Source organism: Triticum aestivum, chromosome 1A, assembly GCF_018294505.1.
Source record: "Triticum aestivum cultivar Chinese Spring chromosome 1A, IWGSC CS RefSeq v2.1, whole genome shotgun sequence".
In the NCBI taxonomy this organism is placed as follows: Eukaryota; Viridiplantae; Streptophyta; class Magnoliopsida; order Poales; family Poaceae; genus Triticum; species Triticum aestivum.
Window position 1 is genome coordinate 495,055,875 of NC_057794.1, and position 72,089 is coordinate 495,127,963.

The window sequence follows — 72,089 nt, forward strand, 5'->3', positions numbered from 1 at the left end:
GCCCAAACGTCTGGGCTGACCGGCAACCCCATATCTATCCCATATGTAGGGTAGATATGGGGACGCCCGAACGCGCGCCACGTCGACGCCGACCCACTCTGGCCCACCTTGACTTCACATATATTCATCCCTATCTGCACCTCCAATCAAACCCTAGCCACTCCACTTCACCCCCTCCATTTTCAAGCTCCTGTCCAGTGAACTTCAACCTTCTTCTGCATGGCGGGAAGTGAATCCGACTCCGAGGTAGCACCTGTTGGCCAAGCATGACTTGACATCTCCACCGAAGCTCCGTGCAAGACGAAGCCGCTCCTCCTACCTCTGTCTTCCAGCGCTGCTCCACAAACGATGCTTTCAAGAGAGAAACGGCCCCGTAGTACCGTCATTGTCCGATCTGGAAGACTAGACCCTAGGGTTTCCCCCGAAGTAGCACGAGTGGGTCGACAACAGTTACACGACGATGCCTTCATCAAGATAACGACGCAAAACGCTGCCATCACCCGCCAACGGCTCGGTTTTCACCAGCAACTGTCTCCCCGACTCGTAGCCGGTACTAGATGATGAATCTCGAGATCCACAACCCAGCCGCAGGCCGGCCACCTCTGATGGAAGAGATGACCACCACCGCCGGATGCATCGGTCGGAACAGATCTAAGCGGAGGTGCCACCAACGCGACCACCAGTTCCTCCATGTCGCCGCCAATCCAAAGGCAGATGGCGCGCCGCCGCCGCCCGAACAGGGCAGGCCGCCGCGCCCGCAACCTGCGCTGCCTTCGACTCCGCCGCGCCACAGCCATCGTCGTCGCCAACACTGCCACCACAGCCGCCATTAGAACGTCGGCCGGCCGCCACGCCTCCATAGTCCAGATCTGGGCCGTCAGGAACCAGATCCGCGCCGCCGCAGTCTAGATCGGGGTCACACCCTTGAGCCATGGGGCCCCGCATCACCCTATGACCTGTGAGAGGAGGAGTGCCTCCGCCGCCGCAGTCGCACACATAGGCTATGTCCGGCGCCGACCACGCCGGCGACGGGGGGGAGGAAGAGGAAGGAGCTGTGAATCGGCGGCTAGTGTTGGAGCCCCTCGGTCGCCCGCGGGGGGGGGGGGGGGGGACGAAGGGGAACTATCACATTATCAAAAAACGGGGGGGGGGGGGGGGGGGGGGGGACAAGGCTAAGCTCTCCTCATATAACATGGGAACAAAAGGGATAATGCTAGTGTCCACTATATTCATCTCTTCCCCTGTCTGGTCTTTGGAGCATGTCCACTAAATTACCACTTTCCTGATGTTTAGTTTACACAGTTCAGTAACTTTAGTTGTAAGCTCTATATAATCCTTATTTATTTATAAAACCAATCAATTTTGGCCTGCTTTCTGCCAATCTACTTGTGTTGTTTTAAGTTGTATATCTAGGGTAATTCTGTAGATCTGACCATAAACCAATCAATTGGCCTGCCTTCTGCTAATCTTATCATGTTGTTTATTTTTACTCAAAAGGTAAATAAATGACGCACCACATTAGACAGCACAAAGGCAGATCTGAGCATGAGAAAGAGAAGGAAATCATGAATTTAATCAAACCCACCTCAGCCATGAGATGGTAAGCTTCATAGCAGCTACCAGCCGGAGTACTGCTCCTTGACTTGTGCTACCTCCCACCTCGGTGCAGCTTCATGCAACACACAGCAATCTTCATCACGTGATATCTTATTAAATTTCTGTTCTACTACAGAAACTTAGAATGGAGGTAATCTGAAATAAAACACTAAATAACTATGTCACCTTAGTATCTACAGAGGAGCAAGAAATTTGCATATTAATTAACATAGGATGGTCTAACTCAGTCAAATCTGAAGTTCTTTGTCATTCAAAAATTTACTGCAACAAATTTAGATTTAGCAATTAAAATTAGATTAAAAACTGGAAGGATATGTGGAGTACAGACAGCAATTGTACGTCAAATTATTTCACTAAGTCACACCCTAATAGGCATTTCAAAGCATTGGATGATGACTTTCCTCATAGGAGATATATAATTTACAAAATTTCGAGGTGACATGGATATTTGTCATACGGCACAATTGCAGTCATCGTAACTAACTTGACAACTAAGAGCAAACAGATTGAGGTGTTGAATTTTTGACACGTCTTACATAAAGATAATGTGTGTGTGTGTGTGTGTTGTGCAGGGTCCGGAGAAGGGTCCGACCACTTTGAGTCTATATTACGCAGCCTTTCCCTACATTTCTGTTTCGGTAGGAGGCTGTTTCCAGGACTTGAACCCGTGACCTCATGGTCACAAGGCAGCAGCTTTACCACTGCGCCAAGGCTCCCCTGCTCTTCACTTCTAACTTAACCGCGAGAAATCTGTCAGAGTTTGTGCAGTTAGTTCTACATTCAACAATTGCTGCCCATTGTTTTGTTAAGCAATGCAATGGTTACTGAACACAAAATAGCAGATCGGATAAACAGAAAATATAACAAAAATTTGTGAAAAAATACACCTAATGTAAGGATAATTGTGATCGTTATCTCTTACTCCCTCTGTAAAGAAATATAAGAGCGTTTAGAACACACCTATTTTGCAGATATAAATAAGCACTAAACTACAAGGAACACCAGATACATGGTTCATACTATCACATTATTATTTTTTCAAAATGGTGTATGATCACATTATCAAAAAACGGGTTTCAGTTCACCAACACGGAAGCAAGCTTTTATCAGCACACATTTATGAAGAGAAGAACGTGCCTTGAGAATGCATCACCAATTCACCACAAGAATTTTACTTTGTTCACACGGGGGTAAAAGGCTAAGCTCTCCTCATATAACATGGGAACGAAAGGGATAATACTAGTGTCCGCTGTATCCATCTCTTCCCCTGTCTGCTCTTTGGAGCATATCAAACTATTCTCTGATGAAGTTGAAAGCATACCGGGTCTATTGCTGACAACCGGTACCTGGTCAAGAGAATGCAAAGTTTCAATTGTTTGCTCCACTGGATCATATAGACCGATTTTCCTCCCGGTGTTGAGCATGATCCTCCCATCATCGGGGTCAATAGCCAATGGCACCACAACATTTGTCTCCAGGGAGTAGCCAGGACATGCTTTCAAGTGAATTATGCATGCTCTGCTCCATTGGCCATGCTCTAGCTTCCACACATCTAGAGTGTCTGCTGCCGGGTCTGCTAGAACAGCACACAACACTCCGGCGAGCTCAACCAAAAACGCACGGCAATGGTTTCTGCTATGCCATCTCGCAAACCATGAAGGGCAAGGGACGACCTGAAACATTTTTGTAGTGATGTCGAAAGAGACAACGGCCCATTCCCAGCTCTGTCCCAACCTTGGTTCACTCATCCAGTACAGAGTAAATTGCAAAAAACCACCACAATTGCGGACCCTAATTCACAAAACCACCACCATTCGATTTTTTTTCAAAAAACCATCAATATTATGCTGACAGTTTTCAAAAAACGTTGATAGCTCGATTACGAAAGTTTAAGTGGAAACCTGACACCTGGGGCCTGCTGTCAGGTGCCACGTGTCCCTGGGCGAGACGACGCTACTGGTCAACCACGTCTCCCCTGACCTTTCTCCACCTGCAGTCGTCAGGAGAGGTGGAGCGCCTCACACCTCCGTTACACGCACGATCCGCGCTGGCTCCGTCCAGCCGGACCCCTAGCGCATGAGCCTCACAGCGCCGCCGCCTCCGGCCCTCCCTTCTCTTCCTGCGACGCTGCTCCCTCGTGCTCGTGGCGCAACGGAGCAGCATCTAGCCGGCCGCGAGTCAGCTCCTGCACGGGCTCCTGGCGCAGCTGACCAGAAGCGCGGCTGGTCACGGAGGTCGCCCGAGTCGTCGTCGCCATCCTCCTTGATCTCAGCTCATATGGTCGACGTCGCCATGTCAGAGATGTGGAGGTGCATCTCGTTGGAGTTAGAGGAGACGAGGAGGCGCGGTGAAGCGCTCTGGACGAGGCGGCGGAGCGTTCTCAAGCCGCCGCCACCTGCTACTCCATCCAGCCGCCACCCGCTGCTCCCTCCGGCCGTCGCCACCGGCTGCTCCGCTGCCGCAGCAGAGAGCGGAGAAAGAACGACAGGGCGCCGGCGGCTTGCCTCGCCTCGCCGGAGCCGGTCGGAGGTTCGGCGCGGGATCCTTACGGATCGGGACGGCGGCGGCTGTTGAGTGGATCGGGGCGGCGGCGGCGGCTGTGCAGATGGGGACTGCGAGGGCTGTCGTGTGGACGGTACGGGGGAGTAGGACGGCTATGACTGTATTTTTTTAGAGGAGAAAAAGATGACACCGACATGTGGGCCCATATCTATTTTAAGGTCAACTAATCTCTAGTCAAACGCCGTCAGTTTTGGTTGCCACATCATTGCTTACAGTGGGGCCGATATCTCAGTTTTAGAGTCAGCAAGTGTTTATCTAAGCGATCATCGTTTTTTGAAAACTATCAGCACAATGTTGGTGGTTTTTTGAAAAAAAATTGAATGATGGTGCTTTTGTGAATTAGGGTCCTGAATTGTGGTGGTTTTTTGTAATTTACTCTCCAGTACAGCACCCCATCAAGATAGGCAGGCGGCATATCACTCACGGGTAGAGGTGGTACCCAGTTCTGACGGGCAGGATCCCGGGAGCCGCACCACCGTAGCGCGCATGTCAAGTGATACTGACGAGATTTGAAGTCCTTTTGGTGATAGAAGATTTCCACAATAACATGTTCACGAATCAAGGGATCAAAAGTCAAGCCGACATTCTTGTCGCCGACGGTAAAAGCATGCTCTTCTGCTTGAAGCATCCTCCAGTGTAGGCCCAAAGTTGGCCCCAAGTTAGAGTAGCACCAGAAAAAACCTGTACATGGGTTGCAGATATATTCCTTTGTCTCGGTGCTCACCAGGTTCAGCCCATGGCAAGGCTTGGAGCAAACCACCTTCGTATCAAGCAATCGACTGTGACTAGGAGTTCCTGGGAGACATCCATTCAAAGGAGCAAAACTGAAGCCCAATTGTCCAGTGCCCTTGCCCACAAGCATGACCTTGGGCCTTCTGTCGATGTTCTTATGCTTAAAGTACGACTCGATAAAATTTTCATTCTCAATCAATCTGAGCCACTGCTTGCAGACCAATTTAGAGTGTATTGCTGATTTAGCTGGGAGGCGGAGTAGGATCTCTCTAAGGGGAGTGCTTCGGTACAACAACCCCCCCCCCCTCCCTAAAACGTATAGTGGGTAGTATGGTAATTTCACATTAGGTATAGGAATACCCACCCGACGCCGTACGTCAGGCGCGACGTCGTACGCCCGCCCGCGTATGCCGCATCCGTCGCTGTACGCCCGCCTGCCCGCGTACCCGCACCCGTCGCCGTACGCCCTCACGTCTCGACGTTGGCGTGGACAGTTGTTGGAGGAAAAAAAAGACACGGTAGCCGCCGACGCCCGCCGTCGAAACCCTGAACCCTAACGCATCCACGCCGTCTCCATGTTGGCCCCCATCTGCACGAAGTCGCCGTCGCCCGAGTCGCGGCCCAAACAGGCCGCCGCGCGTGCCCCGGCGCCTTTACCGCTGCCGGCGCGCGTGCCCGCCGCCGCATTCCATTTCCGTCGCCCAGATGGCCGCCCACCCACGATCTACGTCGCCGCCTCCCTCCGCGCACTACGCCTACTACGACCAGCCATCGTCCTCACGCCGTCGACACCTGCCTCCGCCGGCCAGCAACGTCACGCCGTCATCACGTTTGTCATCGGAGGAAATGGATCCGGCTGAAATCCTCGCCACCGTGCAAGAGGTTGGTTTGAGACATTGTTGTGCTTGATAAGATAGTTGTTTTAGGGATGATGTTACACGGCGTTTGATTCATCGTACAATTTTTTTAACTATATATAGTTAGAGGAGGAAGGAGATTATGATGGTGATGATTATGGCGAGGACAACGAAACCTCGTCACGGAATATGGATGAACCTCGTGAGGAGAACTACATGAGTTTGGATGAATCTTATAATGGCAATGTAAGTGTGATCAATGTTGATAAAACAATAAATATGAGGGGGTAAATATGATAGACCGCACGGAAAATTTAATATTTTTTTGCATGATGCAGCGACATGGCGATGATGATGATGATATGGATATAGATGATTCATTTGCTGAAAGTGCACTCCGGGTATGTTATTAATAAAATCAGAGAAGAAATGACATAATAACCATATGAGCGCTTACATGTTTTTTTTGCAATGCGCGCAGATGGACGAGGACGGGGACTTTGTGAGGAATATTGTGGACGATGAAAGTGACAAATCGCACATTGATGCATCTCATGATGATACCTCCAGCAAAGTAAGTTTTGAAACTTACATCACTAAAGTACATTTTAAAATTATAACTGACTGACATAAATGGATTAATGCATTAATTTATAGGGAGATGTAGATGGTACAAGCGGGAATGATGAGCATGTTGGTGATGATCTGTTTAATTTTGACATCGGATTTGATGAATATCAGCAAGAATCATTGGACATGCATTGGAAGGTCATGAGGAAGACGTTCAAGTCACTAGGAGATGCTTACAATTTCTATAATCAGTATGCGTACGAGCGTGGTTTCAGCGTAAGAAAGGACTCACTAAAATATTCGAAAGGTCCTGAGGCAACTAAGCGCTTGAGAAAGTATGTGTGTGCGAGAGCTGGGAAACGACAGGCAAAACGTTGTACAATGGAAGACGGGACCCGCAGGCTGAGAGGGGAGACTCGTTGCTTCTGCGATGCGCATATAACTTTGAAACTTGATAAAGAGCGTGACGTTTGGTATGTCAGCAGTTTCAATGATGATCACAGTCACGTTCTAGCTAGACCGGATGAAGTCACGTTTCTTCGGTCTCACAATCAGATAAAAGAATATCAGAAGGCTGAGATCTTAACCATGGCAGGTGCTGGAATCAGGAAACATATGATTTATGATCAACTCGTTGCGCGCTCCGGGTCATATGCAAAGGCTGGTTTTGGGAGGAAGAAGCTTTATAACATGTGTTATAGAGAAAAAATGAAGTTGCTTGCACAAGGTGATGCAGACACTGCCATTGGGATCATGATGACCAGAAAAGAGAGAGATCCAGATTTCTTCTTTGAGCACACCGTCGATGATGAAGGAAGGCTGAAAAACATATTCTGGTGTGATTCTCAATCACGTCGAGACTATGTTGACTACGGTGATGTGACAGTCTTCGACAGCACATACAGGATGAATAGGTATGGCATGCCATTTATACCTTTTGTCGGTCTGAACAACCACCGTTGCACCACGGTATTCGGTTGTGCTCTTGTGTCTGACGAGACGGAAGATACATATGTCTGGCTGCTTCAGACGTTTTTGAGGGCTCACTGTCAGAAGAGGCCCAGGTCAGTAATTACTGATGGAGATGCAGCTATGATTAAGGCCATAAGAAAGGTACTTTCGGAGGTTTGGCATCGTCTTTGCTCGTGGCATATTGAGAAGAACATGCAGAAACACCTTCATCATAAGTCTCTAAAGGAGTTCAGGTCTCTACTTTATTATGCCACTTCAAAAAAGGTATTTGAGGAGAGATGGGCAGCGTTTACCGCCAAATGGCAGTCGGAGAAAACAAAGACATGGTTACGTAGGATGTACAAGAAGAAAAGGCTTTGGGCTGCATCATATCTGTCAGGTGGGTTTTTCTTAGGTATGCGAAGTAACCAGCGAAGTGAGAGTCTGAATTCATGCCTTCACTTGCATCTAGACTCCGGTATGACTATTGTTGATATGATTGTGCACTATGAGAACTGCATAGTTCGTCTCCGTGAGAATGAGGCGCATGACGATTGCACAAACTCACAGACAGTTCCAGTACCAGTATTGGATGAGTGTAAAGATATTGAGAAATCAGCTGCCCGTGAGTTCACTGCGGCAAACTTTTATATCTTGCAGGAAGATATGAAGAAGGCACGGGAGCTAGAGGTCCTTGAGAGACTGAGAGGAGCAGACACTCACAGATTCATACTGACATGGAAGGAAAATAGAGATATCAGATTCACTGTGGACTACACCCCAGGTAACTTAGAAGAAACTGTGAAGTGCAGTTGCAGAAGCATGTATCGCAAAGGACTTCCTTGCAAACATATTCTTCACGTTCTGATTCAGCTACGCTTACGTGAGATACCTAAGTGTTTAGTACTGCGGAGGTTGAGCCAAGTTGCAAGGGGTGGACTTCCCGTGAAGCGCACTAGCGATCTGTTTGCATGGGGATGGGCAGGTGCAGGGGACAGAGCTAGGTACAGCGAGTTGACTATCTTATCTGCTGAAGCAACTCATAAAGCATGCCATAAACCATTTTTATTCGACAAGTTGAAGGCGGCTCTGAGGGACATAATAGATAATGATTACACTGAGGAGGATGAGCCTGGTGCGGAGGTACAGTTTGTGAACGACGATGCATTCGAGCCTAATCAAGATCATGGTCTTGTTCGTGATCCCGCAAAAGTTAACACCAAAGGCGCACCAAAACAGAATGTTAAAGGCCGCAGTAAGGATGGTCCTGATGTCACTAAAAATGGGCGACCAAAAGCTTTTGATGAGAAAAGCAAACGTCAACGTGGACTGTGTGGTGTTACGGGTCATTATAAGTCCACGTGCCCTCAAAATCCTAAGTATGATTTTCTTATGTTATTGTATATGTTATTGTTCAAACCGAATTTATTTGTTCATTGTGAATTAACACATATCTTATTGTTATGTAGAAACTTTGCTTAACTTGTAGAGTATGGAAGATTGGTTCACCCTTTGATTGAAGACAATTTTATTATGGATGGCTATGGAAGATCGTTGCACCCTTTCATTGAAGATAGTTTTTTAATATTCTATACATTTGATCTTTAATAATTGTTATAATATGTTATATGAACTTATTTTACTTCGTTGATGTCAGACTATTTTGTTTTGATGACAGACTATGTAATGCAAGAAGGAGTTTTACTTTGTTTATTTTGATGTGTTAATTTTTACTGTTAATTTTGTGCAAGTCGCTGTTGTTTATTTTGACGTGCTCATTTTTGCATAGTACTGCCGTCGCTGTTTACTGTATATTTTCTGCATTGCACGGTCGCCGTCGCTTAGAACGCCGTCATTTAAAAAAAACACCCGACAAGTGCGCCGGCGGCACTGTCCCACAGTGGCAGCGTCGGCCGGCGGCACTGTCCCACAGGGCAGAGTCGGACGGCGGCAGCAGTACAAGGCAACGAAAGGAGTTCGATAGCCTATGTGCCGCCGGGTATATAAGCCGGTCGTCGCGCGCTCCGTCGGCCAAGGTGGGACTAAACATCCCAAGTCGCCCCACGTGGAACTTGGGCCATCGTCGCGCCGCGTGCTACTTGGGCCGTCGTCGCGTCGTGGGCGGAAACAATGATATTGGGCCGGCCCACGCGGTCACGCGCGTCGCTGCAGGCACGGCGGCTGCGATAGCTAAGTTTTAGTCCCACCTCGCCCGACGGAGCGCGCGACGACCAGCTTATATACCCGGCGGCGCACTTGCAGTCGAGCGTCTTTGATTAGTTATGCTACCCGTCGTTCGACGCTGCCCTGTTGGACAGTGCCGTCGGTCCTGTCTGACGTCAGACTGGCCGGCGCACTTGTCGGCAATTTTTTTTGTAGAAAAGGAAATTAAGAACGTCGGTGTTATAATAAGCGACATCGACAGTGCTTTAAAGTGCATAATAAATACATGTACATTTTTTTAACATTCAGCAGTACAGGAAAACAATTGACGACTGCACAACTATAAATATGAAGATTTCAAATGTAAAGACAACGGCATGAAGACAACATAATAATCCAAATGTCATTCTCGACTTAAATATTCAAAATAGTAGTGTCTTCTTCATCACAAGACATGATAGTCGAAATAAATGTAAACATTATTTGAGCCTACAAAATTTTCTTTTACAATTTTTTGGCACATTTATTTCTTCTTTGCAAGCCGGGTAACTTTGTCCTTCACATCGTTGAGCGTATTTCTTTCCGAAAAAATAAGCTACGCAATTATTAAGTCCCTCGATTTATCAATTGACCCCTGTTAGAACTTCATATTAGTACAATTCAAATAGTATTACATAATGAATTTAATTGAATATAAGCATTTGAAAAAAACCAGACCTGAGAAAAATGGCTTGTCCATTTTTCACCGTTCCAATATTGAAAGCATCGAAGAACAAATATTCCACATGAATTGCTGGTCCGTACAAACAACAGTTCATAAGTTCGCATTTGAGGTAAGATATTAAAACAATATGAAAGTATTTACTCACCCGTCTTCTTGTTGTGGGATGTTATACGTTTTGATAGGCCAGGTAGACACATCCGGAAAATTCACAGCACCGCTCGCATTCGCATCACGTATGTCATATCCAAGTTGATTTTTCTGTTCATATACATAATAGCACGAAAAGAATTTAACATAGTTCAGTTACTAAATGATAATTTCAATATGCTCATGTAAATTTATGCCGTACCAGCTCCTCAACTTTTTCTGTAATTTCACTGTCAAGTTCGGGTCCCATCAAAGAATCAAGAACCTGGAACTCTTCCTTCGGGCGATGCATGACAACCGAAACCCAGTGGGTATTTCCCTTATTAAGAGGAATATAAAGCTGCATCACAACGAAAATATGATGCAATCAACATATACTATCTTATTATTTATATCCCATATATGCATACTTTAAGGCAGTTGAACTTACCTTATCTTTTTTAAAATACTCATCGGTGCATCTATTCAAGGGTCCATTCTTCTTCGCCACAACTTCGTTGTCATTTTTTCCTCCCTGGGTGTCCGGTCTAAATTCAAGTAACCAATTGACCAGCCAGGTCGGCATTATATGACGATCTTCACCAACAACTCCCAACAGATACGACGAATAAGCATTGATAACCTGAAAATAATTTAAATGATGTATAACAATTCCAATTTGCATTGAATGCTAATAGAAAACAGAACAATAACTTACATCACCGGTTAGCCATTCATGGTCAAGAATCTTACAAGCCCTCTCTGCACTCAGACCTTCGCGCATGCCATCATTGAATATTTCCTTCTTTCTATGTTTTGCTGACCGCTGATAAGCACGAACAAACTTAACACTAGCTTTAATCACATCGTATTCTTCTTCAAAGACTTCTTTCTCGAATAGTTCTGCAATACATGACGGTAATATGTTAATAATTCAATGATAAGTAGTAATTTCAGCTCGAAAATAATATGATAAAACTCACTTGCTTTTGCTGAACGCTTTGCACGCTTTGTAGGTATAACGGGAATATAAGGAGACTTTATAAGGTTTGATCGTCTCCGCTTCCGTTTCCCTACACCCTTCTCCTCTACCTCATCTTCTCCAATACAATCTACCGATCCACGTGATGCGATTTCATCTGTTCCTAAAGATGTAACGGATTTCTCATCAGATACCTCAGGAACTTCGATAGGATCTTCTTCATCACCCTTGAAACTATCGAAATATTCAGGTGTGCAATAATAAGGTGTCTTCTCTTCAGAATCATTAATATCATCTTCATCATCCTCTTGCACATTCTTTTTTCCCGGTGTTTCGAAATTGTCCACGTCAGGATTATATACAAATTCCTTACGAGGTTTTCCACCATAGTTTCTACTTTCACTATTTTCACCATACTCATTCTCTTCTTCTTTTTCACTATCACCGGCTTTGTAAAATACAACGCTTTTGTTCAATTTCTCTATGACCCTCTGTGATTAAAAATTAGTTGTAATTAGTTATGTGACACATCGAAAACCATTGTGAACGGCAAAATCAGAAAACTTGTACCTGTGCGCATAGCTCCGGCATACGAAGCATATCCTTACGAATGTGCTTCAGCTTAGTCAAAATCCGATCCATAATAGGGTTCTGGAAGCTGAAGCCTCAGATGTATTCACGCCTGTTCTCCTTCCAGTAATGTTAGACTTTCTCATACTGGATTTCTTTTTCTTTTCAGCATGTTCCATTCTTATTTTGTTTAAGCGGTACTCTTCAGTAATGGTGTCATCGATCTACAACATAAAGAATCATACAATCATATTTAATTAATAATTAATTGCAGACTTTAAATGGAAAATAATTATTTAACGTATTATCATTCCAACACCACGACCATTTTGAAAGTCGTACTTGTCTCTTTTCTCCGCTGTCGCTTCTGTCCAATTCCTCATCAAGGGGCTCAACAACGCTAAAGGATCATACTTTGGACCGGTGCTTGGCTGCACCTTCTCCCAATATAGATACTGCAAAACAAACACACAACCATTTAGCATGTGTTACACTATTATTACATAATACAACTATTCAATTTTAAAAATAAATCATACCTGCAGAAGTGCTAGGTTGCCACGTGGCCATTCCCTAACACGACTGGGCTGCAAGACCGTACCAATCTCCGACAAACAAAACCGCAAAGTGAATGCGTTCCAGTTGAACTTTTTTATCTGCCTGACATCTTGCACTAGTGCATAATAATTCTTCGGAATGTACTCATCAGACACTGATGCAATTATAGTCCCTAACAGGACGAGAAACGTCATCCAAACAAATTCATCGTCCGCATTTTTATTTTTCACAATCTTCTCAATAAGATTATCAATCAATATTTTACCATTCTTCTTGTTAACAAAACTAGTTGGAATTTTTTTATTGCTTTGCCTTGGTCCATACTCAAAAAACTAGAAACATCAACTCCTTCATTCTTCAAACCAAATATAGCAAACACATCATCAGGCCTCAATGAAATCAACCATTTTTTCCGGCTGCCTCTTGCACCATGAATTTTTTACTACTAGGATTGTAACCTTGAATCATAAGCGCAAGCAAATTATCACGCATCTTGACCAAAGGTATTCGTAACATGCCCTCCATCTCCGTTTCGTAAAACGTAAATCGCTGACTTGATGTTAATTTATTAACAAGAGTAACCCATTTTTCTACAGAACATGCAATCACACCATCGATGTCCATACTGCATATAAAAATATATATGTGACGTTGCACGCAGCTAATGTGTTATATAATGTTGAAAATTTTAAAATATATACCTGCCCGACGGTGATCACGGCGGCTGACGGCGGCGTCTGACGGCGTGTTCACAACCGGCGCAGACGGCGAGTGATGACGTCGGCCGCTGACGGAGGGTGCTGACGTCGACTATTGCTGGGTGACAACGGGCGTTGACGACCGGCACTGACGGCGGGTGGTGACGTCGACTAGTATGGGCTGATGGCGGCGCGACGCTGTCGGGCGGGGAACGACAATGTGGGCGGCGGGCGACGGGGATCAGACCGGGCGTGTCGTCGGCACGTACGACGCAAAAAGGGCATGCGCGACGTGATTGGGCGACGTGCGCGTTTGTCGGGAATATTCCCTCGGATAGCGACGGCTCGTGCAGATATTGGGTAGATATTTTGCTGCGTCGGGCCCACGGCGATTATTAAGTGGGCGACGGCCAGTCTACAATATTGAATATGTATTTATTTATTTATTTGTATAATTTTGTCATTTAGTGTATTTTTTATAAACTTTGCATGAAAAAAAAACATGTTTTGTGCCCAATTTTTTTTCACTGGCCATAGTGACCATGCAGGGCACGCACGCAAAAATTTGCCGCGTTTCGAGTCCGTATGGATTTTCTACGATTTTCCGGGCCGAAAACCCCTAAAATACTGCCCGGACGTGACGCAACTTGCGTTCGTTGTCGGATTTCGTTTATTTTGGCCGTGGGGTGCCCGGGTGAGGCCCCACATGCGCTGCCAAAAGTTGGGTGCATTCCGTGAAACCGCTCAGGTACTTGCTGTGGAAGGGGGTGGTTGCGGTATGGCCGGAGGGGACCATCGGTCGCACGTCTCCGCTTCGCATCCGCCAAACGTGCCCAATTTTTTTCACGGGCCACAGTGACCATGCAGGGCACGCACGCAAAAATTTGCCGCGTTTCGAGTCCGTATGGATTTTCTACGATTTTCCGGGCCGAAAACCCCTAAAATACTGCCCGGACGTGACGCAACTTGCGTTCGTTGTCGGATTTCATTCATTTTAGCCGTGGGGTGCCCGGGTGGGGCCCCACACGCGCTGCCAAAAGTTGGGTGCATTCCGTGAAACCGCTCAGGTACTTGCTGTGGAAGGGGGTGGTTGCGGTATGGCCGGAGGGGACCCTCGGTCGCACGTCTCCGCTTCGCATCCGCCAAACGTGCCCAATTTTTTTTCACGGGTCATAGTGACCATGCAGGGCACGCACGCAAAAATTTGCCGCATTTCGAGTCCGTATGGATTTTCTATGATTTTCCGGGCCGAAAACCCCTAAAATACTGCCCGGACGTGACGCAACTTGCGTTCGTTGTCGGATTTCGTTCATTTTGGCCGTGGGGTGCCCGGGTGGGGCCCCACACGCGCTGCCAAAAGTTGGGTGCATTCCATGAAACCGCTCAGGTACTTGCTGTGGAAGGGGGTGGTTGCGGTATGGCCGGAGGGACCCTCGGTCGCACGTCTCCGCTTCGCATCTGCCAAATGTGCCCAATTTTTTTCACGGGCCATAGTGACCATGTAGGACACGCACGCAAAAATTTGCCGCGTTTCGAGTCCATATGGATTTTCTACGATTTTCCGGGCCGAAAACCCCTAAAATACTGTCCCGGACGTGACGCAACTTGCGTTCGTTGTCGGATTTCGTTCATTTTGGCCGTGGGGTGCCCGGGTGGGGCCCCACACGCGCTGCCAAAAGTTGGGTGCATTCCGTGAAACCGCTCAGGTACTTGCTGTGGAAGGGGGTGGTTGCGGTATGGCCGGAGGGGACCCTCGGTCGCACGTCTCCGCTTCGCATCCGCCAAACGTGCCCAATTTTTTCACGGGCCACAGTGACCATGCAGGGCACGCACGCAAAAATTTGCCGCGTTTCGAGTCCGTATGGATTTTCTACGATTTTCCGGGTCGAAAACCCCTAAAATACTGCCCGGGCGTGACGCAACTTGCGTTCGTTGTCGGATTTCGTTCATTTTTGCCGTGGGGTGCCCGGGTGGGGCCCCACACGCGCTGCCAAAAGTTGGGTGCATTCCGTGAAACCGCTCAGGTACTTGCTGTGGAAGGGGGTGGTTGCGGTATGGCCGGAGGGGACCCTCGGTCGCACGTCTCCGCTTCGCATCCGCCAAACGTGCCCAATTTTTTTCACGGGCCACAGTGACCATGCAGGGCACGCACGCAAAAATTTGCCGTGTTTCGAGTCCGTATGGATTTTCTACGATTTTCTGGGCCGAAAACCCCTAAAATTTTGTCACGTCTCGCGTTTCCAGAAAATTCATAAATGTTAATGAATTTAAAACTATTTCAGATAATTTTAATGAATTTAAAAATTCTCGGATTCATAAATGTTAATGAATTTAAAAATATTTCAGAAAATGTTAATTAATGAATTAAAATATCTCACCTTTTTGATTATTTTTTAATTTGTTAAATTTTTTATTTCTTAATTTTCATTTTTTCATCCACCGGGCTTTACTATATGCACATATTTTAACAACATCTGAACATTTCTAAAACACTTCATAAACATTTAGAAACACTTTTGACTTTTTATTCAGTTTTCTTTTATATTTTATGTGTTTTCATGATTTTTTTGCTACAATTTTTAGATAATTGAATACCTTATTTTGTGCTATGTATATTCGATGGAAATTTTTTAAATATATTGTGAACATTTTTATGCATGGGTCGGAAAATTTTCAAATTTTTGTTAAAATAAGCATTCAATATTTTGCTAATTTTTTGAACAAACTTTGAAGACAAATTAAAACAACATTCAAACAAACTTGATTGAACATAGATATATTTTACATAGTCCATTAAACACTACGGAAACGAAACGAGTTCATCCGAACATAAACGATTCATAGTTCATACTTGCAACATTTTAAAAAAATACAACTACTCCTCGTCGTCGCTACCCAGCAGATCGATGACCGCACCGTCACCGCCGTCACCGCCGCCGTCGTCGTCGTCGTCGCTGACCTGGGCTAGCCGCTCCCAGTCGATGTCGTCTTCGTCCGACGACTCTGCCGCCTCCGCCTCCGCCTGCGGGACCACCGGCGGAATCGCCGCCGCCGCCTGGATCGCTGCCGCCTGCTCGGCGGCCTCCCTCGCAGCCGCCGCCGCCTCTGCAGCCGCCGCTGCAGCCACCGACACCCGCAGGGCGACGAGGTAACCCGGCGTATCGTCGGGATCGCCGTCCTCCCGAAGAACCAACTGCTCCGATGGCAGTTCCACCTCCGGCGGGGCGGGGGGATCGGCAGTCGCCGACGCAGGTGGTGGAGGGGCCCGTCGGCCGCGTGATTCTGGACGGGGGCGCGGGACGAGGTCTGCCGTGCCGCCGGACTCCACGAGCCGGCATGCGCGAATGACGACGGCGTAGTCTTTGCCGTCCCAGAATGCGTGACGGCCGGCGATGTTTTTGCGGCCGCCGGTCCGCTTCTCCTCCGCGGTGGCGCCGGGCCCACGCCTCGGGTAGCCGTCCTTGTCGAGCTTCCAGTCGTGTGGCAGACGGCAACCCGGCGGCACGAGGAGCCCAAACCGGTATAGCTCCTCTGTCTCCGGCGTGCTCAGGCTCGACGGCCACGCGCTCGGTCCGTCGCCGCCGCCGGTGCCGGAGCTGCTGCCGCGGTGGAACGACATCTCGCCGGCGAGCTTTTTAGAGGTGGATGTGACGACGGGTCGGGGGAAGGAATGGTGTGAGCGGCGACGGGCGGACGGGGGTGGTTTTTATAGGGCAGACGGTGGGGGCGGCGGGCGGACGGGCAGTAATGGCGACGGGCGGGTGGGTCGACGGCATTGATGCGCACGGAATACGATGGGGCGGCAGGCGGCGGGACGGCAGTCGAGGGCGGTGTTGCGGCAGTCGAGGGGACGGACGGGACGGGACGGCGGGGCCGCTATCCACGCGCCACGACGCGTTTTCCGCGGGCGACGCATCGCGGATTGACCACCGACGCTGTTTGACCACCGACGGGCGCGTACGTACGTCGCCCCACTGTACAAAAATACGCCGTCCTTGCGCGAGTGTAAAAAAAAAGCCGTCGCCCGCCTGTACAAAAATACGCCGTCTTTGCGCGAGTGTAAAAAAAAAGCCGTCGCCTCGCGCACGGGTAGCGGGAGCGGGGCTGGGGGGAGGGTGATGGAGAATGACCATCCTACGCTTTTTTAAGTTTTTATATGAAGGGGTATAAGACGATCTGAACCGTTGGTGTGTCTAGGGGTTGTACCGAAGAAGAAGTGTCTCTCTAATCGCCTTAGCCTGGGTGGATGACAAGGCTATCTCTTCATCTGTTTTATGCACTGGAGATAAGGTCTCTTCAAATAAACTGAATCTTGAACTAGGGCGCTCGTATCGAGGGGATGAGTGTGTCTCCATGACTGAAAGAATGGTCTCTAGAGCTTCAGACCTAGGGTCATAGGTGTGAACCTTCTTCTCATACTTGTTGTCAATCTTGTGCTTACTGGTAGCGATGATTATCTTCTTCCTTGATGACCTGCAATCGCCGAAAGACCCAATAACTCTGAAAATTTGTGGCTCACGTAAATCTCTTGCCAACTGTCCAGAGAAATCGATTTGATGATGCAGTGACCATCCGCCTGAGCCATAATCCAGCAGTTTCCAAATCTCCAATGAGCAAGCATGAGGGGCTCGGTTGCGAAGGTCTCGGACCATACACATTTGGCCATCCATCTCCACTAGGTGCTCTCTTGATGACCAGGGCCTGGAAGTCGGGCGTGGTGCTGCTCGTGCCCAGAAGGGTGGTGACCGGACGCATGTGAAGGTTTCCTCTGTGATCGAAAATCATATGATGGCAACTCTTGGTGTTGTAGGATCCATCAACCAGTGCAGGCAACCGTTTGCAAACACAGGTGGTAATTTGTTCAGTGATGCATTGGTAACGGCGGAACTTACTAATTCGCGTAAGCTGGAGGGCACTCCACCGGCGACATGCCTCCAGCGATCGCCATGGCGACCTCCGGGCGTGTACACCTCGCACCTAACCCCGACCTTGTCATGGCACATACCGTTGATCAGCCTCACCACCTTGTGCTCCTTCGTGAGGGCATCAAACCCCAGCCCAGTAGTGGACCTTGATGCTATGTCCGTTGAAGGCGGCAGACGCGTGGCTGCCCGTGTGGCCGCGTTGCAGATGTAGTAGGCCGTGGAGAGACCGTCGTACAGAAGGGTGAGGCCGCGGCACGGCACCGGCGTCACTACCTCCACACAGTTGCCACGGGCGCCGTCAATGGTGAACAAAAGGTGCCCCCAATCTCCGGTGCTGCCGCCTGATGACGACGGCGTGAAGGGGCGAGCGTACACCGCGGTGGAGAGAAATCTGGCGGTGGGTGAGATGTAGAGCAGCTTCTGTGGTGCCCTCCGTGCGGCCATGTGGAGGCTGCGGAACTCATCGGAGGAGAGTAGCGCGTCCCAGGAGCGGCAGACGGCCCGGAAGCGGAGGACGGATTTGACGGGGAGCCACTGCAGCACCTCCGTGATCATCTCGTCCGGAAGCGACGCCGCCTTGTTGATCATCCTCCTCTTGTGGGCCTCCGTAGGCATGTCCTCCAGGTTGCTCCTACGCATCATCTTCAACCTCCGATCTGCTCCACGGGATAAATTCTTCCGTGACGAAGAGTGTTCGGCGGCGCAGGCAAACGCTCGGTTTCCCCACAAAACTGGGCGAGGAAGCAGTCTACACTACGAAACTGAGCGAGCTTGCGGGCCGGCCCACTTCTGTTGCTTCATGGCTGGGCCATAGATAGGATTAGTATACTATCTAAAAAAAGAGATTTCTCAAAAAAAATCTGAAAAAAAGAGGATTAGTTTTCCAAAAAGATATATCGTAAACATTACTTGTAGACCCTAAACTTGTCTAACAAAACTTGTAGACCCTAAATTGTCTCAAGACAAAAATTGTAGACCCTAAATTGTCTCAAGAAAAAAAATTGGTAGACCCTAAAAGTATTGTAAACAAAATTTTACATGTAGATATAGGTGTCTACTATAGGAATAGGGATTTTATCAGCATATTTTTATATGTGTGCGCAAAAAAATTTATAAGGATCAAAACAGGGTTTCCTTTTGTTGTCGTTGGGCCAGAAACTTGTTATTTTGCGCAGCCTGCAAATCAACATGTTATTTAGAAATAATATATAAGTCCCAAAAAAATATAGAAATAATATATTAAGAATACATAGAAAACATCTATATGTATTCACACAACAATTTACAAATGAAGTTAAACAGTACGTAGTAAATATGTTTTTAGAAGAAAAAATGTATACCGCCTCGAGCCGAAAAGCTAAAATGACATCTTGGAAAGGGTCAACAAACCGGTTGTGTTTCAAAAGTACTACTCCCTCCGTTCCCAAATACTTGTCTTTCTAGGCATTTCAAATGGACTCAACATACGGATGTATGTAGACATATTTTAAAGTGTAGATTCACTCATTTTACGCCGTATGTAGTCACTTGTTGAAATCTCTAGAAAGACAAGTATTTAGGAACGGAGGGAGTAGAAGAGTTGGGCGCGCTATGGTGCGCTGTTGGTGTTGTTAGGTTTCTTTAAAAAAAATCACTCACTCTATTTTCAAATATAAGGTATATTACTTATTTGTAAAGTCAAACCTGTTAACTTTGATCAAATTTATAGAGAAATTATGATTAGGTTCATCATGAAATGAGTTTGCATATTTCTTTTGTTTAATATCACCGATGTCAATATCTTTTGTTGTGAACATGGTCAAAGTTAAAGAATTTGATATTCTTTGTTGTGAACTTGGTCAAAGTTAAATAATTTTGACTTTTCAAAAACTGATACCCCTTATATTTTGGAACATTTGGAATATTTAGTTTGGTAGGTGGGGCAGACGATGAACCGTGTTTTATTTTTATTTTTATTAATGCGGTGATTTGATCTGCCCTTCGCGGTGTGGTTATATTTGTGTTATCTGCTAACCAACATATATTTATGTTCGGAATTTCTGCAGCGATGGCATCATGTACTATATTGGTGCTACAGTATCACATGGTGACACTTCTTTTTTCTAGGTGGTAGAAGGGTGTGCGGTATTGATAATGTTTTTATAGGCCGACTGCTGCTGATTGATTTGAAAAATCATTGGCGCAATTAAAACAGTAAACCAAATTCAAAATTAAATATCTCAATTGAATGAAATAGTTTCAAAATTAGGGAACATCGGAAATTAAAAAATTGAATGGGAGAACTCCTTGAGAAATTTGTTGACCCGGTTAAAATTAGGTGACACAAATCTAAATTGAAGACCTCAATTAATTGTGAGGCCTTCAAATTAGGAAGCATAGTGTATATGAAAGAACTGAATAAAAAGGCTTCCAGAAATTGTTGATCCGTTCAAAATCGGATGATCCAATTTTAATTAGAAACCTTAATTGAATATGGGCTCTTTAAAACCTAGAAACTTAGTGTTATAGTGGATTGTGCATCTCTTATTACCACACTAAGTAGCATCGACTAAATTCTCAAAACAAAATAGAATAAGTAGCATCGACAGGATGTCTCATACATGGGTCATATCATCAGGGAGATCAAGAGGTATGGGTCTGCGTGAGATCGTGCTTAGGGCATCTTCAACGGTGACCCGTCAATTTCCTTCCGCATCTGTCCGCAGATAGGGTGGACCAGTCCACAGACACAGATGCGGGAGCCAGCCATCCAACGCCGTATGCATATATTTCAATCACCTTTTAAATTAACATGATGAAATTTGTGCAAACACGATGGATTTCATTAAATTTCGGACATAATTTACATAAAGAGATTGATATTTCGACTGTTTAACTAAAAACTAAAAAAAATAAACTCTATATCGAACGACAGCCTCGTACATGTGGTCACCTCGTCCTGCCGCATCGTCGTCGCCGTCCACGCCGCCGCCATCGTCGTCCCTCCAGTGACGCAAGGCCTTCGGAGGGCCGCGACAGCCTTGTCGGGCTGCTGCCTGCCGCTCTGCCTCCTGCTGCGCCGTGTAGGGTGCCGACGGCGCGGGCAAAGCCCTGGCGGCGGTCTTGCCCTTGCCGGCGTCGATGGTGTCCCTAAGAGACCACTCCTCGGTGTACTTGGCGGTCTCGCTGTTGATGGTAGTGTCTAGCATCCGTCTCATTGGTGGTGATGAAACGGTCAAGGGCCCACGCGGCAGTGAGGTCCGCGTCGTTGTGGACCAATTCCGGCGCCTCGTCGGTCTTGGGAATGAGGAGCGACGATCGATGTTACACCAGTCGTACCGCGCCCGCTCTTCCTCGGAGACTATGGCCCTCGACCTGAGGGGCTGCCGACACCAGCTCCTCCAAAGTAATGGAGGATGCGGCCGCAGGCCTTCCTTATGGACTTGAGTGGGATTTCGTGTGAGCCTTTTGCTTGAGGAGCAGGGGGCTAGCACATGTTGTTATTGCTAATTACTAGTCGTTATCATAATTACTCATCAATGGGGGTCACTCGATCGATGGAGAGGAGTGGTGGGAGGGGAGTTGAGCTGAATGCAGTCCTACTTTGAGCGATATAAAGATCTTGTTATTCCTACTGTCAAAAAAGAGGAAGATATATCTTTTATCCCTCAACTTTAGCGATAGTCTATAAATAGTTCCTCAACTCAGGAATCATGGAAATCTAGTCCCTCTATTATTAAAATTGGATACTTTTCATCATTTTTTCGAGTAAGAAACTTTCAGTCTATTTATCTTCAATCATGGTAGTACAAAGAACATAAGAGGTAATAAAAATTACAACCAAGTCCGTGGACCACCTAGCGACGATTACAAGCACTGAAGCGAGCCTAAGGCATGCCGCCGTCATCGCCCCTCCCTCGCCGGAGCCAGGCAAATCTTTTTGTAGTAGACAATAGAGAAGTCGTAATGCTAAGGCCCCATAGGACCAACACACCTGAGCAGAAATCATCGCGGCTGAAGAAAGTCGTACATCAAAAGGATCAAACCTGTAAACACTCAAACGGAGACGAACAATGACCGGATCCAAACAGATACACCAAAGACCAACACCGACCGAATCCCTCGAGATCCGACGACGTCGTACCTCAACACACCCTCCGACAATGCTAGATGCATCATCGGGGCGGAGATAGAATGTGGGAGACATTATTCCTGCTGAGGGTTCGATATATAGCCCCAACCAAGACGTTGAACCTAACAAAAACAAAAACAGAATCCCTCCCGCCAGCAGGGAGTCAAAGTCCTCCGCACCTCCATGCCGCAAAGGACAACGAAGATGGGGCAGACCGGTGGCAGCGCCGACACCAAAGACCAACACCGACCGAATCCCTCGAGATCCGATGATGTCGCACCTCCACACGCCCACCGACAATGCTAGATGCATCATCAGGGCGGAGATAGAATGTGGGAGACATTATTCCTGCTGAGGGCTCGATATATTGCCCCAACCAAGACTGTCAGTGTCAAAACCAGCGGATCTTGGGTAGGGGGTCCCAAACTGTGCGTCTAAGGCGGATGGTAACAGGGGGTAGGGGACACGATGTTTTACCCAGGTTCGGTCTCTCTTGATGGAGGTAAAACCCTACCTCCTGCTTAATTTATTCTTGATGATATGAGTATTACAAGAGTTGATCTACCACGAGATCAGAGAGGCTAAACCCTAGAAGCTAGCCTATGGTATGGTTGTATGTTGTCCTACGGACTAAAACCCTCCGGTTTATATAGACACCGAAGGGGGCTAGGGTTACACAAGGTCGGTTACAAAGGAGGAGATATACATATCCGTATTGCCTAGCTTGCCTTCCACGCCAAGTAGAGTCCCATCCGGACACGAGACGAAGTCTTCAATCTTGTATCTTCATAGTCCAACAGTCCGGCCAAAGGACATAGTCCGGCTGTCCGGATACCCTCTAATCCAGGACTCCCTCAGTAGCCCCTGAACCAGGCTTCACTGACAATGAGTCCGGCGCACAGTTGTCTTCGGCATTCCAAGGCGGGTTCTTCTCCATCTTCCGAACGTTTGTAAAGCAGTGTCCGGTCCCATAAATGTTTGGACCTCTTGGCTTCTGTGCCCAATAAGGGCTATCTCCCATGCGTCGAATGAATACGAGGCGCCAGGGTGTTTTTACATTCACCCCCTAGCCAGATAAATAAATTGCCTATTAAAGGGATGGGGATCCTTAGATCCAATCCATACCATCCTCCCCCAGCGAGAATCCATTAGAGCGCGTTTCGGAAAGATCCATTCCAGCATGGCCGACCTCCGCAACTCCTCCTCCCGCCCCCGTAGCCATAAGCCCGGTGATTGGGAGAGGTGTTCAGTCCCGCACAGTCGATTAGTCGAACTGCAGACTAAGAGATTTCTCCCTCCGGCGTATATGGTGCCCGTTCGAGCCGGGCTTGCCACCTACAATGGCGGGGAGCAAGCGGAGAGCTTTCCCTGCCCCTCTATGGGGGAACGGGTCTGCCTTGTTCCCTATTTATTAAGAGGACTCGGATTTCCAATTCATCCGTTCCTCCATGGGGTCCTGGAGTTCTACGGCCTCCAATTACACAATTTCACCCCCGCCTCCATCCTACATATCGCCGGCTATGTTGCTCTCTGTGAGTTGTTCCTGGGCTGCCAGGCTCACTTCGAGTTGTGGAAAAGGCTATTTTGCCTCGTCCCTTGCACACAGAGGGGGTCACTTTATCAAGTGGGCGGAGCCGAAATATGGCGCATCGTCGATACCGGATACCTGTCCGGTACCCCGAAGAAGTCGTCCGAAGACTGGCCTTCAGAATGGTTTTATATGGAGGATGCTCCCCTTCCGGACCCTGTTCGGCGGGGTCTTCCTGAGTTCAACAATGCTCCTCTGAAGAAACGCTGAAGTTGGCGCCCACGGAGCCCCCAGGTGGAAGACAATGGAGAAGTCCTCTATCTGATGAACCGGATTAAAGCACTGGCTCGATCAGGATTGACCGTAATCGAAGTTATGTCGATTTGCATAATGCGGGGAGTGCAACCACTTCAATATCATGGGCACCCCTTGTGGTGTTTTAATGGGGTGGATGATGCCACCCGCTGCGGGCGTAAGGGTCCGGACAATGCTGCCGCTTTAGCGAAAATTCTGTCCGAATTGTTCAAGGGTGAGGAAGAGGAGTTCACCCGCATCAAGCCACGGGATGGATTCTCCTTGTACAATCCTCCAAGCTGGGTAAGTTATATCTCCCTACTCCCATTTCTCCCACATTCTTTGTCGTAAGTATTCACCTTGCCATTTTGCGGCAGGAACTGCGAAAAGCCATAAAGGAGTTCGGCAACCCTTCTCCACAACCAGAGGACCCTGACCGGGCCCTCGACTCCGGACTTGCAGAAGATCCGGTTATATTCGTGGAGCTAATAGACCGACAGTTCTATCAGTTAAGCTGCGATGATGCCATGGTGGCCATTACGGCCGACTATCCCGGACTGCTCCCTGCATCGCACGTAAGAAAGAGAAAGTATCTCCTGGAAACCACTCACTCAGTGGAAACATGGAAACTAAAACGTGGGCTGTTGGATTTGAAACTTGTGTTGTTGATCAAACCTCGTATTTTTACATAAAACTGCCCGCAGGACTGGTTATTATTTTGCACAGATTCCCGGAGTGTTTCTATAAAATGCACGCAATGGGTTGGTGGAAGCAACAGCCCTCAGATCATAAATCCAACGGTCCATGTCTTGGTTTCCATGTTCCCACTGAAACTCAGGTTTCCAGGAGATACTTTCTCCGTAAAAAAACCAAAAGTCCCAACTCCAAAAACTAGGACCCCCTTTTAGACACTTCACCCACCATATACACATGGCATTTTTACTGGGAAGGCATTCAGGACGCCCTGCCGAACCCGCAACAACTCGCCAACAAGAGGCACCGAGGCCGGGTAGGCCAAAAAGGAAGGCGGTCAGGACGGAGACGCCGGTGCAAAGGTATGACAAAGAACCCCGCTCCGTGGTTGTCGTCTTTCTCGAAATATAATGACGCCCGTGTTTCCTTAATAGAAAAAACGCTCGCCGGAATATGTCTGGCGATGTTACTAATCACGCTTCCACCAGTCGGGCGCCAGGACCGGACATAGAGGCGGAAACCGATATGGGGCAGGCGCCGGATAATCCCCCTACAGAGGATGCGGATAGATTATCCACTACAAACTCAAAAGTGGAAAGCACCGTGAATCATAGGCGCCGCCGGGCCATACTCCGTGACGCTTGTTTCTCACCAGAGGCATTTGATGCCTTCAATTCTGGAGAGGCGTACCTCTGAGCTGCTCAGATGGTCTAGCCAGAGCCACAGATCAGTATGTAAAGGATGTATGGGTAAGTAAATCTGACAATTTATATGTATCAGTAGCCCCTGAGACTTGAAACAGTTAGCAGAACTGATTTATGGATCATCTTTATTGTGTAGGTTCTTACAGAGAAGAATACTAGGTTGTCACAGGAGCTAGAGGAATGCAAGACCCAACTGCGGGCCACTATTGCCGCATTGCAGGAACCGAAAAAGTCACCCGCTAGTAACATTTACTTTAAAGAATGATAGTTACCATATAGTGTGCGGCGTGGCTGCAGATCTAACAATAGATGTTGCAGATGAATCCGGAGAAAATCCGGAGGACCAGCATGTTATGCGACTGCTAGAGGCTGGCAAACGTGTGCTGACTGAGGTTAGGCGGGAGAAAAACAATCTCCAAGACGCCAATATCAAGCTGAGCGTGGAACTAAAAGACGTTCGAGCCCAGCTTGCAGACTCCGAGAAGGAGAATAAGCGGCTTCGGCGCAGCATTTTCAATAAGTGCTTGAATGAATCCTTTTAAAGGAGTTTGGTGAAGAAGTCGACTAACAACGTTATGTCTGTAGGTATGCTGACGGGTCATCCCGCGGAGGAAATGCCCGGGTCTGCGGGTGATCTTCTATCCGAGCTCCCACATCTGCACGAACAAGTTCGGCAGGTGATGCAAGGTGTTGCCCAGGCCTTGTGGCCATCCGTCTCACTGCCAGAGGGCGTTGCAGAGCTTACGGAGAAGCTCAAGGAAGCACGGCGGCGCTTCCGATTATGGAAGATATCGGCCTGCCGACAGGGTGCCAGAGAAGCCTCGGCCATGGTGAAGACGCGGTATAGCAAGGCAGACCTAAATCACATGGCCGAGGTCGGACATGTGGGGCCCGACGGAAAAGAGATCCCCGTTATCTTAGTTTATGGGCAAGTAGAATTAGCCACAAAGTATTCCCAACAGGATTGTAAGCTAGACCGCCTGTTGGATGGTATAGAAGAGGAATTTAGTCAGTCTGCATGACTATGTAATTAAACTGACATGTATAATGCCTTCTAGCCGGATTGTAGATCATTTGTCTTGCGGGCCTTTTCGCTTCAACCTCGGGACCCGATAGTCCGTAGTGTATCCGAATACCCGCTCAGTTATATAAGGACCGGGGTATGCGTGGAGACCAGGCGTAGGGGTCATTAGTGCTTGAACAGACAAGTGCCCAACTAGTTATGTTATGTTACATGGGTAGTAAGAAACATCTTCCAGGTAGTAAGAAAATATTAACCTCTCATGCTCCACTTAGATTATTTTGAGAGTCTTAAATAGCATGGTAATTTGCTTAAAATCCTAATATGCTAGGTATCCAAGATTAGTAAAATCTTTCTTATGAGTGTTTTGAATACTAAGAGAAGTTTGATGCTTGATGATTGTTTTGAGATATGGAGGTAATAATATCAAAGTCGTGCTACTTGAGTAGTTGTGAATTTGAGAAATGCTTGTGTTGAAGTTTGCAAGTCCCGTAGCATGCATGTATGGTAAACGTTGTGTAACAAATTTGAAACGCGAGGTGTTATTTAATTGTCCTCCTTATGAGTGGCGGTTGGGGACGAGCGATGGTCTTTTCCTACCAATCTATCCCCCTAGGAGCATGCGCGTAGTGCCGAGGTTTTTGATGACTTGTAGATTTTTGCAATAAGTATGTGAGTTCTTTATGACTAATGTTGAGTCCATGGATTATACGCACTCTCACCCTTCCATCATTGCTAGTGTAACGCCCTCGATGCGGCTATATCTCCCACGTGTCGAAGCACGACTTAGAGGCATAACCGCATTGAAAGCAATGTCGCAAGTGAGGTAATCTTCACACAACCCATGTAATACATAAGGGAAAGAGATACATAGTTGGCTTACAATCGCTACTTCACACAATTACATGAATAAAGCATTACATCAACCAGTTACAATCAAGGCCCGACTACGGAGCCAAAATAAAAGAAGACTACCCCAAATGCTACACAGATCCCCGATCGACCCCAACTGGGCTCCACTACTGATCAACTAAAACGAATCAACACAAAGGACAAGATCTTCATCGAGCTCCTCCTTGAGCTCAGTGGCGTCACCTGCACGGTATCATCGGCACCTGCAAACTGGTTTTGGAAGTATCTGTGAGTCACGGGGACTCAGCAATCTCACACCCTCACGATCAAGACTATTTAAGCTTATGGGTAAGGTAAAAGGTATAAGGTGGAGCTACAGCAAGCGACTAGCATATATGGTGGCTAACATACGCAAATGAGAGCGAGAAGAGAAGGCAAAACACGGTCAATAAAAGTATGATCAAGAAGTGATCCTAGAACAACCTACGTCAAGCATAACTCCAACACCGTGTTCACTTCCTGGACTCCGCCGGAAAGAGACCATCACGGTTACACACGCGGTTGATGTATTTTAATTAAGGTCAACTTCAGGTTTTCTACAACCGGACATTAACAAATTTCCATCTGCCCATAACCGCGGGCACGGCTTTCGAAAGTTCAAATACCCTGCAGGGGTGTCCCAACTTAGCCCATAACAAGCTCTCACGGTCAACGAAGGATATTCCTTCTAGCGGGAAGACCTGATCAGGCTCGGAATCCCGGTTACAAGACATTTAGACAATGGTAAAACAAGACCAGCAAAGCCACCCAGATGTGCCGACAAATCCCGATAGGAGCTGCACATATCTCGTTCTCAGGGCACACCGGATGAGCAAGACGTCGGGTAAGCCAGCCCAGAGTTGCCCCTGGTAGCCTCGGACATCGCTCAGTTTGGACCAACACTCAGAGGAGCACTGGCCCGGGGGTTTAAAATAAAGATGACCCTTGAGTCTGCAGAACCCAAGGGAAAGAAAAGGCTAGGTGGCGAATGGTAAAACCAATGTTGGGCATTGCTGGAGGAGTTTTATTCAAGGCGAACTGTCAAGGGGTTCCCATTATAAACCAACCGCGTAAGGAACGCAAAATCCAGGAACATAACACCGATATTACGGAAACTAGGGCGGCAAGAGTGGAACAAAACACCAGGCATAAGGCCGAGCCTTCCACCCTTTACCAAATATATAGATGCATTAATTAAATAAGAGATATTGTGATATCCCAACAAAGTATCCATGTTCCAACAAGGAACAAGCTCCAATCTTCACCTGCAACTAATAACGCTATAAGAGGGACTGAGCAAAGCGGTAACATAGCCAAACAATGGTTTGCTAGGACAAGGTGGGTTAGAGGCTTGGTTCAACAATATGGGAGGCATGATAAGCAAGTGGTAGGCATCGCAGCATATGCATAGCAAAAGAGCGAGCATCTAGCAAGCAAAGATAGAAGTGATTTCGAGGGTATGGTCATCTTGCCTGAGATCCCGCAAGGGAGAAGAACGAGTCCATGAAGAAGACAAATGGACGTAGTCGAACAGGTCCTCACAAACACGACGTTATCGGAATCCACCCGAAGAAACAACACCGGAAAGAAGCACACAACATAGTAAACAACCAACACATGAACATGGCATGATGCACAACCAAGTATGATGCATGTCCGGTTTAAAGAGGGCATGGCATGGCAAAGTGCACAAGCAATCCTACAAATTAAGTGGAGCTCAATATGCAACTCCGCTGCATATTGACGAAACACCACGTTCAAGTTATTTAGTTTGATCTCGTTTATGTACCCAACAATATTAAATGTTGTTAAACATGGCAAGAGGGTGAAGCAAATGAAAACTACCTTTCTAGGCAAGTTTAAGTGAGGCCCGAACAACGACAAGCAACAAGTCCGGAAGAATCCTCATGTGCAATTTAATGATTTGGTACTGTTATGCCCTAAACACAATTTTAGAGTTGTTAAACATGCAAAGAGATGCCACCATGTTAAACTATGCAAAATTCTACCCCATTTACATATAAAGTTTGTTAAATTCGGAGTTACAGTTATTTAGTTATGAATTAAACCATTTTGGCATGGCATAGGGGCAAATTTAAACAAACATCATTTTAAACATTTTGAACATGGGTCAAAGTGACATATTATTAAACTAGATGAAAATCTAAGCAAGTTTCATATTAAGTTTGTTTTAATCCAATGCACGGTTGGAGAGTTATAAAATGCATGATGTTTAGGGGCTATATTGTAAATATGCAGTTTTCTGTAAATAGAGAAATTCGTCCTGTGGAAAAAAACACATCACGGCCGAAACCAATGGAACTGGGCTGCTCACCACGGGCTTCGGCCCGATCCAGTGGTGAGGTGAGGCCCGCAGTGGGGGTGCAGTTGGGCCTCGGGCGCCGGCAGGCCAGCCACTCGGGCGCTGGATCTTGGCGAGGCAAAGAAGGCCGAATCAACGAGGCGGTCAACGAAGGCAGCCGGATGCGTCGTCTACCTCCTTTGAAAGAAAACAGAGGCGAGGCAGAGGGGCCTGGCGCGGCGACTTCCAGGATGCAGGGCACGGCGGCGGGACTTGTCGAAGGTGGTGTGACAAGCGGCGGCGGCGCTGGACCCTGCGAAGCCGGGGAGGTCTAGGGCGCAGGGATCCGGCGCGGTGGCCCGTCTAGTCTCGATCCGGGCGATGGGAAGCAGCGGCGTGGGACTTGGCGACCGGTTCGATGAAGCAAATAGCAAGCACGGCGGCGCTGAGGACTCCGGCGAGATGCAAGATGAGGAGGGGTCGGCGTGGGAGCTCGGTGGCGTCCGGATCCAAGCGCGAGAAACCTTCGGGTCTCGTTTCCCGCCGGATCAAAGCGGAGGCAACGGAGACCTTGGGACCTGGCGTCCATGGCGAGGTACCGCGCTGGCGATGAGGAGCAGCGGGAACGGGCAGAGAACGGCGGAAATCGAGCGCGGAGGAGCCGGGCATGGCGGATCCAGACGCGTACGGCAAGAACTTGGCGATGGCGGCTTCCTCCTTGCGGTTCCTGCACGGACGTCCCTAGGAGAGAGAGAGAGAGAGAGAGAGAGAGTGAGCAATATTGAGCGAGAGGGACAGAGAGACGACAAGAGGAGGAGAACGAAGGGAAGGAGAGGGACGCAGCCGGTCCTGGTGGCTTCGGTGGTGGACGACGGGATCCAGGGGAGGCACCGGTTGGGTAGGTTCGAAGGCGACTGGCCGGGGACTAAAATCGAGGAGGGATGTGTGGAAAGATCAGACAGATCCCGAGGAAGGGGGGAGACCAGTTGGAGAAAACAGTGGGTGGCGGCGCTAGGAGGATCGGACGGGCTAAGGCTAGGGTTAGGGGTTGATCTATATATAGCAATAAGAATTTTGGGTAGGGGCTAATCCGTCCCTCCGACCGTAATCGGACGATCGCGGATAAAATAGTTAGGGAGTCCAAAAAAGAAAACGGAGACGTTTTGTAGATGTTTGGGGATGATCTGGACGCAACGGTGGCGACAGTCCGGGTCGGGTCCGGGACAACTTTCGGGCGCGCGCACGAGGAGGGCCGCGGGCTGACGAGAGAGGTTAGGTTGGACCTGGCGGTAGGTCATGGGCTGTGTAGACGGTGTCGAGCTGAGAGAAGATAAGAGAGGTAGGCCCGGCGACTATTTTCAGAGACCGGAAACGTCCGATGTTAGACCGGCTATACTGCCGCTATAGTTAATCGTTGAGGCGTCAAACGAACTCCGATTGCGATGAAACTTGGCAGGCGGTCTAGCTACACTATAACAAGACCGCACGCCAACTCTCATCCCATTCCGAGAACATTTTCCGGCCACTTATAAAATAATATTTCGGACGTGTCGCGGGCGCGTGCAAGTGTGTCTGGGCTCAGAATGGACAGCGGAGAGAACGGGGGAACCCGGACGAATGCAAATTTAGAAAACATGATGATGCAAATGCGCATGATGACATGAGAAGATGCGACACACAAGCAAATGACAAGGCAACAACAACGAATAACTGGAAGACACCTGGCGCAACGGTCTCGGGGCGTTACAGCTAGCCTCTATGGTACCGTGCATTTCCCTTTCTCACATCGAGAGTAGGTGCAAACTTCGTCGGTGCATCCAAACCCCGTGATATGATACGCTCTTTCACACATAAACCTCCTTATATCTTCCTCAAAACAGCCACCATACTTACCTATTATGGCATTTCCATAGCCATTCCGAGATATATTGCCATGCAACTTTCCTTTTTTCCACACTTGTGCTTCAAATTCCCCCAAAAAAGAGAAAGGCCAAAGAAAAAAAGAAGCCCCCCCCCCCCCAAAAAAGGGGCAATGCTACTATCCTTTTTTCCACACTTGTGCTTCAAATTGCACCATGTTCTTTATATAGAGAGTCTCTTGAGTTATCACTTTCATATACTAGTGGGAATTTTTGTTATAGAACTTGGCTTGTATATTCCAACAATGGGCCTCCTCAAGTGCCCTAGGTCTTCGTGAGCAAGCAAGTTGGATGCACACCCACTAGTTTCTTTTGTTGAGCTTTCATACATTTATAGCTCTAGTGCATCCGTTGCATGGCAATCCCTACTCCTTGCATTAACATCAATAGATGGGCATCTCCATAGCCCATTGATTAGCCTTGTTGATGTGAGACTTTCTCCTTTTTGTCTTCTCCACATAACCCCCCTCATTATATTCTATTCCACCCATAGTGCTATATCCATGGCTCGCGCTCATGTATTGCGTGAAAGTTTATGAGTTTGAGATTACTAAAGTATGAAACAATTGCTTGGCTTATCATCGGGGTTGTGCATGATGAGAGCATTCTTGTGTGACGAAAATGAAACATGACTAAACTATATGATTTTGTAGCGATGAACTTTCTTTGGCCATGTTATTTTGAGAAGACATAATTGATTAGTTAGTATGCTTGAAGTATTATCATTTTTATGTCAATATGAACTTTTGTCTTGAATCCTTCGGATCTGAATATTCATACCACAATTAAGAAGAATTACATTGAAATTATGCCAAGTAGCACTTCGCATAAAAAATTCTGTTTTTATCATTTATCTACTCGAGGACGAGTAGGAATTAAGCTTGGGGATGCTGATACGTCTCCAACGTATCTATAATTTTTTATTGCTCCATGCTATATTATCTACTATTTTGAATGTTTATGGGCTTTATTATACACTTTTATATCATTTTGGGGACTAACCTATTAACCCAGAGCCCAGTGCCAGTTTCTGTTTTTATCCTGTTTTAGGGTTTCGAAGAAAAGGAAAATCAAACAGAGTTCAATTGACCTGAAACTTCACGGAACTCACTTTTGGAAGGACAGAAGCCCAGAAGACTTGGAGTGCACGAGGGGGACCTGCGAGGAGGCCACGAGGCAGGGGGGCGCGCCCACCCCCCTGGGCTCGCCCTCCACCCTCGTGGGCCCCTCGTGGCCCCCCTGACGTACTTCTTCCGCCTATATATCTCCATATACCCTAAAAACATCCGAGAGCACAATAGATCAGGAGTTCCGCCGCCAGAAGCCTCCGTAGCCACCGAAAGCCAATCTAGACCCGTTCCGGCACCCTGCCGGAGGGGGCAATCCTTCTCCGGTGGCCATCTTCATCATCCCGGTGCTCTCCATGACGAGGAGGGAGTAGTTCTCCCTCGGGGCTGAGGGTATGTACCAGTAGCTATGTGTTTGATCTATCTCTCTCGTGTTCTTGAGGTGATACGATCTTGATGTATCGCGAGTTTTGCTGTTATAGTTGGATCCTATGATGTTTCTTCCCCCCTCTACTCTCTTGTAATGAATTGAGTTTCCCCTTTGAAGTTATCTTATCGGATTGAGTCTTTAAAGATTTGAGAACACTTGATGTATGTCTTGCCGTGGATATCTGTGGTGATAATGGGATATCACGTGATTCACTTGATGTATGTTTTGGTGATCAACTTGTGGGTTCCGCCCATGAACCTATGCATAGAGGTTGGCACACGTTTTCGTTGTGATTCTACGGTAGAAACTTTGGGGCACTCTTTGAGGTCCTTTGTGTTGGTTGAATAGATGAATCTGAGATTGTGTGATGCATATCGTATAATCATACCCACGGATACTTGAGGTGACATTGGAGTATCTAGGTGACATTAGGGTTTTGGTTGATTTGTGTCTTAAGGTGTTATTCTAGTACGAACTCTAGGGCTGTTTGTGACACTTATAGTAATAGCCCAATGGATTGATTGGAAAGAATAACTTTGAGGTGGTTTCGTACCCTACCATAATCTCTTCGTTCGTTCTCCACTATTAGTGACTTTGGAGTGACTCTTTGTTGCATGTTGAGGGATAGTTATGTGATCCAATTATGTTATTATTGTTGAGAGGACTTACACTAGTGAAAGTATGAACCCTAGGCCTTGTTTCCTAGCATTGCAATACCGTTTACGCTCACTTTTATCACTTGTTACCTTGCTGTTTTTATATTTTCAGATTACAAAAACCTTTATCTACCATCCATATACCACTTGTATCACCATCTCTTCGCCGAACTAGTGCACCTATACAATTTACCATTGTATTGGGTGTGTTGGGGACACAAGATACTCTTTGTTATTTGGTTGCAGGGTTGCTTGAGAGAGACCATATTCATCCTACGCCTCCTATGGATTGGTAAACCTTAGGTCATCCACTTGAGGGAAATTTGCCACTGTCCTACAAACCTCTGCACTTGGAGGCCCAACAACGTCTACAAGAAGAAGGTTGTGTAGTAGACATCAATCCCGCAGTCGGTACGCTCCACCGATCAGAACTTGGTCAATAATGAAGGGACCTTCCCATTTGGGCTCGAGCTTGTTCTTTTTCTTATCCGGCAGGCGTAGAACTAGTTCGCCAACGTTATAACTTTTGGCCCGTACTTCTCTGCTTTGGTATCTTCGAGCCTGTTGCTGATAAAATGCGGAACGGGCTTTGGCTACGTCACGCTCCTCCTCTAGGGTGTCCAGACTGTCCTACCGATCGAGCTCGGCTTCTCTTTCTTCGTACATGCGCACTCGAGGTGAGTCATGAATTATGTCATAGGGCAAGACTGCCTCTGCGTCGTACACCATAAAGAAGGGTGTATATCCGTTACTATGATTCGGCATGGTTCGCAGCCCCTAGAGTACGGAGTCGAGCTCTCTACCCAGTGCGTGTTAGACTCCGTTAAGGAACACACTAATTTGGGTTTCATGCCGCTCATTATAAGACCGTTTGCTTGCTCGACTTGGCCGTTGGTTTGTGGGTGATAGACTGAAGCATAATCGAGCTTGATGCCCATTTTGCTGCACTAGAGTTTTACCTCATCGGCTGTGAAGTTTGTGCCATTGTCAGTGATGATGTTGTGGGGGACGCCATAACGGTGTGCGACCCCAGATATGAAGTCTATCACTGGTCCGGATGGCTGTTTTAACAGGTTTGGCCTCTATCCATTTGGTGGATTTATCCACCATGACCAGTAAGTATTTTTTCTTGTGGGTTCCCCCTTTAAGGGGTCCAACCATGTCAAGCCCCTAGACCACGAAGGGCCATGTAATGGGGGTTGTTTGGAGGGCGGTGGGTCGCATGTGGCTTTGATTCGCAAAGAGCTGGCAACAGGCGCAACATTGGATCAAGTCCTATGCATCTGCCCGGGCCGTTGGCCAATAGAATCATGTACGGAAGGCCTTGTTTACAAGAGCCCGGACTGCGGCATGGTGACCGCGGAGTCCGGCGTGGATTTCTGCCAAAAGGTTCCGCCCTTCCTCTTCGGAGATGCACCTTTGAAGGACTCCGGTAGTGCTTTTTTTATACAATTCTCCCTCGTGGACCCTGTAGGCCTTAGATCGCCGCACTATGCAGCATGCCTCATTTTGGTCCTCCGGAAGTTCCTGCCTAGTTAGGTAGGCCAGGAATGGTTCTATCCACGGGGCGATAATGGCCATTATTACGTGGGCTGAAGGTGTTATTTCGATGGTGGAGCCTCCGATTGTGTCAGAGTGTTCGGTATCGGGCATTTTGGCCGGGTCCGGACTATTGTTACCGGTGTCCCCTTCCCATACTACGGATGGCTTGAACAGCCTTTCCAGAAATATGTTGGGGGGACCGCATCGCATTTTGCGCTGATGCGGGCGAGGATATCCGCCGCTTGATTGTTTTCCCAAGCCACATGATGAAATTCGAGTCCCTCGAACCGAGCTGACATTTTTAGGACGGCGTTTTGGTAGGCCGCCATTTTCGGATGCTTGGCGTCAAAGTCTCCATTTATTTGGGATATTGCAAGGTTTGAATCCCCACGCACCTCCAGGCGTTGAATGCCCATGGAGACTGCCATCCGAAGACCATGCAACAGAGCTTCGTATTCGGCTGCGTTGTTGGAGTCTATATACAATATTTGCAGTATGTACTGACCGGTATCTCCGGTTGGGGACGTCTGGACGACGCCAGGCCCTAGACCAGCCAGCATTTTAGAACCGTCTAAGTGCATGATCCAATTGGAGTATGCGCCGTACTCTTTAGGGAGTTCGGCCTCCGTCCATTCGGCGACAAAGTCGGCCAATACTTGCGACTTAATGGCCCGTCGAGGTTTGTATGTTATGTCGAACGGGAGGAGCTCAATGGACCATTTAGCAATCCGGCCCGTAGCGTCGCGGTTGTTTATAATATCATTAAGTGGCACTTCTGAGGCTACTATAATCGAACACTCTTGAAAGTAGTGTCGCAGCTTCCGGGATGCCATGAATACCGCATAGGCTATCTTTTGATAATGTGGGTACCGTGATTTGCATGGAGTGAGGACAGTGGATACATAGTGTACCGGCTTTTGAAGAGGGAATTTATGTCCGTCAGCTTCTCGTTCGACAACGAGCACTGGGCTTACAACTTGATGAGTTGCCGCAATGTACAACAACATTGGTTCGCCGATGTTTGGCGCGGCTAGGATTGGGTTGGTTGCCAAAATGGCCCTTGTTTTTTTCCAATCCGGCTGTGGCAGCGTCCGTCCACTCAAAGTGTTTGGTGCGCCGAAGGAGGCGATAAAGGGGTAAAGCCGTTTCTCCTAAGCGGGAGATAAAGCGGCTTAGAGCCGCCACGCATCCAGTTAACTTCTGGATTTGTTTGAGGTCTGTTGGGGTAGCCAACTGTGACAAAGCTCGAATTTTGGCCGGATTAGCTTCAATACCTCTACTGGAGACAATGAAACCCAGGAGCTTTCCGGCTGGTACGCTGAAAACGCATTTTTCCGGATTGAACTTGATGTCGTATGTTCGGAGGTTGTCGAATGTGAGCCTCAAGTCGTCTATCAAAGAGTCGATGTGCTTGGTTTTGACGACCACATCGTCTATGTATGCCTCTACTGTTTTGCCAATTTGTTTGTCCAGACATGTCTGAATCATGCGCTGATATGTTGCGCCGGCGTTTTTGAGCCCAAAAGGCATTATGTTGAAACAGAAGGGACCGTATGGTTTGATGAATGCCGTTGCGGCTTGGTCGGACTCCGCCATCTTGATTTGGTGGTAACCGGAGTATGCGTCGAGGAAACACAATGACTCGTGTCCTCCGGTAGCATCGATAATTTGATCGATGCGGGGGAGGGGGAAGGGATCCTTTGGGCAAGCTTTATTGAGGTCCTTGAAATCGACACAAAGGCGCTAGGATTTATCCTTCTTTGGTTCCATCACCAGGTTTGCTAGCCAGTCCGGGTGTTTTATCTCTCTGATGAATCCGGCCTCCAATAACTTGGCTAGTTCCTCTCCCATGGCCTGTCTCTTAGGTTTGGAGAAACGCCGAAGAGCTTGCTTGACCGGCTTGAATCCATTTAGGATATTGAGGCTATGCTCGGCCAGCCTGCGTGGGATTCCTGGCATGTCTGAGGGGTGCCAGGCGAATATGTCCCAATTCTCGCGCAGGAACTCTCGTAGTGCGGCGTCCACGGCGGGGTTTAACTGTGCCCCGATGGAGGCTGTTTTTGTACGGTCCGTTGGGTGGACATGGAATTTGACTATTTCATCCACTGGTTTAAAAGAGGTGGACTTGGATCTCTTATCGAGAATCACGTCGTCCCTGTCCACTGTGGAGCGTAGCGTGGTTAATTCCTCGGCCGAGAGGGCTTCGGATAATGCCTCGAGGGCCAGTGCGGCTATTTTGTTTTCGGTGCGGAGTGTTGTGTCCGGATCACTGGCGAGGGTGATGATTCCGTTGGGCCCGGGCATTTTGAGCTTCATGTACCCATAATGGGGTACAACTTGGAAGATCATGAACGCCTCATGTCCTAAAAGGGCGTAGTATCCACTGCTGAACGGGGCCACTTGAAATGTAATTTCTTCGGACCTATAATTCTCTGGCGTACCGAATACCACATCTAGTGTGATTTTTCCAGCGCATCGTGCCTCCCGACTGGGTATGACTCCCCTGAAGGTTGTGCTACTTTGCTCAATGCGGTTCCAGTCTATTTCCATTTTTTGAAGAGTTTCCTCGTAGATGAGGTTTAATCCGCCGCCGCCGTCCATGAGTACTTTGGTGAGTCGAAATCCGTCCACAATTGGACTGAGGACCAGTGCGACTGGTGCTCGGGCTGTTCGGAATTTAGGTTCATCACTGGCATTGAAGGTAATAGCCGTGTCACTCCATGGATTTATTGCTGCTACGTGGCAGATTTCGGCCATGCTGCGGAGTGTTCTCTTGCGCCTATTATTTGACGCAAAGGTCTCAAAGACTGTTAACACCGTATTGTTATCCATGTGATGGTGCTCTGTGGCATTTGGGATAAGAACATCCTCACCACTTTTGGCCACCTGCCGGAGTATCCAACATGCTCTAAGGCTGTGCATTGGTATTGTGTCCGTTGTACTACGAATTTTGCAGGGTCCGTTAAGCCATCCCTCCAGTACGGTTCCATGCCCTGTAGAGGTTTTTTGTTTCTTTGCAACTAGCTCGGGTGTCTTACGATAGTGCACCCTTTTACTTCAGACTGGGTGTGTATTCGGAGCCGGATTATCCCAAAATTTTGTTTCGGTTTTCCAGGCGTTTTCCATTGCACAGTACTTTCGTACTATGGACGCCAAGTCAGCGAAGCATGATATGTTATGACGACTTAAGGCGTTAAGGATTCCCTTGTCCGTGCAATTATTGCAGAACAGTGAGACTGCATCTTCCTCGCGACAGTCCTTAACCTTGTTCATCACAAGGAGGAATCTGGCCCAATAATGATGTACTGTTTCATGGGGCTCTTGCCTGATGTGGGAAAGATCGTTTATGTCTGGGTAGGTGGGTGGATTTGAGTCCAAACCCCTACCCGATTTGAGACCCAGGGGCCGAGGAGTTTCCAATCTTGGAAGTTCGGGTTCCGGAGTGTTACCCGATAAGTCTGGCCCGCTGCCTGATTCTAGGTTCAGGGCTTTGGTGATGTCCTCCCGTAAGCGGGTATCCGGCTCGAAGAGCTCGGGAATCCGGACATAATTAGTCCTCAAAACAGAGGAAGAGTTGCCGCATTGTTCCTCCACCACCGCAACGTGATGGGTGACCGATGGAGAGTTAATCTCCCTTTGATCGGGTTTAAGCCCAATCCGATCATAGTCCGTAGCGACTCCCAAGGCGGCAATGCAATCCAAGAGTTCATTTAGGGAAGAGAGCTCCATTGGATCCATCTGCTCGGCGACTTCCGAGCCGACGTGGAGGCTGTTTTTGATGACCCGAGAAGTCATCATCGGTGCAGCGGCCGAACGGGCAGTCATGACGAAACTACCTAGCCGGAGAGTTTGGTCGACAGCCAGAGCTCCCCCAGTGGTAATGTTGCTTTAAACAACGAGACGAGGCATCCTTCCTTACGGCGACGTCACAGAGGAACTCTCAATGAAAGCACCAATGTCGGTGTCAAAACCGGTGGATCTCGGGTAGTGGGTCCCAAACTGTGCGTCTAAGGTGGATGGTAACAGGAGGCAGGGGACATTATGTTTTACCCAGGTTCGGGCCCTCTTGATGGAGGTAAAACCCTACGTCCTGCTTGATTTATTCATGATGATATGAGTATTACAAGAGATGATATACCACGAGATCGGAGAGGCTAAACCCTAGAAGCTAGCCTATGGTATGATTGTATGTTGTCCTACGGACTAAAACCCTCCGGTTTATATAGACCCCGGAGGGGGCTAGGGTTACACAAGGTCGGTTACAAAGGAGGAGATATACATATCCGTATTTCCTAGCTTGCCTTCCACACCAAGTAGAGTCCCATCCGGACACGAGACGAAGTCTTCAATCTTGTATCTTCATAGTCCAACAGTCCGGCCAAAGGATATAGTCCGGCTGTCCCCCTAATCCAGGACTCCCTCAAAGACGTTGAACCTAACAAAAATGAGAACAGAATCCCTCCCGCCAGCAGGGAGCCGAAGTCCTCCGCACCTCCATGCCGCAAAGGACAACGAAGATGGGACAAACCAGTGGCAGCGCCAACACCAAAGACCAACACCGATCGAATCCATCGAGATCCGACGATGTCGCACCTCCACAGGCCCTCCGACAATGCTAGATGCATCATCAGGGCGGAGATAGAATGTGGGAGACATTATTCCCGCCGAGGGCTCGATATATAGCCCCAACCAAGACGTTGAACCTAACAAAAAAAATCCCTCCCGCCAGCAGGGAGCCGAAGTCCTCCGCACCTCCATGCTGCAAAGGACAACGAAGATGGGGCAGACCGGTGGCAGCATCGACACCAAAGACCAACACCGAACGAATCCCTCGAGATCCGATGACATCGCACCTCCACACGCCCTCCGACAACGCTAGATGCATCATTGTGGCGGAGATAGAATGTGGGAGACATTATTCCTGCTGAGGGCTCGATATATAGCCCCAACCAAGACGTTGAACCTAACAAAAACGAAAACAGAATCCCTCCCTCCTGCCAGCAGGGAGCCGAAGTCCTTCGCACCTCCATGCCGCAAGGGACAACGAAGATTGGACAGACCGGTGGCAGCGCCGACACCAAAGACCAACACCGACCGAATCCCTCGAGATCCGACGACGTTGCACCTCCACACGCCCTTCGACAACGCTAGATACATCATCGGGGAGGAGATAGAATGTGGGAGACATTATTCCTGCCAGTGGCGGCGCCAGGAAATAAACGCTGGGTATTCACCAAATTTGTTTTGCTCCAAATATAGTATATGAACCAAACAACAGACCACTCAATTTCAGTTTTACAAGTAATCACTGCAAAATCTTCAGATTTCTTTAAAAAATAGAGAGAAAGTATACCTTCGTGGATGCTAAACTAGATGTAGATCAGTAATGGATGCAGAATGTCCAGGGCGGAGCTGTGGAGGTGAGCCGGGAGGGGTTGGGCGCCTACTTGGGCCGGGGAGCCGCCAGCCGGGAGGCCGGAAGCGAACCGGCGACTGGCGGAGCCGCGCCGCCGAAGAGGCCGGCGCAGAGCGGCAGAGGGTCGGAGGGCATCTGGGCAAGGGCATGCCAGCAGGGGAGGGAGAGGGAGAGGGCCGCCGGAGGGGAGGGGACCGAGGGGCGAGGCGAGGGAGGAAGGTGAGGGCCGACCAGGCCGCCGGAGCCGGACCTGATTCCAAGGGAGATTTAATCGGGGGAGCTAGGTTTGGGAAAAGGGGATCGATTGAATCGTGGGCTCGGCCGCTCGGAATAGTACTGAATCGAGGGAGGGAGACGAGCCGCTCGCGCGCCTGTAGCCAGACGCTGAGTCGGTCGTGTCTGCTCCCGTGCGTAGCTTTTTTGCCGTGGCCCTATTCCTTCTAGGATATACGTATGTATTAATTTTTTTTACACGAAATACTTGAGTATTCCAGGGAAGTCCCAGGAATAACCCCAGCGCCGCCACTGATTCCTGCTGAGGGCTCGATATATAGCCCCAACCAAGATGTTGAACCTAACAAAAACGAAAACAGAATCCCTCCCGCCAGCAGAGAGCCGAAGTCCTCCGCACGTCCATGCCGCAAAGGACAAGGAAGATGGGGCAGACCGGTGGCAGCGCCGACACCAAAGACAAACACCGACTGAATCCCTCAAGATCCGATGATGTCGCACCTCCACACGCCCTCCGACAACGCTAGATGCAGCATCGAGGAGGAGATAGAATGTGGGAGACATTATTCCTGCTGAGGGCTCGATATATAGCCCCAACAAAGACGTTGAACCTAACAAAAACGAAAACAGAATCCCTCCCGCCAGCAGGGAGCCGAAGTCCTCCGCACCTCCATGTCGCAAAGGACAACGAAGATGGGACAGACCGGTGGCAGGGCCGACACCAAAGACCAACACCGACCGAATCCCTCGAGATCCGACGATGTCGCACCTCCACACGCCCTCTGACAACGCTAGATGCATCATCAGGGCGGAGATAGAATGTGGGAGACATTATTCCTGCTGAGGGCTCGATATATAGCCCCAACCAAGACGCTGAACCTAACGAAAACGAAAACAGAATCCCTCCCGCCAGCAGGGAGCCGAAGTCCTCTGCACCTCCATGCCGCAAAGGACAACGAAGATGGGGCAGACCGGTGGCAGCGCCGACACCAAAGACCAACACCGAACGAATCCCTCGAGATCCGATGACGTCACACCTCCACACACCCTCCGACAATGCTAGATGCATCATCGTGGCGGAGATAGAATGTGGGAGACATTATTCCTGCTGAGGGCTCGATATATAGCCCCAGCCAAGACGTTGAACCTAACAAAAACGAAAACAGAATCCCTCCCGCCAGCAGGGAGCCGAAGTCCTCCGCACCTCCATGTCGCAAAGGACAACGAAGATGGGACAGACCGGTGGCAGGGCCGACACCAAAGACCAACACCGACCGAATCCCTCGAGATCCGACGACGTCACACCTCCACACGCCCTCCGACAATGCTAGATGCATCATCGGGGCGGAGATAGAATGTGGGAGACTTTATTCCTGCCAGTGGCGGCACCAGGAAATGAACGTCGGGTATTCACCCAAATTTTGTTTTGCTCCAAATATAGTATATGAACCAAACAACAGACCACTCAATTTCAGTTTTACATGTAATCACTGCAAAATCTTCAGATTTCTTTAAAAAACATAGAGAAAGTATACCTTGGTGGATGCTAAACTAGATGTAGATCAGTAGATGGATGCAGAATGTCCAGGGCGGAGCCGTGGAGGTGAGCCGGGAGGGTTTGGGCGCGTACTTGGGCCGGGGAGCCGCCAGCCGGGAGGCCGGACGCGGACCGGCGACTGGCGGGGCCGCTCCGCCGAAGAGGCCGGCGCCGAGCGGCAGAGGGTCGGAGGGCATCAGGGCAAGGGCAGGCCAGCAGGGGAGGGAGAGGGAGAGGGTCGCCAGAGGGGAGGGGACCGAGGGGCGAGGCGGGGGAGGAAGGTGAGGGCCGACCTGGCCGCCGGAGCCGGACCTGATTCCAAGGGAGGTTGAATCGGGGGAGCTAGGTTTGGGAAAAGGGGATCGATTGAATCGTGGGCTCGGCCGCTCGGGACAGTACTGAATCGAGGGAGCGAGACGAGCCACTCGCGCGCCTATAGCCAGACGCTGACTCGGTCGTATCTGCTCCCGTGCGTAGCTTTTTTGCCGTGGCCCTATTCCTTCTAGGATATACGTATGTATTAATTTTTTTACGCGAAATACTTGAGTATTCCAGGGAAGTCCGAGTGAGGGAGTCCTGGATTAGGGAGTGTCCAGATAGCCGGACTATAACCTTTGGCCGGACTCTCGGACTATGAAGATACAAGATTGAATACTTCGTCCCGTGTCCGGATGGGTCTTTCCTTGGCGTGGAAGGCAAGCTTGGCAATACGGATATGTAGATCTCCTCTCATTGTAACCGACTCTGTGTAACCCTAGCCCTCTCCGGTGTCTATATAAACCGGAGGGGTTTTAGTCCATAGGACGAACAACAATCATACCATAGGCTAGCTTCTAGGGTTTAGCATCTCTGATCTCGTGGTAGATCTACTCTTGTACTACCCATATCATCAATTAATCAAGCAGGACGTAGGGTTTTACCTCCATCAAGAGGGCCCGAACCTGGGTAAAACATTGTGTCCCCTGCCTCCTGTTACCATCCGGCCTAGATGCACAGTGCAGGACCCCCTACCCGAGATCCGTCGGTTTTGACATCGACATTGGTGCTTTCATTGAGAGTTCCGCTGTGCCGTCGTCATCAGGAAGGATGCCTCATCCCGTCTTTAAAGACGGCACTGTTGCTAAGGGAGCTTTGGCTATCGGCCAAACTCTCCGGCTAGGTGGTTTTCTTATGACCGCCTGTTCGGCCGCTGCGCCGACGATGACTTCTCGGGTCATCAAAAGCAATCTTCACGTCAACTCGGAACTCGCCGAGCAGTTAGATCCAATGGAGCTCTCTTCCCTAAACGAGCTCTTGGATCGCATCGCCGCCCTGGGAGTCGCTACAGACTACGATCGGATTGGGTCTAAACCCGATCTAAGAGAGATCAATTGTCCCCAGGTCACCCATCATGTTGCGATGGTGGAGGAACAATGCGGCGACCCTTCATCTATCTTAAGGACTAGCTATGTCCGGATTCCCAATCCCTCCAAGCCGGATACCCACGGAGGGGAGGACGTCACTCAAGACCTGAACCTAGAGTCAGGCAGCAGGGTAGATTCAGTGGAAAACATCCAAGAATCCAAACTTCTGAGTTCGAAAACTCCTTGTCCCTTGAGTCTCAGATTGGGTGAGGTTTCGGATTCAATTCCACCCACCCACCCACCCAAACATAAGCGATCTATCCCAAATTAGGCAAGAGCCCGAAGAAACAGCACACCATTACTGGGCCAGATTCCTCCTGGTCATGAACATGATAAAGGACTACCGCGAGGAAGACGCAATTTCATTCTTCTGCAATAATTGCACAGACAAGGGAATCCTCAACGCCATAAGTCGCTGTGAACTTACACGCTTTGCCGACTTGGCATCCATAGTACGAAAGTACTGTGCGATGGAAAGCGCCTGGAAAACCGAAATAAAATTTTGGGACAATCCGGCCCTGAATACAAACCCAGTCCGAAATAAAAGGGTGCATTATCGCCAGACACCCGGGTTAAATACCAAAAAGCAAAAACCCTCTACAGGGCATGGAACCGTACTGGAGGGATGGCTCAATGGACCCTGTAAAATTCATAGTGCAGAGGGCGCCACACCAACTCATAGCCTTAGAGCATGTTGGATACTCCGGCAGGTAGCCAAAAGTGGCGAAGATCTTCTAACCCCAGAAGCCGCAGAGCACCAGCCCAGGGATACTAGTATGGTATTAACAGTCTTCGAGACTTTCGCATCAAATAATATGCGAAAACCAACACTTCGCAGCCTTGCCGAAGTCTACCACGTGGCAACAATAAACCCATGGAGTGACACGGCTATTACTTCTAATGCCAGTGACGAACCTAAATTCCGAACAGCCCGAGCACCAGCCGCATTGGTCCTTAGTCCAATAGTGGACGGCTTTCGACTCACCAAGGTACTCATGGACGGTGGCAGCGGATTAAACCTCATTTACGAGGAAACCCTTCGAAAAATGGAAATAGACTGGAACCGCATTGAGCGAAGCAGCACAACCTTTAGAGGAATAATCCCCAGTCGGGAAGTGCGCTGTACAGGAAAAATCACACTAGATGTGGTGTTCGGCACGCAGATAATTACAGGTCCGAAGAGGTCACGTTCCAAGTGGCCCCGTTCAGTAGCGGATACCACGCTCTATTAGGGCGGGAGGCGTTTACAATCTTCCAAGCCATACCCCATTACGGGTACATGAAGCTCAAAATGCCCGGGCCCAACGGAATCATCACTCTTGCTAGTGATCCGGACATAGCACTCCGCGCGGAAAATAAGACACCCGCACTGGCCCTTGAGGCACTATCCGAAGCCCTAGCGGCCGAGGAACTGACTGCGCTGCGCTCCACGGTGAACAGGGACGGCGTGATACTCGATAAAAGATCCAAGTCCACCTCCTTTAAACCGGTGGACGAAATAGTCAAATTCCAAGTCCATCCAACGGACCCTACAAAAATATCTTCCATCGGGGCACAATTAAACCCTGATGTAGACGCCACACTACGAGAGTTCCTACACGAGAACTGGGACATTTTTGCCTGGCACCCTTCAGACATGCCAGGAATCCCACGCAGGCTGTCCGAGCACAGCCTAAATATCCTCAAAGGATTCAAGCCAGTCAAGCAGGCTCTTCGGCGTTTCTCCGAACCTAAGAGACAAGCCATGGGAGAGGAACTAGCCAAGCTATTGGAGTCCGGATTCATCAGAGACATAAAACATCCAGACTGGCTAGCAAACTTGGTGATGGTACCAAAGAAGGACAAATCCTGGTGCTTGTGCGTCGATTTTAAGGACCTCAACAAGGCTTGCCCAAAGGATCCCTTCCCCCTCCCCCGCATCAATCTAATTATCGGCGCTGCCGCATGACACGATTCATTGTGTTTCCTCGACGTATACTCCGGCTACCATCAAATTAAGATGGCAGAGCCAGACCATGCCGCAACGGCATTCATCACACCATACTGCCCATTCTGCTTCAACACAATGCCCTTCGGGCTCAAAAACGTCGGCGCAACATATCAGCGCATGATTCAGACATGTCTGACAAACCAGATCGGCAAAACAGTGGAGGCATACATAGATGACGTGGTCGTCAAAACCAAGCATGTCGAATCTCTAGTAGACAACTTGAGGCTCACATTCGATAACCTCCGAACATACAACATCAAGCTCAACCCGAAAAAATGCATTTTCGGCGTACCAGCCGGAAAGCTCTTGGGCTTCATTGTATCCGGTAGAGGAATTGAAGCAAATCCAGCCAAGATCCGAGCTCTGTCACAATTGGACATCCCAAAGGACCCCAAACAAATACAAAAATTGACTGGATGCGTGGTGGCTCTAAGCCGCTTTATCTCCCGCTTGGGAGAAAATGCATTACCCCTTTATCGCCTCCTCCGGCACGCCGAACAGTTCGAGTGGACGGATGCCGCCACGGCTGGACTCGACGAAAAAAAGCCATATTGGCAACAAACCCAGTCCTGGCCGCGCCAAACATTGGCGAACCAATGCTATTATACATCGCGGCAACTCATCAAGTTGTCAGCGCAGTGCTCGTCGTCGAACGAGAAACGGACGGACACAAATTCCCCCTTCAAAAGCCGGTTTACTATGTGTCCACTGTCCTTACTCCATGCAAGTCACGGTACCCGCATTATCAAAAGATAGTGTACGCGGTATTTATGGCATCCCGGAAGCTGCGACACTACTTTCAAGAGTGTTCGATAACGGTAGCCTCGGAAGTACCACTTAACGATATTATAAACAACCGCGACGCGATGGGCCGGATTGCCAAATGGGCCATTGAGCTCCTCCCGTTCAACATAACTTACAAGCCACGACGAGCTATTAAGTCGCAAGTTTTGGCCGACTTCATCGCCGAATGGACGGAAGCCGAACTCCTTAAAGAGTATGGCACATATTCCAACTGGATCATGCACTTCGACGGCTCCAAAATGTTGGTTGGTCTGGGGGCTGGCGTCGTTTTGACATCCCCAACATGATATACAGTTCAATATGTACTCCAGATAATGTATACGGACTCCAACAACGCAGCCGAGTACGAGGCCCACCTACATGGTCTCCGGATGGCAGTATCCATGGGCATTCAACGCCTAGAGGTGCGTGGGGATTCGAACCTCGCGATATCTCAAATAAATGGAGACTTTGATGCCAAGGATCCAAAAATGGCAGCTTATCGCAACGCCGTCCTAAAAATGTCAGCTCGGTTCGAGTGGCTCAAATTTCACCATATAGCCCGGGAAAACAATCAGGCAGCAGACGTCCTGGCATGCATCGGCGCAAAACGCGATGTCGTCCCTCCCAACATCTTCTTGGAGAGGCTGTTCAAGCCATCCGTAGTATAGGAAGGGGAACCCGAAATAATAGCCCGGACCCAACCGCACTGCACGACACCGAACATTCTAACATGATTGGAGGCTCTGCCAACGAAATAACATCTTCAGCGCATGTAATAATGGCAGTCATCGCCCCGTGGACCAAAACGAGGCACGCTGCATAGTGCGGCAATCTAAGGCCTATAAAGTCCATGAGGGAGAGATTTATAAGAAAAGCACCACCGAAGTCCTTCAAAGGTTCATCTCCGAAGAGGAAGGGCAAAATCTTTTGGCTGAAATTCATGCCGGACTCGGCGGTCACCACGCTGCAGCCCGGGCCCTTGTAAGCAAGGCCTTCCGTACAGGCTTCTATTGGCCGACGGCCCGGGCAGACGCTCAGGACTTAGTCCAACGATGCGTTGGTTGCCAGCTTTTTTCTAACCAAAGCCATATGCCACCCACCGCCCTCCAACTATCCCCATCACCTGGCCCTTCGCGGTCTGGGGGCTTGACAAGGTTGGACCCCTTAAAGGAGGAACCCACAAGCAAAAATACTTACTGGTCATGGTGGATAAGTTCACCAAATGGTAGAGGCCAAGCCTGTTAAAACGGCCGAATCTGGACCGGTGATAGACTTCATATCCGGGGTCGTACACCGTTACGGCGTCCCCCACAGCATCATCACTGATAACGGCACGAACTTTACGGCCAACAAGGTAAAACTCTGGTGCAAAAACATGGGCATCAAGCTCGATTATGCTTCAGTCTATCACCCACAAACCAACGGTCAGGTCGAGCGAGCAAATGGTCTTATCATGAGAGGCATCAAACCCAGATTAGTGTGGTCCCTCAAGGAATCTAACACGCATTGGGTAGAGGAGCTCAACTCCGTACTCTGGGGGCTGCGGAGCACGCCGAATCGCATTACTGGATACACACCATTCTTTATGGTATACGGCGCAGAGGCGGTTCTGCCCTGCGACATAATTCATGACTCACCTCGAGTGCACATGTACGAAGAAAGAGAAGCCGAGCTTGATCGGCAGGACAGTTTGGACGCCTTGGAGGAGGAGCGTGACGTGGCAAAAGCCCGTTCTGCATTTTATCAACAGCAGGCTCGAAGATACCAAAGCAGAGAAGTACGGGCCAAAACTTACAATGTTGGTGAGTTAGTTCTACGCCTGTCGAATAAGAAAAAGGACAAACTCAAGCCCAAATGGGAAGGTCCCTTCATCATTGACCAAGTCCTGACTGGTGGACCGTACCATCTGCGGGATGCGTCGGATAATCGACTCGAACCGAACCCATGGAACGCAGCCCGACTCCGAAGATTCTACGCCTAACGCCGGACTCTGTGTTCGTCTCCTTCCTCTGTCCATTTTTTATACACTATCTGTCTTATATTTTTCTCCTTCTCCCTTTCTTTTCTCTCATAGCCTTTAGAGGCCCATTCGTGCCTTGTTTGCACGCAACTGACGCGCTATCCACGCTCATCATACCTGGGGGCTTCTTTAAACAGAAGCTTATTCATACGGGCTTTATGCCCAACACATGTGTTATCCTTCCACATGTACCCTTTATTCACCATTATATGCATCGGTATGACTTAAGTGTTGGCCAAGCTGGGTTGCCTGGCTCTTGTATTTATGCCCTACGTTCCTGTTAATTCGGCTAGGGCATAAGGGGAGCACCTCTGCGATTGTTACTGCCGGGTCAGCCGGATGTGTACCTCAGACTAGGTGAAGCCGAAAGCTAGCGTTCTTAAGGGAATATTCGGTCAGTGAACTAAAGATGATTTCTCACTTATTTACTTATGCGCCCCTAGATGTTTTTTCTGCGTCTCTTTTCGCAATCCGGACATGCACTTTAGGGCATGCCTCCCAGGGAAAGGAACCCTTAACGGAACTATTGTCCCTGGAAGATGTTTCTTACTAACCATGTAATATAACATAACTAGTTGGGCACTTGTTTGTTTAAGCACTAATGACCCCTACGCCTGGTCTCCATGCATGCCCCGGTTCTTACATAACTGAGAGGGTATTCGGATACACTCTGGACCGTTGGGTCCCGAGGTTGAAGCGAAAAGGTCCGCCACGACAAACGATCTACAATCCGGCTAGAAGGCATTATACATGTCACCTTCAATTACATAGTCAATTCGACTGGTTAAATTCCTCTTCAATACCATCCAACAGCCTGTCTAGTTTACAGTCCTGTTGGGAATACTTTGCGGTCAATTCTACTTGGCCGTACACTAAGCTCATAGGGATTTCCTTCCCATCGGGTCGACCTTCGTGTACCGCGTCCTCACCATGGCCCAGGCTTCCCTGGCGCCCTGATGGCAGGCCGATATCTTCCATATTCGGAAGCGCCGCCGCGCTCCCTTCAGCTTCTCTGCAAGCTCTCCAAGGCCTTTGGGCATGGAGACGGATGGCCACAAGGCCTGGGCGACGCCTTGCATCACCTGCCGAACTCGTTCGTGCAGTTGTGAGAGCTCGGGAAGAAGGTCACCCGTAGAACCGGGCATTTCCTTTGCAGGACGACCTGTTAGCATACCTACAGACATAATTCTGTCAGCCAACTTCCTCGCCGAACTCTTTTTCAAAGTTCGTTCAAGCACTTATTAAATACGCCGCGTCGAAGCCGCCGATTCTCCTTAACGGAGTCTGACAGTTGGGCACGAACATCCTTTAGTTCCACGCCCAGCTTGGTGTTGGCATCTAGGAGATCATTCTTCTCCTGCCTCACCCTTGTAAGCACGCTATCACCGGCCTTTAGCTGGCGTAGGAGCTGTTGCTTCTCCGGATTTACTCCAGCGTCATCTGCAATTTTACCGTCAGATCTGCTTATACGCCGCACTTTATATTATAGTTATCATTTGAAGGATATATTACCAGAGGGGGTCTCTTTGGGCTCCCCTGCTGCGGCCAGTGCGGCCTGAAGTTGGGCTTTGCACTCTTCCAGCTCCCGGTACAGTTGGGTATTCTTTTCTGTAAGAACCTGCATAACAAATGATCCTTAAATTAGTTATTCTAACTGTTTCAAGTCTCGGGGGCTACTGATATATATATAATCACCAAATTTTCTCACTCGTATGTCTTTTACATACTGCTCCGTGGCTCTGGCTAGACCATTTTGAGCGGCACGGAGGTACGCATCTCCTGAGTTGAAGGCATCCAATGCCTCTTGGGAGAAACAAGCGTCACGAAGAACAGTCTGGCGACACCTGTGGTTCATGGCACTTTCCACCTCGGAATTGGTGGCGGACAGTCTATCCGCATCCTCTAGCGGAGGAGCGCCCGACGCACGCCTCGTATTCATGCCCGCCTCCGAATCTGGCCTTGGAAACTGGCTGGTGGAGGCGCGATTAGTAGCCTCCCCGGATATAGTCCGGCGAGCGCTCTTTTTCCTAAAAAGAAGGCATGGGCGTTAGTATGCCTCTGAGAATAATGTCTTGGAATAAAGACGGCGCGCCATACCGCTGCACCAGTGTCTCAATCCGGACTGCGTGTCTTTTTAGCCTGCCTGGCCTCGCGGCCCCTTGTTGGCTAGTCGCCGCAGGCTTGGCCTTCCGCCTCGAGGACCTCCCCTGCGAAACACGGTTGTTATACGGTAATCAAAAATACGCAAGGACGGATCCCTTTTCAAAGTACTGGGACTTCGGTCTCAGTTACCTGTGAGGCTGGAAGTAGCCCAGGGTAATCGGCCCTAATGGCCACCAAGGCGTTGTCATTGCTCAATTGGTAAAATACCCCATCGATCAGCTCCACAGATATGTCCGGATCCTCTTGGGAGGCCAGGTCAAGGGACCGTTCCGGGTCCTCGGGTTGTGGAGGAGGGCTGTTTATCTCCCTTACAGCCTGGCGCAGCTCCTATGTTGAAATCGCTAGACTGAATACTTAACTATGGGAATATGAAATGGATGGGCGAGAAAAAGTGTCCGCTTACCCAGCTCGGAGGATTGTACATAGAGAATCCGCCCTGCGGGTTGACGCGGTGGAATTCCTCCTCTTCTCCCTTGTACAAAGTGGATAAGATTTTTATTAGAGCAGCAACCAATTTCGGCCCTTTACGGCCGTAGCGGGTGGCGTCATCCTCCCCGTTGAAATCCCACATGGGGTGGCCTCTATACTGAAGCGGCTGCACCCCCCGCATAATAAATGTGGCCATGGCCTCGATCATGGTCAATCCGGATCGAGCTAACAAACTTATCCGGCTCATCAGGTAAAGAACGTCCCTGTCATCTTCCTCCTAGGGGCTCTGTGGACGCCAGCTCCGGCGCTTCTTCAAAGGAGCATTGTCGAACTCAGGGAGGCCGATTCGAATAGGGTCCGGGAGGGGGACGTCTTCTATATAAAACCATTCTGAAGGCCAGTCTTCGGACGTCTTCTTTGGGGTTCTGGATAGATATTCGGTCCCGGCAATACGCCACACTTCGGCTCCGTCCACTTGATATATTGACCCCTTCTGAGAACGGGGCACAAGGCAGAACAACTTCTTCCACAACGCGAAATGAGCCTCACAGCCCAAAAATAGCTCGCAAAGGGCTACGAAGCCCGCAATATGCAATATGGAGGCAGGTGTAAGGTTGTGCAACTGGAGGCCATAGAACTCCATTAGCCCCCGGAGAAATGGATGAATTGGAAATCTGAGCCCTCTTACCAAATGAGGGACAAGGCATACCCGCTCTCCCTTGGAGGGATTGGGAAGGCTCTCCGCTTGCTCTCCGCCATTATAGGTGGCGAGCCCGGCTCGAACCGGGACCATGTATGCTGGGGGAAGAAATCCCTTGGTCTGAAGCATCACTAATTTGCTGTGCGGGACGGAACATCTCTCCCAATCTCCAGGCTTGGGGCTAGGGGAGCGAGAGGAGGAGCTGCGTCGACCGACCATGATGGAGTGGATCTCTGTCGGATGCGCTCCGATGAAGGCTCGCCAAGGGAGGATGGTGTGATTTGGATCTGAATCCTCGTCTCTTCAATAGGCAGCTCATTCACACAGCTAGGAGGGTAAATGTAAAAACACCCTGGCTCTTCATATTCGCTCGACACGTGGAAAGTGGCCATTATTGGGCGTGGAAGCCAAGGAGCGCGACATTCACAAGAAGCCGGACACTATTTAAACAGGTACACGGAATTTGGAGAGGAACCCGCCGTGCAATGCCGAAGACAATCTGCGCGCCGGACTCATCGTCATTGAAGCCTGGTTCGGGGGCTACTGAGGGAGTCCTGGATTAGGGGGTGTCCGGATAGCCGGACTATAACCTTTGGCTTGACTCTTGGACTATGAAGATATAAGATTGAAGACTTCGTCCCGTGTCCGGATGGGACTTTCCTTGGCGTGGAAGGCAAGCTTGGCAATACGGATATGTAGATCTCCTCCCATTGTAACCGACTCTGTGTAACCCTAGCCCTCTCCGGTGTCTATATAAACCGGAGGGGTTTTAGTCCATAGGACGAACAACAATCATACCATAGGCTAGCTTCTAGGGTTTAGCCTCTCTGATCTCGTGGTACATCTACTCTTGTACTACCCATATCATCAATATTAATCAAGCAGGACGTAGGGTTTTACCTCCATCAAGAGGGCCCGAACCTAGGTAAAACATTGTGTCTCCTGCCTCCTGTTACCATCCGGCCTAGATGCACAGTTCAGGACCCCCTACCCTAGATCCGCCGGTTTTGACACCGACACCCAGGAATACCCCCAGCGCCGCCACTGATTCCTGCTGAGGGCTCGATATATATCCCCAACCAAGACGTTGAACCTAACAAAAACGAAAACAGAATCCCTCCCGCCAGCAGGGAGCCGAAGTCCTCCGCACCTCCATGACGCAAAGGACAACGAAGATGGGGCAGAACGGTGGCAGCGCCGACACCAAAGACCAACACCGACCGAATCCCTCGAGATCCGACGACGTCGCACCTCCACACGCCCTCCGACAAAGCTAGATGCATCATCGGGGCGGAGATAGAATGTGTGAGACATTATTCCTGTTGAAGGCTCAATATATAGCCCCAACCAAGACATTGAACCTAACAAAAATGAAAACAAAATCCCTCCCGCCAGCAGGGAGCCGAAGTCCTCCGCACCTCCATGCCGCAAAGGACAACGAAGATGGGGCATACCGGTGGCAGCGCCGACACCAAAGACCAACACCGTCTGAATCCCTCGAGATCCGACGACGTAGCACCTGCACACGCCCTCCGACAATGTTAGATGCATCATCGGGGCAGAGATAGAATGCGGGAGACATTATTCCTGTTGAGGGCTCGATATATAGCCCCAACCAAGACATTGAACCTAACAAAAATGAAAACAAAATCCCTCCCGCCAGCAGGGAGCCGAAGTCCTCCGCACCTCCATGCCGCAAAGGACAACGAAGATGGGGAAGACCGGTGGCAGCGCCGACACCAAAGACCAACACCGTCCGAATCCCTCGAGATCTGACGACGTCGCACCTCCACACGCCCTCCGACAACGCTAGATGCATCATCGGGGCGGAGATAGAATGTGGGAGACATTATTCCTGTCGAGGGCTCGATATATAGCCCCAACCAAAACGTTGAACCTAACAAAAACGAAAACAGAATCACTCCCGCCAGTAGGGAGCCGAAGTCCTCCGCACCTCCATGCCGCAAAGGACAACGAAGATGGGGCAGACCGGTGGCAGCGCCGACACCAAAGACCAACACCGACCGAATCCCTCAAGATCCGACGACGTCGCACCTCCACACGCCCTTCGACAACTCTAGATGAATCATCGGGATGGAGATAGAATGTGGGAGACATTATTCCTGCTGAGGGCTCGATATATAGCCCCAACCACGACGTTGAACCTAACAAAAACGAAAAGAGAACCCCTCCCGCCAGTAAGGAGTCAAAGTCCTCCGCACCTCCATGCCTCAAAGGATAACGAAGATGGGGCAGACCGGTGGCATCGCCGACAGAAGGAGAAGGAAAGCTTCATGTCTTTTCGTGTGGAGGAGGAAACATGAGTCAGCTTTGACCTGAACACCACATACTTGTCGTCCCTTGATGCCACTCTGAGTGGTTTTGTTCTGACATGGGCTCCATGTGGCCAAGCTTTTAGGTAAAAAAGAGAGAGAGAGAAGAAAAACACACATGCAAGACTGATGTTATTTCATTGGAGAGTTTGAGACAATACACCAAACGATTGTTTTGCATGCCTCGCACACAGGCCACGCTGCTCTTGCTGGCCATGTGAGCGCGCAACCACCACGTCCCGCCGGAGCTGCATCTACACTCCTCTCCTCTGCGTGTGGCAAGACGTTCCCGTCGTGTCAATCTAGAGCCACAATGTCAGAGACGCTGACCATTGAGGCGTTGCCAGTGACTTTAGTCCCACCTCGTATATGAGAGGGGGCTAGAACCACCTTATAAGGAGGAATGCCACACTCTCTTCAGGCTAGTCTTTTGGGATGTAGTGGGTTTTTTGCTTGTACTGGTGTGTTCGATGCGCACCGAAAACGTCCGAACATATGGCGGAGGTTGGGAGCTGGGCCTGGGACGCTAACAATTGGTATCAGAGCTGGGCCTCAGTCCGCCCTATTTAGGGTGATGGGGTGTCAGAGAAGCCGGCCATTGGGCGTTGCCAGTGACTTTAGTCCCACCTCGTATATGGAAGAGGGCTAGAACCACCTTGTAAGGAGGAGTGCCACACTCCCTTCAGGCTAGTCTTTTGAGATGTAGTGGGTTCTTTACTTGTACTGGTGTGTCTGATGCGCATCGGAAACGTCCAAACATATGATAGAGATTGGGAGCTGGACCTCTGGGACGCTAACACACAAGGCTAGCCACTGCAAGTCCATGGCCCGGCGACGCCTGATATTGCAAACTAGCTAGCCTCTCTCTCTCTCCCTCTCTCACTCACTAGCTAGCCTCTCTCTCTACTCTCGTTGGTTGCTCAAACAGAGGTAAACGAACACAACAACTTGCAGCCTTGTCTTCTCTCTCCAACAACTTGCACCCTATTCTATCGGCCACGATTGAGCTAATGACGCGCCATCCCACAAGAACGAGCACTGCGGCGAGCTGGCTACCGGTACATGCAGAAAGATAAAACTACGGGCATGCATGTTTTTTTTTCAAGAGTACGCATGCGAACAAGCTCACCATGCATGCATATACTCATTCTCTGACGAAACTGAAGATATACAACACCCAGCTATCTGAAGATGGGCAGCAGGATTGCAGTGGCCAACAGTGCCACCTGCAATAGCAGCGAGCAGCAGCAGGAGAGACGGTAGGCAACGGTGGCACCGCTGCCATGTCCTCACCTCTCACTTGTCACGACGGCAGAGGCGCTCTCATCGTCGCCTGAGCCGCAACAGCTCAGTCTGGCGGACCTCAAGGCCGTGTCCGTGCTCGGCCGCAACGTTGATGGTCTCAAGGGACGGTACGCGGGGAGGCGGAACCTGAACGCTAAGATGATCACCATGGAGGGGCTCTGATGTGCACCTGGCATAGACGGTCGATTTTGCCGAAAAGAAGGAATGCCCCGGTCTCTGCATCAAAGCGATGCATACAACCATTTTATTATATTATTGCATAGAATCCAAGAAATCAAATACATGGTTGAAGCCACCTTCCTGTCAACTACTGTTGCTACACCTACAATCTTGATGACGTGTCCTAACCTCATATCAACACACTACATCTATTCCTCAGGCCTCAACAAGCCGCCCGCTGGCAGGCCCAGAGAGCCAACAGTTCTACCTAGACCCTCTGTGTGCACTGCATGCGCACGCTCTAAGATCAGCTGCCGCCATCTTCTGTCGTCCCAACTTCAGGAATGATCAACGTATCCACCTCGTCAGGCCATACTGCCGTCGTTGTCACTGTGACACCAGACAACACCACAATCCTGCACGTATCCATCTACCCACGCCTGTCGTTGAGACCCCGCTGCGCCATGCCGTCGAGATCTGCCTTCGGCCTTGCGGGAGATGTAACACTGCTCTTTCTCTTGTCCCCTTAAACCAGCACTTACTCCAAAATGATGCCCCTAGGAGGGAGAACGGCACCACATCATCCGATTTGGTAGACCCAGATATAGAGTTACCCCTGAAATATCCCGATCGAGTTGAGGTGACCTGAACGACAATGCCTCGAAAAGGAGACGACGTCGGAGACACCGCCATCGTTAGCCAAGACCACAGTCAGATGCGATTTTTACCGAAAGTCAGTGAGACGTCCACGAACATGTTGGCTTCGTTTTCGTCTTCTACCATGACATCGGAGGGGACGGGGTCGCCGTGCGGATGCATGCAGGTCCTGCGATGGCGGTGCTTGTCGGTTGGCATGAACTCACATGAAAGCTGGAAGGATGCCGGCGTGAAGATGTTCGTCGCCTGGTTTGGCACCACCCGTATACGAGGCCGGCGGGAGGTTAGTACGATGGCGAGATACTTGGACTCATGTGTGCGATATGGCGCTGATGTGGCGAGGTCAAAGGTCAATACCGGGTCCATATCAGCCAAAAACCACTTAGAGAGAGGAAAAGTACCCGGTTTTGACAGTTGAGGGACAAGATTTTTTTATTTCTGAGTTCGGGGACTATTAGAAGACAAAACTTCATTTGTGATTTTCTCGGTTCGAAAATGGCTATATTATTTAACCAAACTCCATAGGTATGTGTGTGTACCTTCCTTTACATGCAAGTTTTTTTCTTTACAATTTTGAAACTTACAATGATTTATTCGCCGATGATATCAAAATATAAACTCGGTTTCATAAACTAGTGCCGATCCTGCTGTTCATTAATTAATGCCAAAGTTGCCTTCATCTAAAGGAACAGTAGCAAAAGGTGAGTCGTAAACTTCACCGAGAAAGCATGACACGGTACATCTGACGAGACATCATCGAATTTTCTATCATGAAAGATGAAATGTCATCACCAGATCCTCAAATTTCATATTTATGAGTGTCTACATGTTCTTTACGTCAATGTCTTTTCATAGCATTTAAAACTCACAAGTTTTTTTCCGCCAATTTACGATACCGCTATATATATGACATTTTTCTCGGCAAAGAGTGAATTTTATTGGCTCAAATGGAGAATCGAGAGGATACAATATGCACATACACCTGACATCTATATAATTAGGATGTACACAACCAATCCAACACACACACGAAAACACACCAACAACTAGCAAATACCATATGCATGAAAAAAAAGAATAAAAAAAGCCGCAAAGCAATCAGATCAGCAATCGACAAACTATAACTGAGACCATATCCACACCAACCATTAACATCATATGGAGGACAAGGATCTTCAACAGCAACGCCTTCAGTAAGAAAGTGACACTCAAGCGACGTCATCGTCGGATCCAACCACAAAAGCCATAATCAAAGTTTTCACCCTGAAGAAATAATCTGAACATATTCGCTATCACATGACATGCATCATAATTTAAAAAGTCGGTTTCATAAATTAGTCCCGATCTTTGCTGTTCATTAGTATTAGTTCTGATCTTGATGTACTGTTTCGCCGGAGCATTGAAAGGAGCAGTAGCAAAAGGTGAGTCGTAAGCTTCAAGAAAGCATGCCTCGGTGAATCTGATGAGACATCATTGAATTTTCCCTCATGAAAAATAAAATGTCGTCGCCATATATATTCTCAAAGAAAGACGCGACATTAGATGGAACTTGCCATTGTGAAAGTAGGGCACTCTGGCTATGTTCTAGACCTACTCACATGTTTGGGAACACCTACACACATGGTTGGGGCAACCACTGGCGGCCAGCGCGTGCAGGGAAAGAAGATGCCACCATACCACCACACCACTTGACCACGGAGCAGCCGGATTGTTGCGGTAGAGTAGCAATCCAACTAACACAGTCAGGATAAGAGACAAATCACCGCCACCCACCTGCCTACACAGCTAGTAGTAAACGTGTAGATGTGTGTCCAGATGCATGGCGCCATTCATTTGCAGGAGCTCGAAACTTAATTCGACGTTGAGTCCTCCATGATCCGTCCCTCGCGGACGTACTGCTTAGGAAACAAAACCCACCGGCCATCGGCTAGCTCTAGCTAGACCTCACGGTGGTCCTCCCCCCCGAGCACCGTCTCGGACGCGCCCGCCGTGCGGTCGCCGTCGCCATGAGAGCGGTGCAAAAATGGAAGGAGGCGCGCGTAAATGCATGTCCGTTGCGTACTATACCTGCGTACGTTTAATTTGTTCCGGCGAACTGTGGAGAGTCGTGCTTTCTCCGCGGTGGTCACGCATGCATGCGTGCGGGGTCGACGGTTGGCTCCGGCCGGAGCTGCGCCGTTGCTTTCCTATCCCTAGCTTTATCGCCTTTGGGGTTAACGTGGGTGCTAAAACTTCCTCCCAATGCTCGTCGTCAAAAGGACTTGAGCTCTTGGTGATTAGTCTTTTTCCCTGCTGCCACCCTAGGCTAGATGTTGTGCATGCGTCTCAACTGCAGCTTTTTCCGCACTTGCGTACAGATTTATGTGATGGTGGAGAGACGATCATTCATTCAAGAGTGGCATATGGATGTGCCCGAGTTGTAACAGTAACAGTAACAGTGCACTCAAGTGCTCGACCTTTCGTAATGCACAGCCGTGTCATGATCGATCTTTTGGTTTGCTCATTGACTTGTGGTACGACGTGTACAGTGCGTATACCTATACACAGTGGAATGGTTGCGATTTGAACGACGGCAACGTAACACACGTACGAATGGTTGTGTGAGCGTGAAAAATCGCGCGCGCGACGCATCTGGGAAAGTTGGAGGGCGCCGTTCCTTTCCGGCGATAGGATCATCATCATATCGGCCCCATGTGGGAATGTCCTGCGCTCCACGGCGTCAACCGCCATTTGTCGGTCGCTGCCAGGGTGCGCAAGTTAATGGCCGCCCGTCCGTCCGCGCTCGATCGGCTCCAACTCATAGCCCACCGACGCGCTGCCCCGGCCGGCACCGACGACGACTCCGGCAAGGTGGTCGGCAGGTCGATCGGTAGGTAGGCCCCGGCGTCTCGCCGGCAGCGTCAGGGAGGGGACTGCGACGCACCGTGCGTGCACGGGCGCGTACAGCTGGCTCCTCCCGTGCATCACGCGCGGCGCGCGCGATCCGATCGAGGGGCAGCTAGGGGAGCATTCACGCGCCGGTGGCCGGCCGGGCCAGCGAGCTGGTGCTCGTCAGAGACGGTGTCCCGCGCTGCGTTATATACGTACGTACGTACGGTCACGTGCTAGGCCCCGGCGTGCCTGCGCGGCTCGGCCGGTAGCGCGCGTGTCAGCGGCGTGTGGCGCCCGCGCGGGTCGTACGTCGCCTGCTTCCCCGGCACCGGCCAGCGCGGCCGTAGGGCCTCCGATCCGGCCAGCCTTGATCCGCCGATCCACTGCGCCAACGTACGCCTCGTGGTCGACGGGCTGACGGTGTGCCGGCACGCAGATCGCAACGAGACTGCGGCTCGATCTGAAGTACTACGTACGTGTACAAGTAGCCGTGTACGTAGGTTGTTGTCTATAGTACACAAGTAAGCATGCATCCAGTGGGATTTTTTTACATGCACCAGCTGGCGCGATCTGCATGCATGCTTGCGGCATTGAATTGCACTGCATGCACGGATGGATGGACCGACACCGATCGGCGGTGTAGGGTACCCATCAACTAATGCCTGGTACGGTCGTGTCATGCCACCTCGATCTAGCTAGTTGTAATAAAATCAAGCACCACACGTAATGATAATGTATAAACATAATAATGTGGGCGAATATATGCTCGGTCGGTCGATCTTGACCAAACGTAACGTTGCCCCACGTTCAAGAGCGTAATCAAATAACTATAGGTAGCTACTATAGAATCATGGCGTGAATATAAAATGTTTTTCTTTGACCAAAGTCGCGATGGAACAAGAACCAAAGCCCCGACATGAAAAGTTTGAGAACATTTGACCTCTGGCCGGCCGGAACATTACATATGCATGCTGCCGCGCGTCCCCGATCGATCGTCGCCGTCAAGCGACAGGAGCAAAAGCGGCACGCCTGTGCACCGGGCCAGTGTGTGGGAACAAATTAACATGGGACGTTATTTTCCGAGCAGAATGATCGATCGGGAATTCGGGATGCCGCCGGGTCGCTTCGTGCTTTGCTTTTGCCTTTTCGCGCACTGTCACCGAGACTGTTCTTGATTCCTTCCGCGAGGGAGGGAGTCGATGCGCCCTACCCGCCCGCGACACGTGGCGCTGCTCCATTGGCGCGATCGACGACGCCTCGGTGCGCATCCACGCTATTGTGAGGTCACGATTGCACCAGCCACCGTACGTGCAATATAATTCTACCCAGTAAATTGGTTACTTTGAAACAAAAGTTATGCATTTTATTTCCCCTCTTGCATGGCGACTTGAGCAAAGCTTTACTTCCCTAGATCTTTGCCCCTGGCGGGGAGGGGAAGTCGGATGCCTCGGCTTTGTCTGGCAGATGGGTTAGGGTTTAAAGCTTCGCCGTGATGGCCCTCAAATGGATGGTGGTACTTCTTATTCGAGTCTTTGTCTGGGCTCTGATCCACCTCAAATTTGTCCGTCGGGATGGATTAGATGGAGCACCGGCTAGATTCCTTTTTACTGTGCATATGCAACAATGAGTTTTTGTGTCAGCTTTTCTGATCGATTCGGGGTTCAACGGCAGTGACCGCGGCTCCGCTGTGTTGTTCCTTATGGGCACACTCACAAAGACTTTCCAGTTGTCATCAACAAGGACAAGCTGGCTCCGGTATTGGAGTGGTGGCAACGGCAGCTTGTTTTGATGATGACAGTGATCGTACGGTGGTCTAGAGGCCTTGATGTAATTTTTTTTATTCAGTTTGAGATGCTTTATACGTACTTCCCGTGAATAGACCAGAGTCTTTAAAGAAAACGGTGGAGGTGAGAGAGATTAACAGACTGTCGTCGCAACTTTTTTTAACAAAGTGTCGACGGATCGGCTGAAGGAGAATGATCAAAAGCAGCTCCACTAGTCACGCCTCCAGCCTACATATGACCCAGCTGTAGTCAATTCCTCTGGCCTAGTCGGCCCCGTAGATAATTCAGCTATTACCATTCCTGCTGCCTTCCTCCCTCCGGTCCCGTCCATGGAGCGGTTAACCTCTCTAGCTCCGGCCTCTACATAATCTCGACGAGAGCGTCCACTGTCCAAACAAGCGTGCTCCGCCAGGTCCCTAATTAGTTTTGAAAGCCTTGCATAGCAGGTGGGAGCTAGCTGCCATGCAAGGGCAGCTAGCTATCTGCGCGCGTAGTTTAATTCTCATCTGGCTGCCGCCGATCGAGATCCATGGAGAGGAGAGGAGGATGGCGAGGCGCGCGAGGTGGAGAAGCAGGGCACGTGCATCCATTTCCAGCTCGGCATTCCCGGCGTCCGGCCGGCCGGCTGCCGCGGCCTTGCCTGGCTGGGTAGTGCGTCGCTCGATCCGGCCGTGCGCCGGCGGCCGGCCCTTGCATGCATGTGCCTTTCTTCTCCACCGTGCACACCTCGCCTGCGCGTGCTCGCCCGCATGTTGTGGTGTCAGCTCTGCGTGATATCCGAAGCTAGCTAGCCATCGACACGGCCGGCCGAGCTTGCTGCTCCACACGGCAGGAAGCTAACCGCGGTTATTTGGTGTTTTGGAAGCAGATTGCAGTCTGCAGCAGCCAGGTATGAAACTGCGGCATATGGCTTCACTTTCGACAACACCACTCTTCTGAATTTGCCCTTGCAGATATATATGTTCTTCTCCATCTTTTCATGCTCTAAAAGAAAATCATTTTATGCTAGTACTCCCTCCGTTCCTAAATATAAGTCATTTTAGAGATTCCACTATAGACTACATACGGAGTAAAATAAATGAATCTACACTCTAAAACATGTATACCTTCAACTTCAACTATGCTAGTTTTTGTTTGCCGGGAATGTGAGGCGTCGACTGTTTATCTGTTGATCACTAAATGTAATGCATAGACCTTTGACAAGGATATTTAACGAATTGTTATTCTTCTACCTTCTCGAAAAAGGGCACTATACATACGTGTGCAAATTTCTTGAACTGGTTGTGTTTTCTACACTCCATACACTTCTCTTGGGATGATTTTGTGACGATACTTGCTGAGTATGCCGGTTCAATAGTGTTGTTGCAGGTCGTATTGTCTTTTCCTCCATTTGTTTTTCTTTGCTTTTCTTGTAAGCCTATCAATTTTTATACTGTTACGCTTGCAGTTCATGTAGCCTGATAGATGCCCAGCTGATATTTTAATGTTTGCAGAAATATATGTTCAGGTGGGCCCTTTGACCTTGCTGGTTCTTCAGTTCACAAAAGATACCAAAATAGTGTACTTCAAAGCCACTTTGCATATATCTTTAAAATGAATTGTTGCTTTGCATATCTTGTCTAAATTGGCAATGAGGCCGCTCCCACAACCTGATTAGTTGTCGTATTTTTCCTTGTTCCTGGGATATCTAATCCCTACATATGTAACTGAATTTCTTTTGCTCTCCCTCTGAAATGCATTGGCAGCATAACTGCCTTTACCCATTAAAATATATTCTCTTTTGTTAGTGATTAAATGTCTACGTCCACTATGTTATATAAGTGCGGTATATTTCTTTGTTTTATTTATCTCATTGTTATTTCTTACTCCCTTAGCCCTAGTAAATCAGATGCCCACACATATTTTTCGGTTCAGTTTTGGCATTTCATTGATAAAACTAATAGTCAAAGTTAAACTACGAAATACATAGACGTCTTAACCATTCAGTATGAGTGGTGAGCTATCCCAATAAAAATATCTGTTGCTAATTAGATTGGTTTATATGAAATTGAAAGATGTTCCATCTGATACATCAGTGTACCCGTACGCATGCAATAATGCGCAAGCTACAAAAATAGTAAACCGTCCCAATTAAGGTGCCTTGTCATTTCTGGTGAAAGAGAAGATGCCGGACACTGCACCAATTAAAGTGGCTGCAGAAGCAGAATGGCGCAATAACAGTACGGTGAGTACCATAGTACACATATGCGACATGCATGTCCAAGTCTGTTGGTTTTGCCCCACAATTTGTGTTGCAAACCTCCAATATCTGGACCGCTTAACGCGTCGGAGAGAAACAGTAGGCAGCAAGGAGCTTCGTCAAGGGGTGCTCCTGTGCTGCATGCATGCTGGCCGATGCTAGACATGGGCATGTGCACGCTGGCCAGAGCAACCGAGGCCCCGGCCGCGCGTGACGCTCCGTACGTCGGTGTACACTGAACTCCCACGTGTATATGTGCCTAGGCACTTCGTGTACACTGTACAGTATGTTTCATGGTATAAACTCCAATACTAAAGCCCTGTTTGTTTCATAAGTTTTAAGATTTTTTTAAGTCTCAACTTCTAAGTCTCGAGTCCCTACCTGTTTGTTTACAGGAACTTATAAGTCCATGTTACCCCTAGTAATAAATGAATTACAGAATAGTGACAACCGAAATAACACTTGTTCATAACACTTGTTCACACGAACGAATTAACACTTGTTCGTGGCAACACTTGTTCATAACAACCGAAATAAGAGAGATTACATGACAACCGAGATAACAGAGATTACGGCCCTGCTTGATTCATAAGTTTTAGGACTTTTTTTAATCCCCTCAGCGTGGGCGTCCCTGGCAGATGCACTCGCGGATCATCCGCCGGATCCGCTCCCTTGAGCTCTCCGAAGGCGAAGGCAGGGGGAGATGGGAATGGGAGGTCGGTCCTATGGTACGCGGCGAGGGACGAGGGCCTCAAGGCGCCGCTGCGGTGGGAGAAGAAAGCGCGGAAGTAGACACCCGGGGAGCACCTGCTCGACCCCGCCGAGTTGGAGCGGCTGCGGCAGGCGGGATGGAGGACGGGTCGGTGCGGGCCAAGTAGGCTGGGGTGACGACGAGGTGATGGAGGGCGTGTGCAGGGTGTGGTCCGGCTGCCAGGAAATTGCCGCCTGCTGGGTCGTCGAGCCGCAGGGTGGGGTGACGGAAGCCACGACATTCCCGCAGCAGCCGGCGGTGGCCGCCTCCGGTAGGCGGCACACGGGCCCTCCTACCGGCGTCGCAGTCGGCAAGCGAGCCTGCGAAGTGGCATGGTGGAGCGGACCCGGCATTGCATTCATCAGGTATGTTCTCTGCCCATATCTGTATTGTATGTCAGCCTCAAGAAGTACCCCAACTCTCACCTCGACACCGTGAAACTCAACAAGTTGTTTGTGGCCATGCTCCGTAGCAAACAGCTTCGGTGATTGATTCATATCTACCTCTATATCAGTTGACATGATTCTGCATCCAGTGTAGCATTATTTTCAAGATCTGAGTTCTGAACACCTCTTGCTATAATACAGGGCCTCCCTTAGGTGGTATCATGTGAGGTACAAGGCTGAGGAGATTGTCAAGGATTTGATCGCCAAGACTCCCGAGTTCAGTGACCAGCTCTTGATGAATATCCTTCAGTACACCTGTAAGTTCTATAGCAAATGGTTGTAAGCAGTCTCAGTTCAACTAACAGTATTTGATGGATACCAAGTACTACTACCGATCATCCGTGTAAACTATCCCAACTCTATATTAGTTCTAGCAAATATTCTGATAGAAAATAATCGATTTCAAAAAAAAAAACTGCAAAACTTGTAAGTTTATGCAATTATGTTGTTTTAATCTTTGCACTAAGAATTTCCATGCCTATATTTTTTTAGGTATTCTTAGCAATTCGGATTGTACACTGAAATTTAGGTGCTTTCCGAGAGTTTACTGTACAATAAAATGATCTACCTTGCGATATCATTTTTATCACAAATGAAGAAATTCAGAGCATCTAAGTCTTAAATTTATCTGCTAAAATATTGATATTTATACTTCATGTTTGGGGTTCTATTCATGAGCACTAGGCACTTCTCGACACTGCCACAATTATTCTAGAACCTCTTTAAATTTGCAATGCTCATCAGACCATGTCACGTGTCCAGTACAGGTTTTCCAGTCAACTATTCAAATTATCGACTAGGGACGATATTTTCAGTCCTACTGAGTTAGCAAAGGATGCGCCAAGCCAAGATTAATTATGATTTTTGTAAATTGCATCGGTTTACTTATGTACCTGCTCCTTAGATGATAGTGATTCAGTCATGGAAATTTCATTGCTTTCTTCGAGTGTCCGGAAAACTGATTCAATGCACGTTTGCCAGAAACTGTAGATTAGCAAGTCTAACGCGTGTTGAGCATGTCAGTCTATGTGTGGGCTGGAGTGAAACTGTAGATTATGCTAGAGACGAGTTTCCAAAAAAAAGTCTTCAAGACGGCGCTGCTGCTGCTCCTTCTATGGGCAAAGTGGAGGCTGCAGTTCGAGGACTTCAAGGAGGAAAGGAAGACATGGTTGCTTCTTGGAGAGGTGAGTTGTTTCCTTGCAGAAAAATAAATCTCTAGAGTAGTTTAACTGAACCTTTTCCACTGTCATTGTTATGTTGAAAAAAAACTTGTACGGATTTTTATTGGTCACTCAATGCCTAAGTTGTTGTTGGTTAATTTGAAATTGGACTGTACTCCAAGAGTCCATAAGATGTCATTTCCAGATGTGGTAGCTAATTTTAGAACTTAGCACCATTTTCTAAAAATAGGGCTGGGCAGTATGAGCCAACCACAGGGGAGGATATTTCAAGAGAATAAACTGATTGTAGTTGCCGAATTGGTATTAGTAAGTTGCTGTTCCAAGTTCCTAGAGAACCACTAGGGTTCTTTTGTTATCTAAAAATGCTTCTAATGTGTAATTCATCTAAAGAGTGTTTTAGTATTGTGATTCAGCCCTCCTGCAAGCGGTCATATTGGAGCTTTCCATTGCCTCCCGCAAATGTTATCTCCCAGCTCGTGGCCTTGCCCCCAAGTTTTTTCTTACTGTAGTACGCTGCAAAAGCTTTGCTATTGGTTATTTTAACTGATCACAATACTCCAAAGAGAAACCGTGATAATAAGATTTCCCCTTTTGTGTTTTCTACAGAAAGTAGTCTCCATGATTCTCAAATCTGGGTGCTGTTTTGTCCAGAGGCTTCCATTTACAGAGAAGCACATCGATGGAGAAAACAAGTGTGGTGAAAGGCAATCTGTTTCAGGTACATACTCTGTACTGATTAAAACATATGAGCAAGGTTGCCAAAATGATATTCTATCTCAAAATGTTTTCTAAAACCTGGCCTCATAAATTTTGTTGTCTTATTATGAAGTACCGTACATATTTGTTCTCTACGTCTTTTTGTCCATAGCTTTTGGTTTCATTCTCTTCATTGTGTTGAGATTTTAGAAGCATTGAGCAGTCAAATGGCAAGTACAAGGAACATTATCACTATAACAGGGAGGTTGAAATAAGAAATTGAGATGATCACAAGTGAAAGTGCGTTATATCGACCAGAGGGGGGGTGAATAGGCGATTTTTATGAAAGTCTTCGAAACGTGGAAGTTTCGAAGACAAACGATAGAAATAAACCTATTACCATGCAGCGGAAGGTAGACTACATTAGGCAAACCATAGTCAAGTATTCAATGAAGTGAAAGCACAATGACTAATAGCAGCAATGTAGAAAGGATCAGGTAGGAAGATATTATGAAGCCAAACAGAACATGCAGTCACTCAGTGAAGACAAAAGATAGTGCAATCATACAATGACTTCACCAGGACCAATAGTAAGTGAAGGGAAGGGAAGGATGAAACCAGTGACTCATTGAAGACAATGATTTGTTGGACCAGTTCCACTTGCTGTGACAACTGTACGTCTGGTTAGGGCGGCTAGGTATTTAAACCTTAGGACACACAGTCCCAGACACCCAGTCCTGAACACGCAGCTCAGGACACCCAGTCCTCACCGTATTCCCCTTGAGCTAAGGTCACACAGACCTCGCCCAATCACTCTGGTAAGTCTTCAAGGTAGACTCCCAAACCTTCACAGACTTCGTTCACCGGCGATCCACAATGTCTCTTGGATGCTCAGAACGCGACGCCTAACCGGCTGGAGGATTCACAGTCCTCAAGTGTAATAAGTCTTCAGATCACACAGACAAGAAGACTTAAGTGATGCCTAACACTTTTTGGCTCTAGGTGGTTAGGGCTTTATCCTCGCAAGGAATTCTCTCTCAAAGGCTTCGAGGTGGGTTGCTCTCAAACGACAAAAGTCGTACTCTAATTCTGAGCAGCCAACCGTTTATGGTTGTAGGGGGTGGGCTATTTATAGCCACTAGGCAACCCGACCCGATTTGTCCGAAATGACCCTGGGTCACTAAGGAACTGACACGTGTTCCAACGGTCAGATTTCAAACACACACGGTAACTTTACTTGGGCTACAAGCAAAGCTGACTTGTCCGACTCTGGACAAGATTCGCTCTCATAGTCTTCACTCGAAGACATAGGTTTTGGTTAAGCATCACTTCAGTCATTCTGACTGGTTCTCTTGGACCCCACTTAACAGTACGGTGGTTCCTATGACTCAACAAAGAAGAAAAAGAACTACTATAGATCTAAGTCTTCGAGCTCCATAGGCTTCATGCGATGTCTTCTCTTGTCATAGTCTTCGATGAGAATATCTTCATATACCACCTTTGACATCAATGTCTTCATACATTTTTAGGGGTCATTTCTGGTAGGAAAACCGAAGCAATGAGGGACTTCTACCTGTGTTATCCTGCAATTCTCACAAACACATTACTCCCTCAACTAGGTTTGTCGTCAATACTCCAAAACCAACTAGGGGTGGCACTAGATGCACTTACAATCTCCCCCTTTTTGGTGATTGATGACAAACTAGTTGAAGTTTTCAACGGGGAATATAATATGTGAAATTATAAAAGGATAGGGAATTGTCTTCATAAGTTGTGAGGGCTCCCCCTGAAGATGTGCATATAAGTAATTTGCTTTTGGAATGCAAATGCACATGGCAGGTTGTGCTTGTGGAGATCCTCTTCAACTTATGATGACAATCCACTATGCATGTGAAGGTATGTGAAGATAATGACATGCATAATGGAAAATGGACGTCTGCAAAATGATCTAAGTGCGGAATTTATCGTCACACATGCGGAATTTATCATCGTATCACAAAGTGGCAAATAAGTAGCAGACGACCATCGAGTTTAGGTGTTACAACTCGAAGAATCAAAAGTATCAAAACGAGAGTTGTAAACACGAGGCAAAATATAAAGCAACTGCCCATGTGAACCCGCTTGAAGACTATCAAACTCATATGCTTCTCCCCCTTTTGTCAGTAAGGACCAAAAAGGTTTGAAGACATAGAGCATCTACTCGTTCCCATGAAGATTAGGTGAATCAGCAGTGAAAGTGCGTTATATCGACTAGAGGGGGGTGAATAGGCGATTTTTATGAAAGTCTTCAAAACGTGGAAGTTATGAAGACAAACGATAGAAATAAACCTATTACCCTGAAGCGGAAGGTAGACTACACTAGGCAAGCCATAGTCAAGTATTCAATAGAGTGAAAACACAATGACTAATAGCAGCAATGTAGTAAGGATCAGGTAGGAAGATATTGTGAAACCACACAGAACACGCAGTCACTCAGTGAAGACAAAAGATAGTGCGAACATACAATGACTTCACAAGGAGTAACAGTAAGTAAAGGGAAGGGAAGATGAAACCAGTGACTCGCTGAAGACAATGATTTGTTGGACCAGTTCCAGTTGCTGTGACAACTGTACGTCTGGTTAGGGCGGCTAGGTATTTAAACCTTAGGACACACAGTCCCGGACACCCAGTCCTGAACACGCAGCTCAGGACACCCAGTCCTCACCGTATTCCCCTTGAGCTAAGGTCACACAGACCTCGCCCAATCACTCTGGTAAGTCTTCAAGGTAGACTCCCAAACCTTCACAGACTTTGTTCACCGGCAATCCACAATGTCTCTTGGATGCTCAGAACGCGACGCCTAACCGGCTAGAGGATGCACAGTCCTCAAGTGTAATAAGTCTTTAGATCACACAGACAAGAAGACTTAAGTGATGCCTAATTCTCTTTGGCTCTGGGTGGTTAGGGCTTTATCCTCACAAGGAATTCTCTCTCAAAGGCTTCGAGGTTGGTTGCTCTCAAACGACAAAAGCCGTACTCTGAATCTGAGCAACCAACCGTTTATGGTTGTAGGGGGTGGGCTATTTATAGCCACTTGGCAACCCGACCTGATTTGTCCGAAATGACCCTGGGTCACTAAGGAACTGACACGTGTTCCAACGGTCAGATTTCAAACTCACATGGCAACTTTACTTGGGCTTCAAGCAAAGCTGACTTGCCCGACTCTGGACAAGATTCGCTCTCAAAGTCTTCACTCGAAGACATAGGTTTTGTTTAAGCATCACTTCAGTCATTCTGACTGGTTCTCTTGGACCCCACTTAACAGTACGGTGGTTCCTATGACTCAACACAGAAGAAAGAGAACTACAAAAGATCTAAGTGTTCGAGCTCCATAGGCTTCATGTGGTGTCTTCTCTTGTCATAGTCTTCAATGTGAATATCTTCATATACCACCTTTGACTTCAATGTCTTCATACATTTTTAGGGGTCATCTCTGGTAGGAAAACCGAATCAATGAGGGACTTCTACCTGTGTTATCCTGCAATTCTCACAAACACATTGGTCCCTTAACTAGGTTTGTCGTCAATACTCCAAAACCAACTAGGGGTGGCACTAGATGCACTTACAATCTCCCCCTTTTTGGTGATTGATGACAAACTAGTTGAAGTTTTCAACGGGGAATTTAATCTGTGAAATTGTAAAGGATAAGGAATTGTCTTCATAAGTTGCAAGGGCTCCCCTGAAGATGTGCATATAAGTAATTTGCTTTTGGAATGCAAATGCACATGGCAGGTTGTACTTGTGGAGATCCACTTCAACTTATGATGACAATCCACTATGCATGTGAAAGTACATGAAGATAATGACATGCATAATGGAAAATGGACGTCTGCAGAATGATCTAAGTGCGGAATTTATTGTCGCACATGCGGAATTTATCATTGCAACACAAGGTGGCAGATAAGTAGAAGACGACCATCGAGTTTAAGTGTTACAACTCAAAGAACCAAATGTAGCAAAACGAGAGTTGTAAGCACGAAGCAAAATATAAAGCACCCGCCCATATGGACCCGCTTGAAGACTATCAACCTCATATGCTTCTCCCCCTTTTGTCAGTAAGGACCAAAAAGGTTTGAAGACATAGAGCATCTACTCGTTCCCATGAGGAGTAGGTGAAGCAGCAGGGTCGTTGGTGGTGTTTGGCGGTGCTGAAGAGCTTGGAGTAGAGTCGAAGCGTGCTGAAGGAGGTGGCGGTGAAGTAGCATCGTCTTCATCCTCGACCACTCTGGCATTCACAGTTGCAGCAGAGGAAGAGAACTCAGAGTCTTCAAGGGATGGAGTTCGTCGCAGCACTGCCCTTCGAGGAGGTGTGGAGTCAAACTTGAATCACTCAATGAAGCCATCCTCTTGAAGATCATCTTTAGAACACATCAGCGTTAGCCCTTTCCATGTGCGGCGAGAGGTTTCATGGGAAACAAAAGCATTCTTGGTGGCAAGATTGCGAATGCGATTAACATCCACCAAGAGGCTTTGCATCTGACGCTTCAGCCAGTCATGATGCCTATCCTGTTTCTGATGAAGAGCCACAAGAAGCTCTCGGTCGTTGAGAACACGAGTGCGCTTCTTGGGTCGTGGAGCGGTTGTACTATCAGTGGCTTCAGTGAGAGCAGGATGCGGTGCACGTGTAGTGCTAGCCAAAGGATACACACGAGTGACTGCTTCAAGTCCTTCAATGTTCTGAGAAAAACTTTGATGCTCTACATTCTGAAGACTTAGGGGTTCCTTGGCAGGCTCAGGATAGATGGCTTCAATCAACATATCCACATCAGGCAGAAAAATCCGATGATTGCGAGCAGATGGCTGATATGAGATAGTGGAGTGAAGTTTGATCAGCCACATGACCCATGGGGCGTAGAACTTCAAGCCAAACAGATCAGAGCCTGATGTAGCAAGTTGGCGAATGAAGAAGTCCTGTGCATTGAAGCATTTTCCATGAAGAATATAGAAGACCAAAGTCTTCATTGCACCTTCAAGCTTGGCATGTGGAGAGTGTCCTTTAATTGGCCAGAGAGTTCGCCTTATGATGTGATAAATGGTTCTTGGCAGATACTCAAGGTCTTCAATGAAGAACTCCGTGGGATAAGCAACATCTTGGGGCAATGGCTTCATCATACTGAGCATCTGACTCATATTAGGTTCAGTCTTCTGAAAGATTCTCTCAATAGCTTCACTATGAAGCTGACAGCCATGCTCGTAGAGATCGCGAGGAGTGGGCAAACCAATGAGCTCAATGATGTTAAAGGCTTTGGCTTCGTGATGAACGTTTCCTGTCATCCACTCCAGGACCCAAGTCTTCGGATCTCTGCTATACCCGCGGATGTGAAGTGTGGCATAGAATTGGAGCAGCAACTCTTCATTCCAATGCTCTTGGTCAGTGACGAACGGCAGCAATCCAACTTCTTTGAAGCAGTCCAGAGCTTCTTCTAGACAGGGCAGACCAGCTATAGCTTCAATGTCAAGACGCTTGTGGGGGAAGATGCGACCTTGATTGTATAGAATGCAGGAGTAATAGCTTAGCTGCGGATAGCTCCAGAACTGATCAGATGATATCCTTTCCCTTGAGTAGGGGTTCCTGGAGCTATTGAAGAATGTGTTGTCTGCTCTGAAACCATTGATATTGAAGGAGCCAGGTGCTGATGCAGGACCTGGGAACCTTGGCAATCTTGGGATTGACTTCTGTACCTGAGGCCTGTGCTCAACATGATAGTCGAACTGGGGACCGGCAGCAGACTCAGGAACAGAAGTGGCGGGATCAGTGGC

General features: G+C 48.6%; 1 pseudogene; it reads right to left on the reverse strand.

Moving 5' to 3' along the window:
- Nucleotides 1-1,997: 1,997 nt before the first annotated feature.
- On the reverse strand, nt 1,998-18,703 carry LOC123158097 (uncharacterized; annotated as a pseudogene).
- Between the last annotated feature and the right edge of the window lie 53,386 nt (nt 18,704-72,089).